Source organism: Prionailurus bengalensis, chromosome B3 (assembly GCF_016509475.1).
Source record: "Prionailurus bengalensis isolate Pbe53 chromosome B3, Fcat_Pben_1.1_paternal_pri, whole genome shotgun sequence".
NCBI lineage: Eukaryota > Metazoa > Chordata > Mammalia > Carnivora > Felidae > Prionailurus > Prionailurus bengalensis.
The window spans coordinates 72,850,639-72,922,727 of record NC_057355.1 but is presented as its reverse complement, the minus strand read 5'-3'; the positions used below and the strand labels follow the sequence as shown (position 1 = coordinate 72,922,727).

At 41.0% G+C, this 72,089-nt stretch overlaps 1 protein-coding gene, 1 long non-coding RNA gene and 3 gene segments (V, D, J or C); 2 read left to right on the top strand and 3 right to left on the bottom strand.

Annotated features, from left to right (window-relative positions):
• Nucleotides 1–19,006: 19,006 nt before the first annotated feature.
• LOC122467919 lies at nucleotides 19,007–20,004 on the bottom strand. The segment is given in 2 exon segments: nucleotides 19,007–19,306; nucleotides 19,767–20,004. Coding segments are annotated over 2 exon segments (336 nt in total).
• Nucleotides 20,005–23,333: 3,329 nt separating this feature from the next.
• On the bottom strand, nucleotides 23,334–25,105 carry LOC122467918. The segment is given in 2 exon segments: nucleotides 23,334–24,362; nucleotides 24,492–25,105. Coding segments are annotated over 2 exon segments (417 nt in total).
• A 1,722-nt stretch (nucleotides 25,106–26,827) lies between these two features.
• LOC122467917 lies at nucleotides 26,828–32,033 on the top strand. The gene is made up of 3 exons (XR_006293102.1): nucleotides 26,828–26,962; nucleotides 28,946–29,279; nucleotides 31,375–32,033. It is a non-coding gene; the product is annotated as an uncharacterized LOC122467917 (long non-coding RNA).
• Nucleotides 32,034–34,115: 2,082 nt separating this feature from the next.
• On the bottom strand, nucleotides 34,116–35,473 carry LOC122467915. The segment is given in 2 exon segments: nucleotides 34,116–34,821; nucleotides 35,224–35,473. Coding segments are annotated over 2 exon segments (468 nt in total).
• A 36,298-nt stretch (nucleotides 35,474–71,771) lies between these two features.
• LOC122467724 (olfactory receptor 4E1) overlaps nucleotides 71,772–72,089 on the top strand; it is a gene marked incomplete at its 3' end in the record, with an annotated part of 947 nt that continues 629 nt past the window's right edge. Inside the window, exon 1 of the mRNA XM_043554309.1 lies at nucleotides 71,772–72,089. This exon is cut by the window's right edge and continues 629 nt beyond it. Coding sequence (XP_043410244.1) covers nucleotides 71,777–72,089 — 313 coding nt within the window.

Below are 72,089 nucleotides of genomic sequence, written 5' to 3'. Positions count from 1 at the left end.
CCTGAATGACTGTATGGCTTCCATCCTCACTTCCTTCATATATTTATTCAGAGAGGGCAACAATGGTCCCTTCTTCCTATTTAAAATTACAACCGGAGTCAACTCCAGCTCAATGTTGCCAATTTCCAATTCCCTGCATTATTCTTTCCATAGCACTTAGTATCTTCTAATATACTATGTGATTTATTATTTATCACTTTTTAAAAATTATCTGTCTGCCTTGATAGAATGTCAAGTCCACTAGGGCAGAAATTTTTACCTGATTTATTCACTGGTGAATATTTATTGTGTATAGATATCTATATTGTATATGCATGGGACATAGCACGTACTCAATAATATTTGTTAAAGATTCTAGGTCATGAAATACAGATTTACATACTGGCTTATTTTAAATAGATTTTGAGGTGATTTGCAATAAGATTAATGAAATAGAAATACGAAAGGGTAAATTTAACACCCATAGCAGAGAGTTTAAGTCTGGACTTCCTGGAGGAAATGAGAAAAACAACCATAAAAACGAGTATCTGTTGAATACCTAATCTACTAGTGTACTTGCTACTATCAGAGTCGATTGGAACATAAATTAAGCAATAAATCAGAACCTTAATAAATGTCTGTATTTTTGGAATTTTGCTAAATCCTAACAATAATCTTATGAAGTCCTTCTAATTACTAGCTTTTTACAGAAGAAGACATTGATGCTCAGAAAGCTTGAGACACTTGTCCAAGACTAACTACATAGCTGGTCCATTAGGATTTGAACGGTGATGTGTTAGACTCCCGCGCCCATCTTTTTTTTTTTTTTTTTTAATGTTTATTTTATTTTTGAGAGAGAGAGAGACAGAGCGTGATCAGGGGAGGGGCAGAGAGACTGAGACACAGAATCAAAGTGAGCTCCAGGCTCAGAGCTGTCAGCACAGAGCCCAGTGAGGGGCTTGAATTCACAAGCTGTGAGATCGTGACCTGAGCCGAAGTTGGCACTTAACCAACTGAGCCACCCAGGCACCCCAACCGTGCCCATCTTTTTAAATACTGTACTGCCAATTATAACTTAACCTCCCGTGTATTACAAACTAGAAAGTATGCCAGTTCCTCCTGGGAGAAAACAATTTACTCAATTCTAATGTAATTCTTTTACATTCAATAATTTCTTAGTCCCCCTCCCATCCCTGTCCTGAGCTGCTGGCTGATTCTCCATCCTTCTCTCAACCTCCTTTCCTGACATGACTCTTACTCTTATCCAAATTCTCTGGATCTTTTGCGGCTCATCAACACCTTTTAAAAATGCAGTGAAAATTCCTCCCAAATAACACTTATGCCTCAATAACACAACACCTATGTTCAATTTCAGGAGGCTCATGAATCTTCAATAAGTCTAACCATCGTTAACAATCCTGTGTTAGGTCTCTTCTCTCTAAAAAAATCCCAGATGCCAGCACTCAGATCCAATTATTTCCTAGCTCCCTAGTGTTCCTAGCTATTTCTATTATATTGATTGTGATTAAAATTAAGAATTTGGACAGTATGACTACTAATGTACATTCTAACTCTCAAATTCTACTTTTCTCATTTTATCATTTTCTTCCTCTGTTCTTTTAGCGTCTCTTCCCTACACTCACACACAAACAACATAATGATAGTACCATGATGGCAATGCTCCATGTGGCTCCGAGTAGACTGAGATATCAACCATAACCCCAAACCGAGTCAGCCAAAAAACCCACAATTCTGCCATCATTAGTATTAAAAAGAGTCACAGGCCCAAGGTGGAGTCAGCTGCATCCAGGACAGCAAATTTAAGACTTAACTGCAGTTTCAACCTCTCCATGGGTGGAATTTTAAGCCAATCAATCTGGAATTTTGTGGTCAGCACCAATGAGATAATCTGTCACATGGACCCTCTTTATCCCCACCTGTCCCCCCAAGAAAGATGATGTAATCTGCGTAAAACCCCGCCCCCCCCCCAAGAGTAGGTGGTTTTGCCTGAAACTATCCTTTTCTTATGCTAATAACTTTCTGCCCCACCCTCCTTCCTCTTAAAACATTTCCATTGTATACAATTCCTGGGAAGTCTCCTTTACTTGCTAGATGGAATGCTGCCAGATTCATGAATCACTTCATAAAGCCCACTAGATCTTGAAAGTTACTTGGTTGAATTTTCTTTATTTAATATTAGTAACTGAATATGCCATGACATCTAGAGTCTGTCTTTTTGCCAATTAATAAACTGAAAATGGATCAAGAAAGGAGGTAATATATGGATGAAAGGGGGGAGGAAAAATAATTTTCCTTCTAATCTTCTAGGTTCTTGATTGAGACAACCTCCCCCCCCCCCCCCCCCCCCCCGCCTTCCCTGTAACAAAAGATAGATCAACAGAAGAAAAACAAACAGAAGTTTGATGGTATGTACGTTTCCCGTATTTGTGAGAGAGACCCAGGAAAACTGAGTAACTCCCAGAAAAGACCCAAACCATCACCTTCAATACCATCTTCAGCTAAAGACCAAAGAAAGATGTTGGGGGGTGAGGGATATGCCAATTATGGAAGGTTTTCAGCCAAAGCACAGTAAACAAAGGGTATGGTGGTTGTGCATATCTAAGGTGCTATCTTCTTGGGCCGCCTGGGGGGCTCAGTCGGTTAGGCATCCAACTCTTGATTTCAACTCAGTCATGAACTCACAGTTCATGAGTTCAAGGAATCAGGCTCTGTGCTGACAGCTCAGAGCCTGTTTGGGATTCTCTCTCTCCCTCTGTCTCTGTCCCTCCCCCACTCGTACTCTCTCCCTCTCTCTCTCTTTCTCTGTCTCTCAAAATAAATAAACTTAAAAAAAAAAATCTAGAGCATTTTTCTGCTCCCTTTCAATAGAAATGGCAGTGCAGCGTTAAAAAAAAATAGAGAAGTCCTCAACTCAGAACCCATGCCCAGCATGATAAGGTGCAAGTTACTTCTATTAAAAAGTTATACATCGGGGCACCTGGGTGACTCAGTTAGTTAAGTATCCAACTCTTGATTTTGGCTCACGTCATGGCCTCACAGTTGTGAGTTCAAGCCATGCATCAGGTTCTGTGCTGACAGTGCAAAGCCTGCTTAGGATTCTCTGTCTCCCTCACTCACTGCCCCTCCCCAGCTCTCTCTCCCTCTCTCAAAAATGAAAATAGGGGCGCCTGGGTGGCGCAGTCGGTTAAGCGTCCGTCTTCAGCCAGGTCACAATCTCGCGGTCCGTGAGTTCGAGCCCCGCGTCAGGCTCTGGGCTGATGGCTCAGAGCCTGGAGCCTGTTTCCGATTCTGTGTCCCCCTCTCTCTCTGCCCTTCCCCCGTTCATGCTCTGTCTCTCTCTGTCCCCCAAAAAATAAATAAACATTGAAAAAAAATTTTTTTAATGAAAATAAATAAACATGAAAAAAATCCTTTATATAAAAAAAAGTTATACATAGACACACTCACTGATACCACACACACAGTAAACAAAGGTTCTAAACCCATCTTTACGAGACTCATGACTTATGGCCTATTGCCCAATATAGTATGGTCCTTCATTCACAAAATGAATAACAAACAACATAGGTATGAAAAAGAAAACTGCATGACCATAATGGAGCTACTTGTGGCTCTAAATCAATAAATCAAGATTTAATAACTAACCTAACTGCAGTTTCAACCCCTTCAGGAATGTACCTTTAACCAGCCAAACTGGAATTTCAGGCAATCCCCTGGAAGACCCTTTACCCCTTAGGAGGGGACCTTACCTAAACATCGCATTCCTTACTAATAATTTTTTTTTTTTAAATGCCTTCGCTCTGCCTTTAAAACCCTTTCCATTCCTGCAGCTCTGTGGAGCTTTCTCCTCTGCATGCTGGATGGAATGCTTCTCTGGATTCACAAATCATTTAATAAAGCCAGTTATATCTTCAATTTTACTTGGCTCAGTTTTGTTATTTAACACAGGTCAATTTTTTTATCCTTACCGTCATCATCATCATCACTTGGAGTTCAGTTTTGAAGGGTCTCAGAAATATTTAGACAGGGGTATTTTGTTTGTTTTTGTTCTTTATGTAGAGGAAACTACATTCTCTTTAAAAGGAATGTGTTTAACCCTCTCTATGTCTCATGCTGTTCTGGCCTAGTCACAAAAATTGGGCAGAATTAATTGTCCTTAAGCTCATACACACACACACACACACACACGCATGCAAATTCTCTTTTCTTGCTCTCTGGCACTCTTCAGGGCATATTCATTTTTCCTGAAAAATTAGGCTCTGAATTTCAGAACTGAGACAAACTTGGGAATCCTGTGGTAAGCCCTTCATGGTCCGATGAGGAAACTGAGACCTGCAAATCTCACCAGTTGCTTTAAGTCACACAGTGGTATCAGCAGTGCTCAGGCTGGGGGATGGATCCCCCACTCCCTCATGGTCAGTCCAGTGCTCCTTCTCACACCCTTTAATCTTTTCAAGTACCCCCATTTAATATGCCAGGACCTTAATATGACCTTGGGGTCAGCACAGCCAGCAGCTCTGTTGACTGCGAGAGTTGTTAGCAGAGTTTGGGTACAGGAAGCAGGTGATAGGACCCTGCTGTGTGTTTGCAGCACAGAGGTAGGTGGCTGAGTCTGCAGGCTGGGGTTCTGTTATGTAAAAGGAACTCTGTTTGATGGTCTTATCAAAGGTGGCCTTCAGTCTTCCTGTCTGTTTTTTACTCTCATTTTCACGTATTAGTAGCAAGAAGACAAGGCCTCTTCCCGGATCTTGTCGGTACCACTGGAAGACCACTGGAGAAAAATTTGTGCAGTTACAGGTCAGAACGGCCTTCTCACCCTCCTGGATGTTCAGGGACTGAGGACTCTGTTCCATCTTTTGGCTGCTTACCCCTAGGCAGAAACACAATACCAGAAACAGGAGGTTTAGTCACTACACTACACTCTTAAGAGTCATATTTTCTTTCCACAACCCCAGATATAACCAAAGATGAAGCAGAATGGATCCTAGCTCTTCCCTTTCCATCCCATGGCCTGGATCTCTGGGTCTCTTTGTTCTCATCACCAGGAAGCCTCCAACTCACAGTCCACTGGAAGCCACAAAATCACCAAAATAACTCCCAGGAACAGCTCCATTCTTCTCCCCAACTATAGCTTGATATGTGGACTCAGTCTCCTCAATCAAAAAGCCATTCTCTTTAGTTAGGTGGGTGTTACTGGGGTTCTTCTATGGGAGGAAGTCTCTTTCCTACCCAATCAGTGACAAGCTTGTTCAGCCCTCTGCAGACACACACTGGTCTAATCCAACTTTAAAGAGAACTTGTTTCATGGGGTGCCTGGGTGGCTTGGTCGGTTAAGCGTCTGACTTCGGCTCAGGTCATGATCTCACAGTCCGTGAGTTCGAGCCCTGCGTCAGGCTCTGTGCTGACAGCTCAGAGCCTGGAGCCTGTTTCAGATTCTGTGTCTCCCTCTCTCTCTGCCCCTCCCCCTGTTCATGCTCTGTCCCTCTCTGTCTCAAAAATAAATAAACGTTTAAAAAAATAAAAAAATAAAAAAATAAATAAATAAATAAATAAATAAATAAATAAATAGAGAACTTGTTTCAAATCTGAGAAAGGATCCCAATAAGATAGTAAACACCGCCATCTCGTGTTCAGAAGCTTTTTGACAATAATAAAATGTGCTCCAGACAAGTGCTTCTCACGTGCATACCAATTACCTAGGGATTTTGCTAAACTACAGATTCTTTTTCATTACGTAGGGGAGCAAGAATATCCTATTCCCTTCAAGGTCTTTCTAGCCAGACTAGGAATCAAATGGTGAGGAAACAGATTAACAGGAGAAAATCAAATATGATTTTGTACTTAAGGGGAATCCACACAGACATGGAAATTCCAAAGACAGGCAAAATGAGGTGTATATCTCATTCTGAACTAAGGAGAAGGAGGCAGGGGTCCAGAACTTCAAAGGGAAGGAAAGCAATTCACAGGAAGATGAAAAGGTACATATTTAGTAAGCAATTTGAGCCACAATGGACACAGAGGACTTTGACAAACAGGCTTTGTTAAGTTTCTCCCCATCTATCACACTTAGTTCATAGTATAATATAGTTATTTATGGTGGAAACTCTCTTCCTGGAGCAGGTGCTCTATCTAAATTCTTTTTAAGCAATTATTGGGTAGAGGGGGAGGTAAAAAGCTTTTCCTGAATCTGCTGGGTTTTGATTGCCTTTTAACTCAAAATAATCTTGGTGCCAAAAGGCCTGTCTTGGGGCAGCCAGCCCAGGGTCTCTACCATTAGGTCCCTGGTAGGACTGGATAGTCTATATTTCTTTTTTTTTTTTAATTTTTATTTATTTTTGAGACAGAGAGAGACAGAGCGTGAGTGGGGGAAGGGCAGAGAGAGAGGGAAACACAGAATCCAAAGCAGGCTCCAGGCTCTGAGCCATCAGCACTGAGCCCTACACAGGGCTCGAACCCACAAACTGTGAGATCGTGACCTGAGCCGAAGTTGCACGCCCAACCAACTGAGCCATCCAGGCACCCCTGGATAGTCTATATTTCTAACAGGTTTCCTGGCGATGTCGATGCCGCTCATTCTCAGCTCACACTTTAAGTCATAAGTCTAGAAGAATGCTTTTTGAGTCTCAATCCATAAAAGGGAATTTGAGCATTAAGGTTTGATACAGGACAAATGATCACGTTTCCCCAGGTGTCCATTCCACTGCCCAGTCAGGCTATTCTGATGTTCCCACAACAATTGCCAGAGGCTGCCACCAGCTGTAGATAATGTAAGGCATAGGACAATGCATGGCTGAATTCTAGGGAACTTTCTCAGATCCGGGAGTGAACCTCCTCTCTTCATCCTGACTGGCCTCCCTCAGGCAGGAAAATTATTGCTTTGACTTCAAAAGGTTTTCTTCTTGATCTTGTTGGGCTAATGTAAGTAAACACTCACTTTAAACCCAACAGGAGCTCAGGGTGCCTGGGTCTGTCAGTCAGTTAAGTGTCTGACTTTGGCTCAGGTCAGGTCATGATCTCACAGTTCATGGGTTCAAGCCCCACTTTGGGTTCTGTGCTGACAGCTCAGAGCCTGGAGCCTGTTTTGGATTCTGTGTCTCCCTCTCTCTCTCTCTCTCTCTGCCCCTCCCCTGCTCACGCTCTGTCTCTGTCTCAAAAATAAGTAAACATTAAAAAAAATTTTTTAACCCAACAGGAATTCAAATCAGGGAAGTTTCCTGGTTCATGCAGAACCAAGCTCTCTGAAAGGTAAATTGTTATTTATAAATACAACAGTCCTCTGATTGCATACATCAGAATTTCTTTCTTTTCTACTTTGCTAATGCTAAGGTGGGCGTATTGTAGTCACTTTCTCAGATACATTTAGGCCATTCTGTAGCCTAAATGATGGATAGATAAATGGACAGCCAGATAGGCAAATGAATGCATGGAAAGAAGAAAGAAGAAAATGGACTAGGGGATGCTGAGAAATGAAGCTGGAAGGAAAATTTAGGTCAAGAAGACAGAAGATTTTGAATGGATTTGTTTGTAAGTTATTTATTAGCAAAAAACCTACTGAGGCTTTTCGCCAAGTAAGTAATATTATGGAAATTCTGTACATTTAACCTGGCTGCTTGCCCAGAAGAGTAATTTGGAGACTGAGGTTGATAGGCATTGTGGAGTATGTTCCAAACTCAAGCCATCCCAGCTTTGAAACCTACCCTTACATTTAATCTCTGACGGAGCTTGAGCAAGCTACTTAACATCTTCAAGCACCAATTTCTTTATCTTTGAAACAAGAATATCATCAGGATGTTATGAGGAGACATAGATGAACTGACGTCCATAAAACACTTTGTACATACATCATGCACAATGAGAACTCAGTAAATGTGAACTCTTAACTCTAAGAGAAGGAACTCAGGGATGCCTGGGTGGCTCAGTCCCTTAAGCATCTGACTTTGGCTCAAGTCATGATCTCTTGGCTCATGAATTCGAGCCCCACGTCGGGTTCTGTGGTAACAGTTCAGAGCCTGGAGCCTGCTTCAGATTCTGTTTCCTTCTCTCTCTGCCCCTCTCCATCCCAAAAAATAAATAAACATTTAAAAAAAATTTTTAAGAGAATGAATACAATGCAGGCTGCACAACCAGCCTTCTCACTGTGAGGTATAGTGACTGAACCAGGGTTCACTGCACTTCAGAGCTGGGAGGAATTTTAGAGAATTTGCAGAAAATGATGGATTAGAGATACCTTAAATCAAATAAGACTTATACTTTAGAAAATATGGAAAAGAGAAGAATCACTACTTATCCTATTAAGCAAGGATATACATTACCAATATCTTGGTGTCTTACTTGCCAACCTTTGTGCTGCTCAGATTTTCACTAAGTAGCAATATTAAGTAATAATCACACCAGTTATATCTTGATTCTTTTCAGTGATCACTTTTAAATAACCATTATAGATTCTCTTTCATAAATACCATTTATTCACTATCTAATATTCCATTTGGGTGGTTAAGCCCTTCCCTTTAAGATTAGACATTTTGGGTTTCAATTTTGGGGTACTATAAATAATTTCCCAAATAGTTTTATAAATAATAATTTTCATATGCATGGAGGGTTTTCCAGAAGACAAATTTTCTAGGAAAAAAATTACAAGGGAATTAATCTGTTTTTAGACCAGGAAGTCATGCTTTTTTAATTACTTTCCAAAATAGCTTACAAAGTTACTATCCCACTAGTCTGTTTATTTCACAGCATCCTCCTCAAGTTCTCTATTCTTTAAATCGCTATTAAATTATTCCTACAACTCCCTAATGGTTTTTTTAAGTCATTTTTCTACATTTCTATGAATACCAGTGAGCTTAAACATTTTCCATGTGTTTGTGAAGCATGGTATTTTTTCCTGTGTAAGCTCCCTCAGCGTACCTGCTGAATATTTACCTATTTCGATATCAATGTGTTCCTTCTTACGCATATAGAAATTATTCAGAGATATTATTAATCTATTGTCACATTAGCAGCAAAGTAATAGTAAGCTGTGGTTTTAATATAATTTCTGTCATGTTTTTCATATAATAAATTAGCTTTTAATATTTATGTAATCAAATCTATTTTTCCCTTGATTTCTCCCATTGCTCTTAAGTTTAGAGAATTCTTCTCCCTTCAGTTTCTTGATTAACAAATGCATTTGCATTTTTTACTAATAACTGTGACTTAATTCTTAATACTTCTGGAATGTATTTCATCATGTGAGGTACTTCATTTATTTGTTCAACGAACACTTACTGATTGCCTCATGATTTTGCAACACTTTTGTTTTCAAATAGTCAACTCTGTGCTTCTCAAATTAGAGGACTCTTGTCCTCAAGACAAAACATGTAGTAAATATAATGCATCATCTGAGAGCACTAATATTACTGAAAAATTGGAGAATAGGTAAACTGGTAAGTGATTTACAATTATTAAGCTCTAAAATTAATATGGGTACATAATGCATTAAAATAAAAATGATCACCCATAAATTTTAAAGTAAACATGAGACTGTCTGCACTTTCACCAGACTGCTTTGGGCTACGGTGCCCTCACCTCACATCCAGATTTCAAAAAGGAAATTCATGTTTGTTCTCCCTGCTCTGTAGGGATGCTTTGGGGAAGGTCTGAGAACCTCCGACCTGAACAATTGATACAACATAATTTGAGGATAATCCTGTTCTTCCCCATTAATTTAAAAGTCCCCTTTTGTTTTATTCAAAGTCTTTCATATTCTAATCCATTTCTTGTTTTTCCATTGTCTTTATACTAATTATTACTATTATTGTTGTTGTTATTATTAGCCACTACACTTAACTGTTTTAAGGATAACGTCTGAGTTAAGAAAAATATTGTTTTTCACCAAAAATATAAGGGAATGATTACAGAAACAAAATGGTGACACTGGGGTGCCTGGGTGGCTCAGTTGGTTGAGTGTCCAGCTTCGGCTCAGGTCGTGATCTCGTGATTTGTGAGCATCAGGATCTGTGCTGACAGCTCAGAGTCTGGAGCCTGCTTCAGATTCTGTGTGTCCCTTTCTCCCTCTCTCTCTCTCCTGCTCAAAATAAATAAAAATTTAAACAAAAATAAATAAACATTATTTATCTATCAAAATATTTGTCTATAAAAAATAAATAAACATTTAAAAAAAGAAAGAAAATGATGACATAAAATCACTAATAAAAGTATTAAAAGTTCAATTTCATAAGATTTGGCAAATGTGAAATGCTCAGATTATGATATAACATTGAGTGGAAGTAAGTCAAAATAGTAGTCTGTGTGTTTCTAGTTTTTTTTTTAAGTTTCTTTTTATTTATTTTTGAGAGAGACAGCGTGAGCGGGGGAGGGGCAGAGAGAGAGAAAACCCCAAGCAGGCTCCACGCTGCCACCACGGGGCCCAATGCAGGGCTTGAACCCACAAAACTGTGACATGCTCAACCACCTGAGCCACCGAGGTGCCCCTAGTGTGCTTCTAATTTTTAACAAGAGTTTAATGAAGAAGGTATACCAGATGTTAGCTGTAATTTATCTGTATAATAGCATTATATTTTGACTCTATATTTTATATATCTTTTTGGTTTTCTTCTTATAACATAGAGTTAATATTTTTATAATAACAAAAAGTTAATAAATGCTATTATTAAAAGATAAAAACCTTCCCATCAAAAAGAACACTCTCTGACATTGACACCAAGATGTCCTTGGTAAAGGAGAACTCTGAATGATACTCATAAAGTCAATCTTAAAGTCTAGATATTTAACTAAGAAATCACTAACTCCCTTCAGTATTCATTCCCAATGTTCTGACACTTATTGGGTCACTTGAAACTGACTCTTCAAATCATTTAGAATGTTTATATGTTTAAAATTCAATACAGCAAAATCTCTAACTTGAAGGCTTGTGGCAAAATAAAAAGAGTGAGGCTTCCACCCCAGTTTTAGGTTTGGAGACAGGCTGCAGGTGCTTGGGGACCACTGTGCTCTTACTGCACAGAAGTAGGTGGCTGAGTCTCCAGGATGAGTGCGTGTGACTTGCAGGGAGAGTTGTTTGTCCTTATTCAATAGGACAGTGATCCTTTGTTCTTGTTTCTTGTCCATACTTGAAACAGTATATATAAGCAACTGGAGGCCTTTTCCAGGCTGTTGTTTATACCAAAAGAAGTAGGTGGAGGCACTGTCAGTGTAAGTGCAGTTGATAACAAAGCTGTCTCCCTCCCAGACACTCAGGAAAGAAGGATGCTGCTTTACCTCTTCTCCTCTACTCATACCTGTGCAAAAAGAAAAGCCAGGCAAGAGCATCAGGTCGCCATTCTCCAGAGTTTGCTTTTTTTTTTAATGTTTATTTCTTTATTTTGAGACAGAAAGATAGCGGAGGAGTGTGGGGACACACACACACACAGAGAGAGAGAGAGAGAGAGAGAGAGAGAGAGAGAGAGAATCCCAAGCAGGCTCCACACTGTCAGTGCAGAGCCCAACACAGACTCAAATTCACAAACCATGAGATGAAACCAAGGGTCGGACGCTTAACCAACTGAGCCACCCCAGGTGCCCCTGCATTTCTTTTTTGCTGCAGCAACTTCAGGAAATCTGGAAGAGGCCAGTCTCCCATATAGACTTCTAACGAATATTTACTAAGACACCCTGTTCCCAAAAGCTTTCCACTCACAGTCCAGCTGCAGCCACAAGAACAGGAACAAAGGTCCAATGAGTGTCTTCATGCTTCTTCCAATTGGGACCGGCAGTCTCCAGCCAGGAGAGCTGCTTCTGTTACCAAGTTATCTCTTGATTCCCTCCAAAGCACAGTGGTTTCTTAAACTGTCTACACAGGCATCTGCTTCTGTCTTTAGCCAACTCTTACAGAGTCAACCAAAAGGACCCTTTCACATATCTGCATTAGTAGAGATGCTCTGCCATCTTGTGGTCGGGTCCCCATCTGCTAAACCAGCTGGTCAAATCCTCTCATCCTGTATCTATGGGAGACTGACACACAAAACAATAGGTTGAATAAATTAAGTTCTTAGTGTGTCTCCAGCCAGAAGTTACTGGATTCACAGAAAGAAAACGTAGTGTAAATGTAGATTTCAGAATTCCGTCTCATCTCAGCATGGCATTGAGTCATTTTAAATAAATTTGAAGAAGTTACATGTTTTCCACGTTTTTTCAACAGGCTTAGTCTACTTGAAATCAGGCACATGTCAACATATAAACACATAAGGAAGATGTGGTATATATTATATAATGGAATATCATTCACTCACGAGATGGAAGGACAGCTTGCCATTTGCTACATGGATGGACCCTAAAGCATTATGCCAAGTGTAATATGTCAGACGGAGAAAGACAAATGCTGTATAATATCACTTATATGTAGAATCTTAAAAAACCAAACTCATAAAAAGACAGTTGAATGGTGCTTATCAGGAGCTGGGGGTTAGGGAGAGATTGTTTAAGGGTACAAACTTAGAACTAGTAGATACATAAGTCATGGAGATCTAATGCACAGCACAGTGATTATAATAAAAAATACAGTATGATTAACTTCAAAATTGCTAAGAGCCTAGATCTTCATTGTTCTCACCATAGAAAAAGAAATGATACATGACATGACATGGTGGTAATCACACTGCAATATATAAACATATCAAACCAAACTCTTGTCCATCTTAAACTTACACAATGCTATATGTCAATTATATCTCAATTTTTTAAAAAACCTGATGGAAGAAATAAATACATCTTCTTTATTAACTGTTTTTATTTGTGTGTAGTTGACACACAATGTTACATTAGTTGCAGGTGTACAACGTAGTGATTTGGCAAGTTTAAGCATTATGCTGCACTCATCACGACTGTAGGTCCCTCTGTCACCATGCAACTCTACTACAGTATCATTGACATATTCGTTGTGCCATGTTTTATTCCCGTGACTTACTCATTCCATAACTGGAATCCTGTATCTCCCACTACCCTTCTGCCATGTTGCCCCTTCCTCACCCACCACCCTTCTGGCAACATTTGGCAATACATCTTTTTTTTTAAGCTTTTATTTATTTGAGAGAGAGCACGCATGCACAAGCCCGAGAGGGGCAGAGAGAAGGAGAGACAGAATCCCAAGCACACTGCACCATCAGAGCAGAGCCCAGTGAAGCATGAGATCATGACCTGGGCCGAGGTCAAGAGTCAGATGCTCAACCAACTACGCCACCCAGGTGCCCCTTGATAAATACATCTTGAATGCAGTCACAAATTCCAATACTCACCACCATAACCTTAATCCAGGCTATTACCCCCCTCACCCGAACCACTGCAATAGTCTTCTCAGTAGTCTCCTTTCTGTTTTTGCTCTCTACAACACATTCCCTCCATAGCAGCAAGAGTGACAGCACTAAAACACTAATTAGATCATGTCATTGTGGAGCTTTTATTCAGTCAATGGCTTTGACATTACACTTAGAATAAAATCTACACTCCTTATAAGGAAGGATCTGCACAGTCTGGCCTCAGACTACTTCTCCTATCTTTTCTTATACTCCAGATCCTCACTCCCATGAATTAACTAGCTTTGCCTAATTCTTTCTTATTCTTCAAGGCTCTGATTAAAAATCATATTTTTACAAACTTGTACACAAATGTTCATAACAGCATTATTCATAATAGCCCAATAGCAGAAATGACCCAAATGCCTATCAACTGACAAATGGATAAAAAAATGTGGTATACCTATGTAACGGAATATTACTGAGGCTTAAAAAGGAATGAAATTCTGACACATGCTACAACATGGATGAACCTGGAAGACAGGCTGCAGTGAAATAAACCAGACACAAAAGGATAATTATTGTAGGCTTCCTTCCACTTACAGGAGGTACCTAGAACAGGCAAGTTACAATGTACATCTCTGTGTATTTCAAACCTTGATTCTCTTCTTCTACCCACATACTTAAGTACTGAGGGCCATAGCCCATGTCCAAGCCACTTTTGTGCCATTTCACGTCTTAATGCTTGGAGAGTGGACACAGTAGGCAGAAGAAATACTCCTGAAAGCAATTCTTACACTAGGAATGATTAGCAGAAACTTAACTCTACACAGAAATCACTACAAATCACATAAATATATCTCACCTAATGTAAACTAAATGTGTCCTCAATTCCATCTCACCTTAGCCAGAGTCCCAAAAATGTCTGAAGCCACTCCAACACCACCTAAAACAAGGGAAGGCCTGATATAGGGGTAGTTAGCATGGGAAATTGGTTTTAACCAATTGCTATTAAGATAACTTCCTTTTGAAATCTTCACATAAAGAAAATGTGACTATATTATAGGACCCCTCCCAGAACTTGGCCTCCACCAGGTTTCATTGGGTCTTGGAAGCTCTTTTTGTCTTTGTGCCATAGTCTTGCCACACGCTTCCCCATGAGCCGTTCCTCAGAGCATGGACTGTGATCCTTCTGAAATATAAATTAGAACACCTATTTAAAACCCTTCAGGGGTGCCTGGGTGGTTTAGTTCGACTTCAGCTCAGGTCATGATCTCAAGGTTCATGAGTCGGAGCCCCATGTCAGGCTCTGTGCTGACAGCTCAGAGCCTGGAGCCTGATTCAGAATCTGTGTCTCCCTCTCTCTGCCCCTCCCCTACTCGTGCTCTGTCTCTCTGTGTCTCTCAAAAAATAAATAAATGTTTAAAAAATTTTAAAAATAAAATAAAACCTTTCAAATGCTTCCCATTACATATAAAATAATATGTGAACCTAACCATAATGGTATAAGGCCACATATGACTGGACCCCTAACTCCCTCTTTGACACATCACCCACCACTCTCCTTCTCACTGCCTTCTGGGAACATCAGCCTTCTTTCACAAATATACCAAATTTGCTTCTGCCTAATGGCGACTGTTGCATTTGAAAACTCTTCCTTACCCCAGGTAGTAACACCTTGTGTTTTGTCATTTTCATTACTGAAGGTTCAGTTCAAATGTCACCACTCCAGAAAGCTCCATGACCACTGCGATTCTCCTTCACATTTTATTTTCTTAATATCACTTATATTTTGAAGTCATTTGTTCAATTGTTTCCTTGCCCTATCTCCCCATTGTACAATAAAAATTCCATATGTATGGGAGGCTTGTCTGTAATGTGGAATCAGATATCTTCAACCTCCACATGAGTGCTTGTCACATCATGCTACAGAATAAATACTTGTTGGGTGAATGTATGATTTTTGTGCTTTTTAAAAAATTTTTTTTCGGGGCGCCTGGGTGGCGCAGTCGGTTAAGCGTCCGACTTCAGCCAGGTCACGATCTCGCGGTCCGTGAGTTCGAGCCCCGCGTCGGGCTCTGGGCTGATGGCTCGGAGCCTGGAGCCTGTTTCCAATTCTGTGTCTCCCTCTCTCTCTGCCCCTCCCCCGTTCATGCTCTGCCCCTCCCCCTCCCAAAAATAAATAAAACAAAAAAAAACATTGAAAAGAAAAAAAAATTTTTTTTTTCAACGTTTTTTATTTATTTTTGGGACAGAGAGAGACAGAGCATGAACGGGGGAGGGGCAGAGAGAGAGGGAGACACAGAATTGGAAACAGGCTCCAGGCTCCGAGCCATCAGCCCAGAGCCCGACGCGGGGCTCGAACTCACGGACCGCGAGATCGTGACCTGGCTGAAGTCGGACGCTTAACCGACTGCGCCACCCAGGCGCCCCGAAAAAAAATTTTTTTAATGTGTATTTATTTTTGAGAGAGACAGAGCATGAGTGGGGAAGGGGCAGAGAGCGAGAAGGAGACACAGAATCTGAAACAGGCTCCAGGCTCCGAGCTGTCAACACAGAGCCCAATGTGGGGCTCAAACTAGGGAACAGCAAGATTATGACCCAGACTGAAGTCAGATGCTTAACCGACTGAGCCACCCAGGCATCCAGAGTGAATGTATGTTTGAATGAACTCCAAATGAAATAATTTTGACTACTTCTCTCTTGGGAGAAAGCAGATTCCCGATGGCTGATAGGGCCAAGGTTTACTCATGGCATGAGTCTGGTCTCATTTGTCTACTGGATTTTGCTGCCTGGGTCACTGAGACTTGCTGGAAATGGCAGTGGGTGCTTTTGTAGAACAGATAACAATAGGGGAGTCATCACTTCATAGAGGACCTCAACAACTAACTTTACCTTAGATGTCACTAATTAGAAATTGTCAAAATATGCTTCTTTATTCATTGACATGTATGAAAACATTCTGCATATTTATCGATATTAATAATTCAATATTAAATAATAATATTAAAATCATATTAAATAATTTGATTTACAGGTTCTTGAAAAGGTAGTAAGAATGTAGGGATTAAGAACATGGGATCTGAAAAAAAAAAAGAACATGGGATCTGAGGGGCGCCTGGGTGGCTGGGTCGGTTAAGCGTCACACTCTTGATTTCAGCTCAGGTCATGATCTTGCAGTTCGTGGGATTGAGCCCCACATCAGGCTCCTCTCCTCACTGACCGTGTGGAGGCTGCTTGGGATTCTCTCTCTCCCTCTCTCTCTCTCTGCCCCTCTCCCACTCATGTTCGCTCTCTCTCTGTCTCTCTCAAAATAAATAACTAAACATTTAAAAAAAGAACGTGGGATGAAGTCACATTGCTTCTCTTCCAATAGTGGGTCGGCCAATTAGCAACTTGCCTTTCGAAGTCATTTACCTTTTTACTTTTTAAGCTTCTTACCCTCGTTGTAAAACTGTGGGGGTGGGGACAACACAGTACCCGCATCATAAGGTGTTATGGAGGTGACATGGTAATAAAGGTGTTTGTGTGGTGCTCTTTGCACATAATGTTCCCTAAACATTAGCTGCTTTGCTATTATATTTGTTATTCGGGACCTCTAGGCACTGAAAGTCATAAATACAAGCATGACCAAGTAAGACCAGGCACTTTTTTACCCTTCCTAAAAGCTGAGCTACGTGTTCACATTAACAGGTGAGTTGTAGCAGCAACATGTAACATGTGTGGGCTTCACGCCATAGTAACCTATTTAGTCTCTGCTCATTGAAACTCTAGCTTTGACCCTGAGTTGGACATTTCCACTGTTTACTTAAACGTGACTTTGAACCTTGCCACTGTGTTTCATCTCTAAGAGCTCCATGTTAGCATTATAAGTTTATAATTATAGACGGAATTAAAAGACTGACAAAATGAATAACGAAACATAAGGCTGTGCAAATGAAACTGAGACAGGAAGGCTTCCTGGTGGAGGAGGCTGGGCTGGGAGCCCAGCTGCAGTTTGGGGACAGGCTGCAGAGCAGCAGGGAGCACTGTGCCTCCACAGCACACAGATAGGTGGCTGAGTCTTCCTGCTGGGAGGCCCTGATGTGCAGGCTGCTGTGCCCGTCCTTAGTGTTCACCGTGCAGTTCAACCTCCCATCCTGCTTCATCCCTGAAGCGATGTAAAACAGTCGGGTGAGGCTGCCGCCCCCGGGGTTCTGTCGGAACCACTGCACGTAGGTCACCGAGCTGGAAAAATTGCACCTCAGGGTAGAGCTGGCTCCCTCCTGGAGGCTCAGGGCTGCAGGTGTCTGCTCCACGTCCATCCCTCTCACCCCTGCTTGGAAAGACAAAACCAAACACAAAAGAAGTCACTGCAGAGCCACTGAGGCAGTTTTCAAACCCATAAAGTATTCCTGGGAACACCCGCTGAGGGTGTAGACCCTGCAGGAGCTCTGTGCCAGCTCCCCCTCCACTGCGGGCTGTGAACCTCCCCAGCCCCCGTCTGGGACGCCCCCACTCACAGCAAACCAGCACCCACAGAAGCCCCGGCAGGGCTCCCCGCTGTCTCTTCATGATTCCTTGTTTGGTCGCTGACATGCCTTCACCCCTACTCTGAAGAGTGTAGAGTCTTGGGTCAGAGAAGTTGTGTTGTCAACAGTCACCACGTCCCTCCAGAATCACTGAGCACCAATCACACTCGCACTTCAGCTTCTCATTTTGCTTCTTTACAGGAAACTCCAGCAATGATGGCCCCGCCTTGGCTGCATGTGTAAGGTTTCTCAGGGGTGTCAATGTGTTGGGGGAGAGGATTCAGGCTGGAGGGGGTAGAGGAAGCAGTAAAGAGAGATATCCAACGTTCCCCACCTTTTTGTCTTTTTTTTCAAAACTGTTTTAGGTAGGAAAGATGGAAAGTTGGAATGGAGGGTAAGGAAAGTGACATGACAAGTCAGACAGAAATAGGGACTTCAGGCCCTTGGGTGGCTCAGTCCGTTGAGCGTCCTACTCTTGATTTTGGCTCAGGTCATGATCTCCCACTACTTGGGTTCAAGCCCCAAGTTAGGCTCCTTGCTGGCAGGGTGGAGCCTGCTTGGGATTCTCTCTGTATCCTTCTGCCCCTCGCTCCCACTCACACACTCTCTCTCTTTCTCTCTCTAAAAAAAAAAAAAAAATGGGGCACCTGCGTAGCTCAGTCAGTTTAGCATCCCACTCTTGATCTCAGCTCAGGGCATGATCCCAGAGTTATGGGATGGAGCCCCACGTCAGACTCTGAGCAGACAGATCTGAGCCTGCTTGGGATTCTCTCTCTCCCTCTCTCTCTCTCTGGCCTTCCTCTGCAGGCATGTGTGCACTCTCTCTCTCTCTCTCTTTTAAAATAAATTAATTGGGGCACCTGGGTGACTTGGTCGGTTGAGAGTCCGACTTCAGCTCAGGTCATGATCTCACAGTTTGTGAGTTTAAGCCCTGCATCGGGCTTCATGATTACAGCCAGAGCCTGCTTGGGACTCTCTTTCTCTCTTCCTCCCTCTCTCTCTGTCCTTCTCTTGCTTACTCTTTCTGTCTCTCCAAATAAATAAAAATAAACCTAACAAAAAAAGTAAGTTCAAATGTTTTTAAATACAAAAATGATACATGGATTTGCTAATGCCTTCTGGAAACAATAAAGTACAGTAAAAAGTTCAGAAGGTGCAACTCTTTGGGGCTTCCCCTGGGCTCTGCCTCCCACCCCACAGGGAATATCGTACAGGTGCAGCCCCATCTGACTCACTGTGAGTCACTCACGGTGCAGTAATACACAGCAGTGTCTCTCAGGGCAGCCCGGGGCAGGCTCAGGGTGCTGGACGTCCTGTCCGCAGAGATGAACAGGGATGCCACTTCATTTTCCACGTTTGTCTTATATCCTTGAATAACAAATTGTGGTCCCTGGTTGGGGAACTGTCGGTACCAGTGGATATACTCATTTGTAGCGATCTTGGTGTGGTTACAGGGTATGTTCACTTCTTGTCCTTCGTAGGACTCGATGAATACGGGCTGGGTGGTCTTAGCGAGGCTCAAAGTACCTGTAAAAGGAGTCAACACACAATACTAGCTCCTATCCTGAAACTGGGTGGATTGAAGGTCCAACTCGGCACCCTCCAGGTTCTCTCTCACAGTCAAATCCACCCCCACATCCTCCTTCCCCACCATATGCAGATACATGCAATTTCCTTCCCATTTGTGTTTTAGGACACTTTTAAAAAATATTTATTTTGATAACCCCAGGAACATGTGTACAAAAGTAACAGGGGCAATATCTCCCACCCATGGAGGGGTAATATTTCCCAGGGCTCAGTAATCCAGAGCATCTTTATTGCCCTGAGTCACCCCTTGCATGAATGGTGAAGTTCTACCTAGAGAAACACAGGACCCCACAGCCAGTCCTTGTCATCTTAGGTAAAGAGCAATGATAACAGGCAAGAAAGAGTCCAGCGTCTAGTCTCAGCCACACCCTAATTCCTTTTAATCCCAAAATAAACTCACCCAAGAGCAAGAGCACAGTCACTCTTGTCACCTGCCTCATATCCTAGGTCTAAACCCGGCCCTGGAGTCACGGTCCTGTTGCAGAGTCTGAGACTGGCCTGGGACACGAACCAGAAAAGAGGCACAGCAGGAAAGCCAGAGCCACACTAGCAGCTGTCACCCAGGGCTGTCCCCAGCAGCTGTCACCTGGGGCTGTCTCCAGCATAAGCCAATAGCACCGACAGCACCTCCCCAGAGGCCTTCCTCTGCAGGCATGTGCACTCTGCAGGCATGAGCTTCCCCCTAAGGTTCAACTGAACACTCAGGAAGAAGAATAAAAGGTAAAAGCTTCCAGCACAACAGCACAGCAACCCCGATTTCCTTTTCGTTCTTTGCGAAGGTATAACCCCTTGTAGATTTGGTCTGAAGGAAGCTAATATATCAGAGGGTAGATTCCACTAGGCTCCTTATTCCCCATCACATCACTTTTCCCACAGTCCCAGAAGGCGGCCATTGATTGTAGTCACTGTGATACTCATAGAGCTGAGAATGACCCCTGACCTGGTCCTATATGCCTGGAATCCTTCCCATTCGTCCTATGCAACCAGATGAACGGGAAATGCTAATCTTATTCCACAAAAGAGCCCATGAGCTTGTCTGAACTGAACCTTTCCTCTCCTGACACCCTGGTGTCCTTTTATAATCTCACTAAGTCCACATCTAACAACTGCGTCTCAGACTTCACTTAACAATTGTTGCACAGAGGAGGAGACCCCTCACTGGTCCCTACTGACCAGCTGGCCTAGGACATTTGATGCCGAATCATTCACCCAACCAGAGAGGAGGTGAGGTGATGAAGAAGAAAAGGCACTCAAATTCAGAGTCAGACAGACTTAATTTCAAGTCCTAGTTCTGCCATCTTTTGACCTTGAGCAACTTCCCTGGTCTGAACTTCAATTTCTTCATGCCCTTCCTTCTCATCTGAATCGGTGAAAGTAGTTGTGCAGGATTATATACATTTTTTTATAATAAATATATATAAATATATATATATATATATAACATATATATGTTTTTTTTAATTTTATTTAAATCCCAGTTTGTCAACTTATAGTGTAAGAATGGTTTCAGGAGTAGAACCCAGTGATTCATTACTTACATATAACATCCAATGCTCATCCCAACAAGTGTCCTCCTTAATACCTGTCACCCATTTAATGCATCCCTCCCACCCAACACCCCTCCAGCAACCCTCAGTTTGCTCTCTGTATCTAAAAATTTCTTACTGGTTTGCCTCCCTCTGTTTTATCTTACTTTTCCTTCCCTTCCCCTATGTTCATCTGTTTTATTTCTTAAATTCCACATATGAGTGAAATCATATGGTATTTGTCTTTCTCTGACTAACTTTTTCACATATATCAAATCTTTATCCATTCATCAGTCAATGGACACTGGGTCTCTTTCCACACGTTAGCTATTGCTGACAGTGCTGCTATCAACATTGGGGTGCATGCACCCCTTCGAATCAGCATTTTTGTATCTTTTGAATAAATACCTAATAGCACAATCGCTGGGTTGTAAGGCAGCTTCATTTTTAATTTTTTGAGGAATCTCCACGCTGTTGTTCAGAGTGGCTGCGCCAGTTTGCATCCCCGCCAATAGTGCCCAAGTGCTCCCTTTTCTCCACATCCTTGCCAACATCTGTTGTTTCCTGCGTTGTTAATTTTAGCCATTCTGACAGATGTGAGGTGAGAGCTCATTGTGGTTGTGATTTGTATTTCGCTGATGATGAGTGATGTCGAGCATCTTTTCATGTGTCTGTTAGCCATCTGCATGTCCTCTTTGGAGAAGTGTCTGTCCACGTGTTTCCCCCATTTCTACACTGGATTATTTGGGGGGAGGGGGCGTTGAGTTTGATAAGTTCTTTATAGATTTTGGATTCTAACCTTTATCTGCTATGTCAGTGCAAATATCCTCTCCCATTCCATCGCTTGCCTTTTAGTTTTGTTGATTATTTCCTCTGCTGTGCAGAAGCTTTTTATCTTCATGAGGTCCCAAGACTTCATTTTTGCTTTTATTACACATGATTTTTTAAAATAATGCCATTCACTCTTCCATCAAGACATATCCAATATAAATTCAATAATAGTAATAACTCATGCACATACAACACAACAACAACAAACACCATTTAGGAAAAGAGACAAATCCCCAAAACACCTAATGTTAATGGAATCTGCCAACTACAATAATCAAAACATACTAGATACTCACATTAATGTGGTGTGATTCCTTGGCTCATATAATATGCGAATGGAAAATCACTAGAAAATATTTAGGAGGTGACTTTTAGGTCTAGAATTGCCCAATTTATTCTGAGTGAACAATTTTTCCATTTCCTCAAGTAAACATTAGTGAATGCGGATGACTTCTAGTAACATTTTAGATATCACAAGTCATGAATAAATAACCAACTTGCCCGCAGTAGCAAATGGAGGAGAAAAGAAGTATTTCAGGGGAAGCTAAAGACTCTAGAACACCTTGTACATAAATAAAGCAAAATAGAGTCAACTAATTACAACAGCGACCCCAAGTGGTCACTATACCTGGACAGAAGAAATGTTTCTCAAAAGTCAGTATGTCTCAGACCCAGCAATTTATGGAAATTATAATCTTTGTTAAACAGAGTAGCAAGTGGTTGGGCTTGGTCACATGGACTATGGAGTATATTTTGTGCAAAGGAAAAAAAGACCCTGAATGAGGATTTAGACAAAGAGGATTGTAAGTGATTCTCAGGACTTGCTAGTCGTGTATTTAGTGCAAAGCATTTGTTCTCTTCATCTCTATGAGAGAGATTAAAAGATCAATTAAGTATGCATAAGAAAATTCTCTCTAAGCCTTAATGTTCTATACAAATGCAAACTATGTTTAACATAAGAAATCACAAGAAAAATGATCTTACTGTTCAGGTCAACAAATGTAACTTGATATCTCTGTGTTGCTATCTATTATCTTGTTCTGGGAGAACGTTACTGGATATCAAGCAAGTAGAGAAAGAAACACTAGTTTTCCCATGTATCAGTCTTTAGAATGAAAGTAATTGTTAATGGCTGTGGTGTTATGGGTTGAACTGTGCCCCCCCCAACACACACCAATGGAGGGGGGGGACTTGGAGTCTTAATCTCTAGCAAATTAGAATATGACCTTACTTAGAAAAATTGTCTTTACAGAAATAATGAAGTTATATGAGGTTATTTGAATGGAATTTAATTCAACATGATTAGTATCTTTTTAAAAAGGGAAATTTGGGGACTCCAGGGTGGCTCAGGTAGTTCAGTGTCTGACTCTCCATTTCGGCTCAAATCATAATCTCATGGCCTTCAGATCAAGCCCTGCACCAGAATCTGCACTGACAACATGTAGCCTTCTTGGAATTCTCTCTGCCTCTCTCTCTGCCACTCCCCTGCTCTGCATCTCTATCTCTCCAGAAGAAGAAGAAGAAGAAGAAGAAGAAGAAGAGTGGGACTTCTTAGTTACAAAAGTTAGGTAAAGGAGAATATAAATATTCACTACTGGAGCCTCCAGCTGACTTGACCCTAACAGATTCCTACTCTCACTCCACTCTAGTAATCATCTCTGTCATATTAGCATAGCCCCGACCTTCCTCAACCTCATCCAGTGATGGATTGATGGAAATCTCAACTCCATCTTTTTGAGATGATGTTAAAATGAAAGAGCTGAGTAAATGACAGAAGCATTCACTAAAAATTCTCCCTGTGCTTGGTGATTTTATTTTATCACATTTTCCTCAGTCGCTTCCTCTAATATTAACCTTCCTCTTTCCATTCAGTTTTTCAAATAGGCACACACACAGATGGAATTATCTAGGATCTTAAGGAAAGTTCCTCAGTTAGGGTGAAGCTTAGAGTGTCCCTAGTGGATTACAACCATCAGTGTAGACTGTCATAGTACTCTCTTCTCTGGTCACAAGTCAAATGGCAATCGCAGCACAAAACCCATCCCTGCCACTGTCCCATCCAAAGCGATTCTCTGAGCAAGTTCCAGTCTCCAGTCTGTTGGCAACATTGTGTTTGTTTGTTTGTTTGTTTTCATAAATTGTCCTTTCCTCATGAATCCTGACTCTTGGAAGATTAGAACCATGTCTGCACAAGAACTAAGCAGTTTAGTCCCCTCTGTCCATCTTGTCACCATAGAACATAAGGTCTCACTGAAAGTGCCCCAGGTTGATCCCTTGAGTCACTGGAAGCCTCACATTCACCAGAAGTTGGTGTTCAGCTCCCCCTGCAGTCCCAGGCACTGTGTCACTCACAGCACAGAAGTACTTGGCTGCGTCACTCCACTGGACTGCGGGTTTCCTCAGGTGGAAGGCCTTTTCACTCTTCCTAAATTCAGCCTCGAAACCTTTGGTGCCTTTCACCAGGATGTCCCCTGATATGTACTTCAAGAGAAGCCGGAGTCCTTGGTTGGGGTGCTGCATGTACCAGAAGAGATACACCTGAACAGAAGACGAGTAGTTGCACCTCAGCTCCAGAGGGGCTCCTTCAGAGACAGTGATGTGGACATCAGGCTGGGTCACTGACTGGGCTCCAGTTCCTCCTGAAACATCAATGCTGAGTCAGTGAGACCAGGAAAGACTTACCGATTAAGAAGAGGTGTCTCTCCTCAGAGTCCAGTTGTAATACTGTACCGGTAGGGAACAAGAAGATGAAATAGAATTTTACTCACTCGGGGCAAAAAGTATCATAAACATGGGCAAAAAGCATGGGGACAGGAGCCAAGCTCATGGCTGAGGACTGAAGAAACTGTAGTCTCCTTTTTGAAGATCTTTCCTGAGCGAGAAGGAGTATGGTTGAGGAAACAATACCCTTGGAACAAGGAAGAATGTGTATGGTGGGTGCCCTAGAATCTTGTGTAATTGCGTTCCAGAGACGTCTGGAAGAGTCTTTTCCTTGAAAATCTGGGTGTTTCCTGACTTCTAAATTCCTCATATGCCACCATCTGTGAAGAGCTCCATCTGGACTCTTCAGTCAGCTCTGTGAAGGAGGAGCTAAAAGACGGATGGTTGGGAGGGAGGGAGATCTTCAAGTGTAATACTCGTGTGTGCATCATTGCCCTCTGGAGGCCAAGCAGAAGTAGTTCTTCTGGTGAGCCTTGTCATGCCTTTTACTCTCTCAGCACCATTAGAGAGGGATGTAGAAGAAGGCTGAGCAAACTTCTAACGTCAGGTAACTCAGGAACATTCTTCCCTTTCACCTGAAACCATGCATAGTAACAATCCCCACAGATGCACAATTTTCTCATCCTTATGATTGCAGAGACGTGATGTGATTTGTGACTGTTCTGACATTTCCTCCTTCTGTAATATGTGAGTATGTGACCCTCCAAGGTCCATACTGTTCATCTCAGATATGAAGACACATAAGAGGAGAGAAACTAACAGCCTTCACAGAAAAATTGATTAGGCGAGAACAGTAGTCGTCTCAGTCATTGTCCATAACAGATTACATGGAAAACATCTAGTAGTCCTTAGGGCAAAAGAATCAGGCCGATTGACCCAGGTTCAGTTTTGTTTATGGAGCTATTGACAGGTTGAAATTGAGCATCGTGACAATTAAAACATACAAAAAATTACCTATCTGTTGCTGAAAGAAGAAAATAGGAAAGAAAAGTGCCAGGATTCCCCTTAACATCCCACAAAATCAATTCCAGAAAGGTAAGGCCATTTTAGCAGGATATGTAATAAAAACTGGGAGTTTTAAGCCAAAAGGTGATAAAAAGTAAAAAAGAAGGCAGGTTCTTCTCAGTAGATAAGAAATTAAAAGAATATAAACAATGAGAAAATGAAAGTATATTGCTCTGGCACACCTGGGTGGTTCAGTCGGTCAAGAGTCTGACTCTTGATCTCGGCTCAGGTCATGATCTCATGGCTTGTGAGATCAATCCCTGCATCGGGCTCTGCACTGACAGCAGAGAGCCTGCTTGGGACTCTCTCTCTCTCTCTCTCTCTCTCTCTCTCTCCCTCTCTCTCTGCTCAAAATAAATAAATAAACTTAAAAGAGAGAGAGAGAGAGGCATCAAGTCCAGTCCCTCAAGGGTGTATGTAAGATGTGAGCAGAGGAGCCGAAAGCAGCCTGCATGTTTAAACTACATGTTTAAATTCTCCCTTGATTCAAATTCTCCTTGCACTATAGCTTCACCCTCTCCTTCCTTCACAGCAGAGCTAACCTGCCCCCTTCCCCATCGCACATCACATGTTGTGCCATCCTCTATCTTGGCACTTGCCAAACTGTTCTGAGTCGCTGTTGGTTCACTCTACAGCCAACAGCACTCTTTTTGGCAGGAACCATCCAGGGAGTTGGGGCTGCCCCATCGCCGAAATCAGTCTCATGCCCTCAGAGAGCCTTGAGGCTGGCAGAGCAGGGGAGCGGTTAGACCGGGCACCTGAGAGACAGACTGCTGGGTTGCAACTCACCGTTTCACGGTTTTGTGACTTGAGTGAGAACTTAAGTTCTCTCGGCCTTAGTCTCTTCACCGGCAAAGTAAACCTCATGCTAACAGTTGTGAGAATTACACTGGGTTCGTAAATGTTTGGGGACCACATGGGGCACATAGAAAGCAAAGATAGCTTCTTACATCTATTTGTCATCAGTGCTCAGTACAGTACCGAGCACGTAAGGATTCATAAATATCTGTCCCATGAACAAATTCTGTGGCTTGAAATTGTAATTTAGTTATGATGAGTGACATATCCTAGAGCCACACCACCTTCTGTGGAGAGCCATACAGGCTTCAGGAAAACAGTTTCACTGTGGTACTCGGGGGTTTGTGCTCAGCTCTGCCTCCAGCCCCCACCACTGTGTCTGTCACCGCACAGAAATACACAGCAGAGTCACTCCCAAGGATGGATGGTTTCTTCAGGTGGAAAGAGGTTTGGCTCTTATTAAATTCAGCCTCAAAACCGTAGTTGCCTTTGACCAGGTTGGCCCCTGTGATGTATTTCAGAAGGAACCGGAGACCTTGGTTGCGATGTTGGACGTACCAAAAGAGATACGGGCTTCCAGAAACCGAATAGTTGCATTTCACAGTCACTGGATCCCCTTCGGCAACAGTGACCTGATCTGGCTGAGACACCGACTGAGCTCTCAGCCCACCTGTAAATGAATCCACACTCCATCAGTGAAGCTGCTGTAAAGCATGTAAGTGGGTAATACAAGTGGAAAATGGGGAAGGCATATTACTCACTCAGTGTGAAGACAATCGCAGGCATGGAGATGCATGCAGAGGCCATGGTTTAAGCCGCGCTGGCTGGGGACTCCTTTCCAGCCCACCCCAGCTGGAGATTAAGTCCCACCCCAGAGAACAGGCTCTCAAAGAGGGATCAGCACCCTTTTGTCAGGGCAGAGTTTTAATAAATGGCTCTGCTTTGGGGAACCTGTTGTTTCCTGGCACCTGTGTCTTTCTGTTGAGCAAGCTCTTGGCCCAGATTCTGCAAAGCTAGGTGAGGAAGCCAGACTGCTATTCCTCTTGCACCTGGAACAAGCCTCACACTACATCGCCCCCTAGCGCCCACGCACAGACCCGGGTGACTTAAAAAAATTTTTTTTTTAGTGTTTATTTATTTTTGAGAAGAGAGAAGGACAGAGCACAAGCTGGGGAGGGGCAGAAGAGAAAGGGAGACACAGAATCCGGAGCAGGCTCCAGGCTCTGAGCTGTCAGCACAGAGCCCGATGTGGGGCTCAAACTCAGGAACCGTGAGATCATGACCTGAGCCGAAGTCCAACACTTAACCCACTGAGCCACCTAGGCGCCCCAGAGCCTGGTAACTTTATCATCAAGTAGCTGGAGTTTCCAAGTCTTACCATCATAGGGCCAGAATTCTGGATGTTTACACTTTCCATGAGCCACAAAGGGAGAATTTGCTGTTCAAGGAAAAGAAGCAGGAGTCTGTGAATCAAAGTGGAAAAAACACATGTCGAGTGGATCAAGGTTTCACTGGTTTGTGCTCTATTTAGATAACATAAAAGACAGAAGGGAAGTAGAATTTTTTTAATAGGATGGGAAAATAAATAGAAAAGAGGAGGAAAAGCATAGCTTTGGGTGAAAAGGGAAAGAAAAAGAAAAATGAGCGATAAGAAAAGGCAAAATAGGAGAAGAAGGTAAGAGAAGAGAAATCAGAGAGGAAGAGAACCTTGTTCTCTTCAGAAATAAATTAGAGCCAGCTTCTATGTAAACCCTTTGGACTGAAAAATAATTGTTTTGTTTTCTAGGTTGGGCCTGTGGGAGAACCCTCCCCATAATGACCTTTAAGTAAAGATTCATACAAAATGAACTTGAACCCAGCCTTTAAATATTTTTAAGGAGAGAAAAGGAAGGGATGGTATTATATGCTCCTCCTGACACAGTTGTCCTGTTAAATAGTAGATTATAAAGACAAAAGGAAAAGCCCTCTGTGAAGGAGCTGAAAAATAGAGATTTTCCACACGGGGAGGCTGTTTAGAACAAAGTTCAAAACTTGATGGTTAAGTAAGCTTGAGGTACTATGATGATAAAGGGCTCATTTCAAGGGGAGTAAAGTGTTGTACTTAAAAAATGCCACAATAGTGGCAGAGCAATTGTTCAATAAACTTTATTGAAATGAAACAAGTAAGTATCAATATAAAGACATCATTCCTCTGATATGCCTTATTTTTCCTTTAAATAATGTCCAGGAGCATTGGTGGCTCAGTTGGTTAAGCCTCTGACCTTGGCTCAGATCATGACCTCACAGCTCAGCTGGTGAGTTTGAGAGTTTGAGCCCCAAATCAGGCTCTGTGCTGACAGCTCAGAGACTGGAGCCTGCTTTGGATTCTGTGTCTCCCTCTCTCTCTCTGCCCCTCCCCTCCTTGCTTGCTCTCTCTCTCTCTTTCTCAAAAATAAACATTAAAAATAATAATGTCCAAATAAGCCATATATTTTAGAAAGAGATTGGAAAATCTCTTTGCTTTGAATCAGAAGAAAAGCGGATCATAGCTGTTTCTGAAAGCTTTGCTAAGCATCTCGTACATAAATGGTTGAAACCTTAACACTATGATAATGTCTTTCTTTGGAATATGTAAATTAGCTTTAAGTACTCATCCTCAAGCCGCAGGAGGCCTGTGATGAATAGGAACCTATAATAAATTCCTTCTCTTTCTGCCTAGCGCCTAAGAGGAGTGTTAGCCTTGCATCTTGGAGGGCCCTGGCAATCACCTCAAGAGGATATCTGGAACAAAGCTTAGTGAAAAGGATATTTTAAACTTTTTGTGGGCAGGTTTAAGGGAAACGTGGAAGAGAAGGTGAAGCACCCAGGGCCTAGCAACAGCCAGAAGACTGAACCACTTGTAGGCCTGAAGGGAAGGAGAAGGAAGAAATTACCGTGACCTGGGGACACCTGCGAATGAGGGCAACTACGACCCAGCAGGACCTATGGGCTGGAGTACAAGGAAGAAGATGTGGCCCACAGCAATGTCAAGGAGCTTCAGTCCGAGATCCCAGGTACTTCTTTCAGACTGCCTACTGCCTTTCCCGTTAAACTATTTATAAACATCAGAATGCTGTAAATGTCACTGATTTCCCAGGAGACAACAAGAGAGGATTCATGTAAAATAATGAGAAAGCCCTTTGCAAACATCAGACTCTGCAATGTAGGTTATATTCATGATAGAAGTATCGGAGAAAAATCAGCACAAGATAAAGTTACTGGAACAAAAAGGAAAATCGGTGGTTTTTTTCATATGAAACATGGGATTCAATCCAACTAAGAAAATAATACTTACTTCACATAAATTAGGGAACTCTCAGAAGAAAGGGGGGAACCCCATGATTTAACTTCTCTCCTTCCAATAGAGGACACCATAAATCATTGACCCTCCTCATCTCCATGGACTGAAGAGATTTTCTACTTTCTTTGGGCCCAATACTTTCCCTCACCTGGACCCAGTTTCCTTACTGATTCCTTTTAGTTTAATGATAGCTCAAGCTACACTTGAGGTGTGTGGTAAGTTCTAGGAATTGTATTTTTAAAGAAATACAAGCCAACCAGAAACTGTTTGAGGTGTACAATAGAGAGAGAAATAAAAAATGTGGCATACCAGGCCCCTGGCTGGTTCAGTTGGTAGAGCATGTGACTCTTAATCTCAGGGTTGTGAGTTCAAGCCCCATGTTAGGTACAGAGATTACTTAAAAAGAAAATTTTTTAAAAAATGTTTTTTAAATAATTGGTTTTTTTAAATGTTGCATACATATAATAAATGGTTAGGAAAACAAATATTTACTATGGAAAAAAAACTGCTCGGTGGCAATGTGAAATCTGGTAAAAAATTTATAAAGGAGACATGTGGGGGCACCTGGATGGCTCCGTCAGTTGGACGTCCGACTTCAGCTCAGATCATGATCTCACAGTTTGTGAGTTCGAGCTCCTTGTCGGGCTCTGTGCTAACAGTGCAGACCCTGGAGCCTGCTTTGAGTTCCGGGTCTCCCTCTGCCCCACCCCCTGCTCATACTCTGTCTCTATCTCTCTCAAAAATAAATAACATTGAGGTGTCTGGGTGGCTCAGTTGGTTGAGCGTCTGACTTTGGCTCAGGTCATAATCTCACAGTCTATGGGTTCAAGCCCCACGTCAGGCTCCGTGCTGACAGCTCAGAGCCTGGAGCCTGCTTCGCATTCTGTGTCTCCCTCTCTCTCTGCCCCTCCCCCCCATGCTCTGTGTCTCTCTCTGTCAAAAATAAATAAAACATTTTTAGAAATTTTTTTTATTTTTTAAAAATTTTTTAATGTTTTTATTTTATTTTATTTTTGAGACAGAGAGAGATAGCGTGTGAGTGGGGGAGGGGTAGAGAGAGAGGGAGACAGAATCTGAAGTAGGCTCCAGGCTCTGACCTGTCAGCGCAGAGCCTGATGTGGGGCTTGAACTCACAGACTGAGAGATCATGACCTGAGCCAAAGGGATGCCCAACTGACTGAGCCAACCAGGCACCCCTCAAAAAAATTTTTTTAAATAAACATTAAAAAAAAAAAAAGAAACCTGTAAACTGTTCCAGGTCCCCAAAAGTATAGAAGCCACAGGAGCACAGTGTGTTTGCTTCAAGCTTCTGGTGTTTGCGGACCACTGTTGGTGTTCCTGGGCTCATAGATGTATCACCGCAGTCACTTGGCCATGTCTCTATGTCTCTTCACATTGTCTCCCATCTGTACGTGTCTGTCTCTGTGTCCAAATTTCCCCTGATTCTAAAGACAGCAGTCATATTGGACTAAAGCCCAACCTAATGACTTCATTTTAACTCTACTGCCTCTAGACCCTATTTCTGAGTAAGGTCACATTCCAAGGTACAGGAAGCTACGACTTCAACCTATGTTTTTTAGGGGGACACAGTTCAACCCATGACACTAACCCTTGGAAGAAAATGAAAGCTACTCAGCATTCTAATCCCCACTCATCCTCTTTGGTGCCCTGATCCTCAGACGTGCAGGAAAATCTCCCAGATAGGTCTGTGACCTTACCCACAAGAAGAATAGAAAACAGTGAGGTTAGAGAAGGCAGGGCCCATTGGAGGAAGGCAGGATAAGTCCTAATCTGAGAGTGATTTAAAGTCTTAGGTCTCTCATGGAACCAGTGGCAGACCCATACCCCTCTGAGGCAATCCTCACATATTGAAGAGCCGAGATACTGCCCCCAAGAAAAGTTTACCACTAGTGCTGACACAGCCAGCAGCTGACAGAGCAGACCAATCCAGAGAAAGGCTTCACACGGCTCCATGCCACTGGCATTGGCCTGTCAGGTAAGCTTTTCAGCTCTGCCCCCCATGTTTATTCTCAGAATCCCCACAACAACTTTTTCACATAGGAATTTTTCTTTTGTTTTGTTTTTATGGGAAGTAAACAACATCAACAACAAAAGATGGCAATCTTTACATGCATGCAAATCTCCAGAGTTTGAGAGTAAAGGGAATTGTACTCTCCTGTGGAATCTTCTGTTTTTTCCTCTTCACCATCAAACTGAATGAGAGCTTCATGATGTTATTCCTTTGGGGTTGAACTATCACTGCCATTGTCAAAGTAATTCCTCTCCCCTTAGCTGCATTTTCTTCTTTTATTTCATTCTCTTCCCACTTTCCCCTTTGGGTAATAATGCCTCTGATGGTTTACAAGTGAGCTGGAAAAAATCCGTAGGAAGACTAGTTGTTGATGGTTTAAACACTAGAATCAAGGGGCGCCTGGGTGGTTCAGTCAGTTAAGCTTCCGACTCTTGATTTCAGCTCAGGTCATGATCTCACAGTTTATGAGTTCAAGCCCCAAATCAGGTTCTGCACTGACAGCATGGAGTCTGCTTGGAATTCTGTTTCCCTCTTTCTCTGCCCCTACCCCACTTGTGCTCTCTCTCTCTCTCTCAAAATATGGAAGTATATAACTTTTAAAAACTAAAAAAAAAACAAACAATAGAGTCAAAACACCAATATAAAAGGTAGGGTTTTCAATACACCACACATATACTCTTCAGTGAACTGAAAAGAACCTCCTATATGACCAAAGGGAATTTTCTGTCTCTTTCCTTGTTTGCCAAAGCAATGAGAGGGCTGTACACTTATTCACTATTTCTTGAGCAACAACAGTATACATGGCACTGTGCAGGACTCTTAAGAACACATGGTTCTTCTTCCCAAATATTTGGTTTGGTTAAAAACATAAGACAACACCCTTTTAAACAAGCAATCACTGAAAATAGAATATGCCTAAAGAAGTGTTACTAACAATATGTTAGTAACAATATGCCAATTCATATTTGTATCCAGTGGCGATATTTAGGTGTCATTAAATTTTGGGGTTCAGATCCAAGCTATTTAAGACATCTTGGTAAAACTTTATGATATTTTGGGGCACCTGGGTGGCTCAGTCAGTTGAGCATCCGACTTCGGCTCAGGTCATGATCTCACAGTCTGTGAGTTCAAGCCCCGCATCGGGCTCTGTGCTGATGGCTCAGAGCCTGGAGCCTGCTCCGGATTCTGTGTCTCCCTCTCTCTCTGCCCCTTCCCTGCTCATGCTCTGTCTCTCTCTGTCTCAAAAATAAAATAAAAACATTAAAAAAGAAAAAAAGAAAGACTATGCCACTAAAAAAAAACAAAAAACAAAAAAACCTTTATGATATTTCCTATTACTAGAATGTTCCTTTCTTCTGTGGTCAGCAATCTGCCCTTTACTTTTTGTTCCATATAATATTCTGGTTTCTCTTCAAATCATATATCTTTCACTTTTTACTTTTGTTCCATATGTAAACACCTGCTGAACACCTACTATGTAGGCAAACACTGGCACTGTAGGGACCACTTCCTGAAACACTTCCTTATTAATATAATTCCAAGTGCAAGGAAGTAGAGAATAGTGGTTAAAACCTCAAGACCTGGGGTCCAGAGTCCAGGATTCCCAGATCAAACTTGACTGAGCAGCGGAATTACCAGAGAGATCTTTATGGAAAATACAGTCTCTGGGCCCCAGCCCTGAAAACAGATTCAATTAATCTGGAAAACAGCAACCCCCCCGCCCCCACTTTCCAAAAGTCCAGATACTTCTGATGAAAAGGTTTAGAAAACACTGGCCTACCCTCGGGCATCAGTCTATAAAGTGAGAGGGTCATATCTGGGGTAGTAAGACCAAGATAATTTAACAAGGATATGGGAAGAATAAATTACAACTTCCATTCATATCTATTTTTACATTAAATATCAGGAAAGAGATTGAGTTTTACAAATAGTTTATACACTGGGGCACCTGGGTGGCTCAGTCAGTTAAGCGTCTGACTCTTGGTTTCAGCTCAGGTCATAATCTCACAGTTCCATGAGTTTGAACCACGCATCTGGCTCTGCACTGACAGCGTGGAGCTTGCTTGGGATTCTCTCTCTCTCTCTCTCTCTCTCTCTCTCTCTCTCTCCTTCTTCCCCACTTGCATGCTCTCTCTCTCAAAATAAACTTATAAAAAATAAAACTTAAAAAAGAGATAGTTTATACACTGATCGACACTGGCATCCTCACTGTGTCTGTATGTTAGATTCTAAGCAAGATACCCAGATGGCTGGATTAAGGTTCCACACTCCAGTCTGTTGGTAGAAACTACTCACTCATTTATTCCATTTCCACTTCTTATGATATTATCCAATGTCAACTAAACTATTCTTTTTTTTAATGTTTATTTATCTTTGAGAGAGACAGAGAGACAGAGAGCATGAGTGGGGGAGGAACAGAGAAGAGACACAGAATCTCAAGCAGGCTCCAGGCTCCAAGCTGTCAGCACAGAGCCCAATGCGGGGATCAAACTCACGAACTGTGAGATCATGGCCTGAGCTGAAGTCAGATGCTTAACTGAACCACCCAGGCGCCCCTCAACTAAACTATTCTTTACAAGATGGACACATGTCTTAAAAATATTCCTGCAAAAAGCAGAAGCTGGCAGATAACATTTAAAGGCAAAAATAATCTAGTGAGATCTCAAAAGAAAATCCTCACAAGTGTTTCAGTTATCCAGAAAACTGTTTGAAATACGGATCTGCAGCACCATTATTGAATCACCCCCTACAAGCATATCTTCCCATGTCCATCTGCTCTCACATAGTGTGTCTGCACTCAAAATGTTTTCTGATAGTGCCAAGTGGACATGCTTGGGGCACGCTGAATCAGGGAGGAAAGCAGTTATGGCTCCCCTCTTTTCCGCCTCCTGCAAAGGCTGTGCCCCTTCCTGTTTCTGCTCAGCTCTTCATAGGCTCCCTGCCTCTGTGCCCTCCAGAGCACAATAGTAAGTGGCAGCATCTTCCACCTGCACCTGGGGGATGAGCAGCAGTGAGGAGAATCGCTCATTTGTCATGTTGTAGCGTCCCTGCTGAGAAGACCTGGAACCCCGAACCAGGAGTCTCGGAGCGTGTCCTGGGATGTGAAGGTACCAGAAGAAGGTGTAAGCATTGGATATAGAGTGATTGCAGGAGATTTCCACCACAGCGCCCTCCGGAGAAGCCATGCCAGGAGGCTGAAACACTTGGTCCTTGCTCTCTGCAACTGCAGGAAACAAATAAAGGAGGGTTGTGATTTTTGTGCTGCTATCAGGCTTGCTGATTGCCCCTGTGGCGCAGTGAGTATTAACAAAGCTGGTTTTTCTGTTTTCTTTTTTAAGCGAACCCACATTGGGGCACCTGGGTGGCTCAGTCGGTTAAGTGTCTGACTCTTGGTTTCAGCTCAGGTCATGATCTCATGGTTTCATGAGTTCAAGCCCCACATTGAGCTCTGCTCTGACAGCGTGGAGCCTGCTTTGGATTCTCTCCCACCCGCCCCCCTGCCCCACCCCTCCCACATCTGCATCTCTGTCGAAAATAAATAAAAACTTAAAAAAAAAAAGTGAGCCCAAATTTAAAACAGTGGCATATGTTTTCCCAAGACCAGCTGGGGAAGGAGCCTACTCACGCTTCCAAGGAGAGCTGAGGAGGAGCCCCAGCCACACTGCCTCCAGAGCACTCTGCAAAACCATGGCCAGAGTGCAGCTGGTCTCACGCCCCAGCTGGAAGTGTGATCCTCGCCAGGAAGCTGATGTAAGGCTGCCTATTTTGCATTTTCTTCTTTGTGTCAATGACATCATCAGCTAGAATCTGCCAAGTGTAGAAGAGTGACTCCAGCTGTAAGGCTACCTAATAGCGACTTGAACAGAGCTCTTTTCTGAGACAGTGGTCTTATAGGGAAGGTATCCTTCTGGAGGTCACCATAGTTGGGCGTATTCATTCTAGAACCTTGCTTTCCTTCTCTCAGGGTGTCAGAAGGACTCCCATAGTTGAAAGATGGCTTCATCATTCAAATTAAAGTGAAAGGGGTGCTTGGGCAGCTCAGTCAGTTAAGCAACCAAATTTTTATTTCGGCTCAGGTCATGATATCACCATTCATGGATTTGAGCCCTATGTTGGGCTCTGTGCTAAGGGAGCAGAGCCTGCTTGGGATTCTCTGTCTCTCTCTGCCCCTCCCCTGCTCATGGGCTCGCTCTCTCTCACTCGCTTTCTCTCTCAAAATAAATAAACATTTAAAAAACAAAACACAAATTAAAGTCATGTATTCCCACAACAAGTATGCTGAACTTATCACATGGGGTACAATGACATGCGAGCATATTAAAATAATGATCAGGAGGGGTACCTGGGTGGCTCATCAGTTAAGCAGCTGACTTTGGCTCAGGTCATGATCTCACGGCTTGTGAGTTCGGGCCCCGCATCAGGCTCTGTGCTGACAGCTCAGAGCCTGGAGCCTGCTTCAGATTCTGTGTCTCCCTCTCTCTCTCTGCCCCTCCCCCACTCTCTCTCTCTCTCTCTCAAAAAATAAATAAACATTAAAATTTTTTTTTAATTTTGATGAGGAATTTTTAAAAATAATTTTAAATATTAAATTTAAATATTAAATTTAAAATTAAATTAAAAATTAAAGGGGCGCCTGGGTGGCGCAGTCGGTTAAGCGTCTGACTTCAGCCAGGTCACGATCTCGCGGTCCCAGAGTTCGAGCCCCGCGTCAGGTTCTGGGCTGATGGCTCAGAGCCTGGAGCCTGCTTCCAATTCTGTGTCTCCCTCTCTCTCTGCCCCTCCCCCGTTCATGCTCTGTCTCTCTCTGTCCCAAAAATAAATAAACGTTGAAAAAAAAAAAATTTTTTTTTTAAAAATTAAATACTAAATTTTAAATATTTCTTAAATAATGATCAGGAAATCCTAGTAACTGTGATGGATGAGAGTTGATTTTTTTAAGGCACAAAAATTCCTGTGCAAACATATTCATCAAAACATGATTTTGTGCATCCAAGGTTGTCTCTAAAAAAGTATGGAAAGAAATGCTCAGTTATACGTTTCTGTAACCAAAAGAAATTGGATCAAGGAAACTCCAAAAGCTGCATTTCGAGATGACTCTTTCGGATGGTACCTATTCTCATTTTGTAGCATGAGACTGTGTCCTCTGTGATGAATGCAAGACTTAATAGCTCTCCCCCTGGTTTTTATTGTTTTATACAGATTTTCTTGGAGTTTTATTTTTAAAAGAAGAGTAAACAAGGTTTGTGGCAATACGAGTTTATACAGTAAAGAGTTTTATGTGCACAACCACCACCTAGTGGATGATGTGGGAACTGATAAAACATCATTTCCCACCCTGCGGCCTGTCTTTGTAGCTTCTCACATCTTGAGGTGATTTCATGCCCTTTGTTTTGTTCAAATTCTTCATCTTTATTCAATTTCCATAAAGATATAAAGGTTGACCAGAGGAAATACCTACCTCCTGGGAAGCTTTCTGGTTATTAAAAGATGTTCTCCATTCAGGTGAGTAGTTATTTAACACATACTTCCATGGAATGAAATATGTCTCTAAAGATGGTTGCTTTATTCATTTCCTTTCTTCTTTTTTTTATAGTCTCCCTTTCAGGTCAGGGGAGTCTGTTCCTTCCTTAATAGTACCTCATTTTTATACTGGGAGATTCTTTAATAATGATAAGATAATTATTTAGGCCCAACAGAGAAAATTTATTAATATTTTTGACCCCAAAAGGTTTCCAAATAAAACACAGAATTCCAATATGACTGTATAATTAAGATGGGAAAATAAAACATAAGTGCAAGGACTAATATAGCTACTGGGTTTAATTTGAGCTCTGAAATTCCTGACAAGTGAAACATAAAAGGAAACACAAAGGGAATACAATTCTACAAAGAAACGAATTAAGTGTTCAAGCAGCTTTTTCCTGAAGCCAAGTGACATATAGATATAGATAACTTAAAATTCTTTTTCGGTTACTGGTTACATACTCCCAATTCAAAGTTTCCCACAACTGCACAGTATTTTTGCATGTGCTTCCTCCACATTTACTTATACAGTCCCTTAGTGGTGGACTCATAGGCTGCCTCCAAGTTCCACCAACATAGCAATGAACATATTTTGATATTTCCCCTTACGAAAGATGCAAGAATTTCTTTGGGGCATGTAACCAGCATGGATTGTGCAAACATATTATATACACACACTCAATTTCAGTAATTAATCATCCAAAGCAAGGGCACCCCGGTGGCTCAGTTGGCTAAGCATCCAACATTTGATTTTGGCTTGGGTCATGATCTCACCTTTCGTGGGTTTGGGCCCCATGTCAGGCTCTGCGCTGACAGTGTGGAGCCTGCTTGGGATTCTCTCTCTCCCTCTCTCTCTGCCTCTTACCAACTTGCTCTCTCTCTCTCAAAATAAATAAAATAAACTATTGAAAAAAATAATTCAAAGCAGCAATAGCCATTTACACTTCCACCAGCAGTGCATGAGCATTCCAGTCTCTACATCCTCAACAGCATTTGGTATTTTTAAAATTATGAAAAAATATCATAAAACTGTCTAAATTTTGCCAATATGCTGAGTGTGGAGTCTCATTTTAATTACCATCACCCTTTACTAGTGAAACTAAGCCATTGGTCTTTTTCTTTCCAATATTTCCTATTCAAATGATTTGCCCATTTTTAAATTAAGTCTGTAGTTTTTTCCCAGTAAATTATAGGAGTTCCTCATAGATGAGTACCTTGATGTGTTCAACATCCCAAATACTTTCTTCTAATATACCCCTAATCTATTAACTTTGTGTATGATGTCCTTTTTTTAATGGAAATCCTTAACCTTGATGAAGTCAAAGTTATCACTTTTTTTCACTTATGATTTGAGGTTTAGGGACTTTGACTTAGAAATCATTCTCCACCCTAAGGCCGCAAATGTATTTTCCCCCATTTTATTTTACCATCATACACACACACACACACACACACACACACATATATATACACACACACACACATAGGTTATTTTATATTTTGGTTTTAATTCATCTGAAATTTTCATGTATATGTAGTGTAAGAGGAAAGGCAACTTCATTTTTCTCCATAGAGCAAGTTTTCCCAACACTATCTACTAAATAATCCACCTTTCCCCCTCAGATTTGTGGTACCATCTTTATTAAATATTAAAGTTATCTATTAACTTGGTTTCTTCCTGAGGTTTATATTCTGTTTCATTAATCTAGTTGTTTCTTCAGCAACACTACCATACTGTGTTTACTATCTTAGCTTTATCAAGCAATGTGCTTTGTCAAGATTCCCCTTTCATCAGTCAGAATTCTAGATACATTTCAGTGAGATCCACTCTAGCCATTTGAAACAGAAAAAGAATATATTAAGAGATATTACATAGATCACAGGCTCTCCAGAAGAGGCAGAGTGTGAAATAGGGTTCAATGTTATACAGCCAGAAACAATGCTCACACACACCACAGGGAACACTCTAATCAAGCAATCAGATATCATCACTGCTCAACACCAATACTACAGACTCACTCAACCAGCTACGAAGGCACTCAGTACTGAATATACGAAGCTCTTAGATTGCTACCCTGCTAGACACAGTCCCTGCTGCACACACCAAAGGATACATCTGCGCACCTAATACTAGAGGATGGTAATGAACAGAGGTAGTAGTGGCCCATCCCTGTCTTGCTTGTGACATAAAGAGAATGCATTTAAATATCCCCATGAGAGAGACTTCTTTCGTAGTTTAGGATATGCTCAATTTTGAGACTGTTCCATGTGGATTGGAAAAGAGTGCACTTTCTGCACATCTCACAAAGTTCCCTTTGAATATACCTCTATCAGCTTCTACTTCTAAATGCCTCTCTCTACAGGGAGCTCAAAATCAGTACAAGAAGACTAGCGGAGGACAGATGCTATGCTTTTCCCCTCCACTCTTCTCTTTACTTTAGCCCCTTTACTCAGTAAAATTTTCTCTTTCCTCTCAAAACTAAAAAAAAAAAAAAAAAAAAAGTCTCATGTTTATGAATGGAAAAAGAGGAATTCAGGTGTGGAAAGGAAGGAAAAAGAAAGGAAGAATAGGGAGATAGTGTTGATTTCATGGATAGTAGCCAGCCAGAATGCCTTGGTATAGACTGAACAGATATTATGAAATGATCTATATATATCTCATCTAAGAAAAACTTAAATATAATATTTATAACAAGATAAAATTATAGTCCTTTTGAATTCTTTCTAAGAGAATTTCAAGTGTTTAGGGTAGTGATTAAAGAAAACAAATAACACTAAGCAGGTTACAAAGAGGAAAGAATGTGCTTATTAGTTACAGAGAAGGGCACATGATGGTGGAGTGAGAGATAATAACTAAAGGAAAAAAGAGAAGGAAATAATGGTGAAGTCTTCAGATTGCCAAAGGCAGCATGCATGCAATGTGACCTTATCTGTGAATTCCTCAGATTCTTCAAATAGATTTTTATAAAGCCTATTAAAAATTAATTACTTATTGTAATTTTGTTCGGTAGAAAGTGCTGAAGAGACTGTTCTCTGTGACCCAGGTTGACTGAGTCACAACAAAACAGCATGAGTGAGGTTGGTGGAAATGGCAGGGTAAAGACCTCCAGAAAGTCACTCCTTAAACAATGAGAACATTGGTGAAAAAAAAAAAAAAAATTGCCAAATTGAATTTTTTTGAACTCCGGAAGTAACCTAAGCCTGGCAACCATTGAAGGAGCATTTGTTAAAGAAAACTGGCTGAACTTTGCTAAGAACAGGGAAAAATTTAACAGCACTTTAACTTACCCTTCTCCCCAGCTCTGCAGTAGCCTTGAAAACCAAAAACCTCCCAACGTGGTGAAAAACAGCAGCCTAAAAGTCACTGGAGAAATTAACTGAAACTGGTTTGGAACTCTCCAAAAATGCATTCTCAGAGAATTGTCATTATTTGACCTGTTTGGCACATCCCTAAACTTCTAGTGGTAGGACTTGCATTTATTTGACCTGACTCAGAGTTCACTCATTTCAGACAAGTTTTTCCCCACGGGCACTTATTGAAAATAATCAGTTCCAATTGTTTAATATTGCCATTGTCTGAGAAAATGACAACAGGGAGACAAACAAGAAGCTGACCAAAACACTTACAGAGAAAAAGTGAGAAATAAGATGTCTATGGGAGCCCTGAAAACTCCAACATATTCCTGGGAATCTACAAGGCCACACACAAGCATGGAGAAGGCCGTGTGAGTGCCAAGAACCATGTGAAGTCCCGTGAAAGACCTAAGGACGCCCTAATCTTTCACCTAGCACTGATCCGAAAGCTCCGTAAAAGCTAGAAGTGAAGGCTAAGAAAGAGTTGTACGCTACCCAAATATTGAAAGAGTGCCCAACCGCACACAAAGCCCATTGGCAAAGGGTAGGAAGCCTACTTGTTCCAGGCATTTAAGAATCTCTGTCCAGTCATTAGCTGACCCTTAAGCTTAATTGGGCAGAAGCGTCAGCAGCCACATATGACAAAAAATACAGACTTCACAAATTAGTTCAGAACAGTGAATAAACAAACCCATAACAAACACAAAAAATAACAACAAAATCTGATTTCCATTATTTTAAATGTCCTGTTTTCAATTTTAAAAAGTGATAACACATGCAAAGAAATAAGGAGGTATGATTCATACAGAGAAAAAGAGGAGTCAAAGAAAAAAAGAGCTAGAGGAGGTTACACAGTAGACTTCGCAGACAAAGACTTTAAGTTAGCTACTTTAAATATCTTCAAAGAATTAGGAAAACCACATACAAATAATTAAAGAAAACTCTAAGAATTATGCCACACCAAATAGAGAATATCACTTAAAGAGAGGGAAATTGTAACAAAAGAACCAAAAAAAACCCCTAATAAATTTAAAAGGATTAAAATCATACAATTTCCTTTTATCACAATGGAATGAAATTAGAAATCAATAAGAGAAGGAAATTTGGGATATTTACAAATATGTCAATATTAAACAAGACACTCCGAAGTTAAACTGTCAAAAAAATCACAAGGGAAATCAGAAAATAATTTGAGGGGCATGTGGGTGGCTCAGTTGGTTAAGCATCTGACTTCAGCTCAGGTCACAATCTTATGGTTCATGAGTTTGAGATTCCACATCAGATGAGCTCAAGCCCCACTTCAAATGAGCCCTGCTTCTCTCTCTGTCCCTCTGCCCCTCATGGGATTCTCTCTCTCTCTCTCTCTCTCTCTCTCTCCCTCCTTCCTCTCCCCCTCGCTCTTCCCCTCACTCACACTCTCTCTCTCAAAAAAGAGAAAGAAGAAAGAAAGAAAGAAAGAAAGAAAGAAAGAAAGAAAGAAAGAAAAAAGAATTTGAGATGAGTAAAAATAAAAACATAATAAAATCCCACAACAAGGGGTGCTGGGGTTGCTCAGTTGGGTAAGCAACTGACTCTTGATTTCAGCTTAGGTCATGATCTCACAGTTCATGAGTTCAAGCCCCAAATCAGCACTGTCAGCACAGAGCCTGTTTGGGATTTTCTCTCTCCCCCTCTCTCTCTACCCATCCCCCAGTCAAATTATCTCTCAATAAACAAACAAACAAACAAACAAACGTTTTTTTTAATCCCACGACAAAACGTATGGGATACAACTGAAGCAGAGTTGAGAAAAACTAGAAACACCTATATTATAAAAAGAAAAAATCTCAACAATAACCTAACTTTCCACCATAAAAAAAAAACTAGAAAAAGAAGGGCATACTAACCTTAAAACAAGCATAAGGGGGAAAAAACAAGTATAAGGAAGGAAATAATAGAGTATATAAATGAAATAGAGAATATAAAACAAAAGAGATTAACATACAAAACCAAAAGTTGGTTCTTTGTAAAAATGACCAATAAAAAAGCAAAAGAACATTACAATTATTAAATTTTGGAATGGGAGCATTACTATCAACCTTACAAACGTAAAAAGGACTGTAAGGGAACGTTATGAACAATCATATGCCAGTAAATAACCTATATGAAATGGACAAATTCCTAGGAAGATACAAACTACCAAAACCAACTCAAGCAGAAATAGAAAATCTGAATAGACCTATAACAAGTGAAAAGATCAAGTTAGTGGGGCTCCTGGGTGGCTCAGTCAGTTAAGCATCTGACTCTTGATTTCTGTTCAGTCATGATCTCACAGTTGGCGCGATCCAGCACTGCGTCAGGCTCTCTGCTGACAGCGTGGAGCCTGCTTAGGATTCTCTCTCTCCCTTGTGTGCTTGCTCTCTCTCTCTCTCTCTCTCTCAAAATAAATAAACTTAAAAAAAATAAAAGATCAAGTTAGCAATAAAAAAATATATTCCAGAAATAAAAACCCCAACCCAGATGGCTACTTAAAGAATCAATTCCAATCCCGCACAAACTCTTCCAAAAAACAAAACAGAAGGGAATGCTTTTTTCCACGTCATGATTATGAAGGAACAATGCTGAGCACTCTCATGATGCTGCCCAAAGCTAATTCTCCTAAAACTTCACAGACTATTCCTTTTTAGTCTCTTTCCCTGACTTTTCTTTCTTTTCCTGGGCATCTGATAAGATCCCATTCCCAGACCTTTACCTCCTGCCTTTATCTCTTAGCAGTATCTGTATCTCTGGTAGTTATTTCAAAGACAAAACTTTGGGGAAGTAGGTAAACTATTTTTTTTTAATGTTTATTTGTTTTTGAGAGAGAGAGAGAGACAGAGCAAAAGCAGGGGAGGGGCAGAGAGAAAGGGAGACACAGAATCTGAAGCAGGCTTCAGGCTCTGAGCTGTCAGTACAGAGCCCCACGTGGGGCTCGAACTCATGAACTGCGAGCTCATGACCTGAGCCGAATTCAGACGATTAACTGACTGAGCAAGCCAGGCGACCCTATTTTATTTTTTTAATTGTTTAAATGTTTATTTATTTTGAGAGAGAGAACAAGCACACACAAGTGGGTAAGGGCAGAGAGAGAAGGAGAGAGGGAATCCCAAGCAGGCTACACACTGTCAGTGCACAGCCCAAATAGTGAGATCATGACCTGAGCTGAAATCAAGAGTCAGACACTTAACCGAGTGAGCCACCCAGGTGCCCCGATTTTTAAATAACTGTCTAATCTGACAGGGCTCTGTATATGATCATGTAAGTGTGCACGGCCAACCCCCAGAACTATTCACATCACAGACCTAGAGATGTGTGTCTCCATTACAATTTTTCAGCAAATGGGAGTAAAGCAGCTTGATTTCACAAAAATCAGTAATCTCAACCACCTTCATGCAAAGGCCATGATGACCCTGATTTTGATATTCCTAGTGAGTAAGGACCACAAAGGAAACTAATTATCTTTTTTTTTTTTTTAACGTTTATTTATTTTTGAGACAGAGAGAGACAGAGCATGAACGGGGGAGGGTCAGAGAGAGAGGGAGACACAGAATCTGAAACAGGCTCCAGGCTCTGAGCAGTCAGCACAGAGTCCGACTCGGGGCTCGAACCCACATACCGCGAGATCGTGACCTGAGCCGAAGTCGGCAGCTTAACCGACTGAGCCACCCAGGCGCCCCATGAAACGAATTATCTTTTAACAGAAAAACTTGATTCTCTTTACTTAAGACACATGATTATTTTTTTAATTAATTTATTTTGTAATTGACATCCAGGTTAGTTACCACATAGTGCAACAATGATTTCAGGAGTAGATTCCTTAACGCCCCTTACCCAAGACACATGACTATTACTAAACAAGCCAAAATCTAACATCCTTTTCACGCAAAATCTGACTCCTTTCTGGACTTCCAATTTCTGTAATGGTTTCCTGAGCTGACCAGCCTCCCCTCACAGCAAGGAGTTTTACTTTTGCCCCAGTAATCTATTCTAAAGCATCACGTACAAATTCTACAAAGAGATTTTAATTGTCTGTCATTTCGTGTTGAGTGTTTTTGAAATCAAAGAAATAATTCTCAGGGTTCTTTTTTCATTTTTCTCCTGGAATTCATCTTTACACACTAACGGGTGTTCTCCTCAGTGTGACGAGGCTTTATGATTCTCTGCCTCCCGGATACATTCCGTGTGCATAGCTTGGTTCATTGGCCACACTGATTCATTTACATAAGTTAATCACCTTATAACCGCAACAGTTTTAATAAGGTCCACTGGGGAATCCAGCATGCCTTTGTTAACTACTTAGTCTTACCACAGAGAAACATTTAGAGACAGAGAGTAATCAGTGAGACAAGTGTTATAATGAATCGCCAGAGGCATCCTCTAGTCTTATCTGTGATATTGGCAGAAGCCATAGGAACACAGGAGATTAATTAAAAAGTTGGATTTTCCTCTGGGTCATCTTAAGAAGTGGTCCCTATTGACCTGTAATTTGTCAAAAAGTAACCAAACTCTAGGCTTCTCCCTTGCCTGAACTTTGCGCGTGTTTGGATTATAAACGCCTAACCTCCTGAGTGCCATTTGACCCAGCAGAGCAGAAGCAAATTAGTACCCTACAACCATATTCCTTTGTGCACACCTTCCTTCATTATGAAGAGAAAACACAGTGTGCACAGAGAATTGTCCATCTCGATTAGAGTTGAATACTTCACCAGGGCCCTGTGTGGGTAGTTAGTCCATGCAATTCACTTACTCTTGTCTTTTCCAGCTGAAATGATCTCTTGCCTTAGGTCCAGTGAGGGAGGAAATTCAAGATAATAAATTCTTATCATCTAAGAAATGTAGAACTGGAAGTAGTCATAGTACCTGCTTTGTCCATTCGTTTTACAGGAGAGAAAGCAGATGCTGCAGAAGTTTGTGACTGAACCAGGTCTAGACCTCAAGGCTTCTAGGTCAGCGTTCTCCCAATGAAAATTGTAAGAGTGTCTGCTTCCTGAAGACAAGTCTGGAAAAGAATTAAGAGATTGCTTTAACTGAACTGTGGTTAGGAAAATATGATGCCGTATTATTTCTTCTTTTGAAATTTCGAAATCTACTTCATAGTTTCCCTTTCTATTCTATTCTCATTGCCATTGTTCTTATTAACTCATGCTCCTAATGCTACCACAGCCTCCTGCTTTGGCTTCTATAAGGGAGTCATTCCTATTTCTAATCTAGCCTGCATCTAACTGCCAAATAATCTTCCTAAAAATAGATCATGTCCCAATCTATTTAATAAAATAAACTGTCTAAGAGTGCCTGGGGTGGCTCAGTCGGTTAAGCATCCGACTTGGTTTCAGGTCAGGTCATGATCTCACAGTTTGTGAGTTCAAGCCCCACATGGGACTCTGCATTGTCCCTGTGGAGCCTGCTTGGGATTCTTTCATTCTTTCTCTCTCTCTCTCTCTCTCTCTCTCTCTCTCTCTCTCAAGATAAATAATAAAAATAAAGTGAAATAAAATAAAATAAAGTGTATAATCTTAAAGTCTTTGCTCTTTTTTCTGCTTCATTAATTTCCATAAGTTTGTCCCTATATCACTGATTTTTCTGCTCTGCCTCATCCATCCTTGCCTCTGCGGCATCCATTCGAGATTGCAGCTCAGTTATAGCATTTTTTATTTCATCCTGACTAGCTTTTACTTCTTTTATCTCCACAGAAAGGGATTCTAATCTATTTTTGACCCTAACTAGTGTTCTTATTATCGTGAATCTAAATTCTGGTTCAGACATCTTGCTTGCTTCTGTGTTGATTAAGTCCCTGGCTGTCGTTTCTTCCTGCTCATTCTTTTGGGGTGAATTCCTTCATTTCATCATTTTGAAGGAAGAAAAGGAATTAATAAGGTAAAAAAAATAAAATTAAAAAATTAAAAACACACACACACAAATCAAATAAATGATGCTAGATTATAGGTGTGTTTTTGTCTGGGTGTTGAAAGGGGCTTGATAAATTAGAGAAAAAAGGGAAAAAAGAAAAAAAAGAAAAACATTTGAAAATTTGAAAAAATGAATACAATGAAAATGAATAAAATGAAATGATGGAAGTAAAATAGAACTTGAAAAATTTACAAAAAAGTAAAATACATAGTAGAAAAAAATTTTTTAATATTTTTAATAAAAATTGAAAATGAAAATAATTTTTTTCTCTTTCTGTATTCAAGAAGAAGAAAAGAAATGAAAAAGAAAAGAAAAAGAAAATTGAATAGATGGACCAGCAAACAGACTGAAATATGATTGAAATTACATCGTTTTCCCCTAGAAGTCAAACTATGAAGCACTTTGTAGTCTGTAAACTAAGCAGGCGGAGAGACGTGTTCCTGAAGAGCAAGGTTGGCCCAGTTGGGCAGGGCTTAGTGTAACGGCTGTGTTCTCCACTAGATGGAGCTGCTTAGCTTACTGGGATGGATTGTTGCTGTGCTTGTAGGTGTGTGTGGGTATGCGCATGCGCGGGAGTGGGGAAAATGGCGTCACGCAGCTACCCGTTCTCTAGTATTGCAACTGTGCTCTCCCCAACCAGCAACCGGGCACCCGTCCTTTGTCTTCGGCTTCGGTCCACTCCCTGCTTTTACCCAGTCCGTAACCAAGCCCCAGGCATCACCTCCCTCCTGAGTTTTGTCTCAGATGCAGCTGTTTTCCCGGCCCCTTACTTCTGAGGGACTGCGGTTTTGACCCGTTCTGCCTCTGCGGGAGGGTCGCACCGAGAAATGGCCGGTTGCTGCCACACCCAGGAACGTTCATGGGATTGTGCTGCTACCGGTGCCCAGAGACTACAGCTGGGGGCCAGCCTGCCCAGAAAAATTTCATGCGATTGTGTAGCAGAAGGATTTCAGGGATTATGAAAAATCACAACACCCATCTGGCACCAGGCTTCATCCTTAACGACCTTGTTCCAGCACCAGCAAATGTGGTTCTTCTCTGGGGCCTGCTGGGGTGGCCATGGAAACTCTACCAAATGTCCCCAGCAGGAGAACCGCCTCTCCCCATGCGGTCTGAGGACCTCCCCAGACTCCATTCTGCTCCTGGGGATTCACCCTTCCCACCAGAGCACCACCAGGTATTGGGCTGCAGAGTTTCAGACTCTGTGCTCTCCATTTATAGTCTTAATAGAATTTAAACCCCCTCCTTTCTCCTTTCTCCCTTTTTTGTTCAGTCCCTGCGGCTGTTTCCACTTTTCCACTTTCTCTCCGGGTGCTTTGGGGTGGTAGGTGCTTTTCCTGTACTCTACCCTCCCCCCCATCTCCATCCTCTCTCCACAAGCAAAAACAGCCCCCTGCCCTCCGCAGCTTCTCTCTCCCCCAGTTTACCTCTCTGTTCCATGTACCTGCTGAGTTCTGTGGTTCAGGTTGTGCAGATTCTTGTGTTAATCTTCAAATCAGTTTTCTAGGTGTGCAGGATGGTTTAGTGTTTGTCTGGCTGCAGTTCATGGATGCAAGATGCAAAAAAACTTCCATGCTGTTCCACCATCTTGGCTCCTCCTGCAATGAAGTTTTTCATAACTGTTGCCATGAATGAAGTATCTTTTAATATATTTAAAAGCCATTTTTATTTCTTTTCTTGAACTATTTAAACTTTCTCACTTCCCTTTATTCATTTGTACCTCAGTTTCCTCGGAGGACCACTGTAAAGATAGCTTATCTGCATACAATGTCAAATACAGTGCCTGGAATGGAACCAGCACAATATATAAGTGGTCATCATCGTCATCATCATTTGTTTGTTTATATCCTCTACCCATGTCTCTACTGGGCTGTTGACCTGTCTTATTGCTTTTGAAAGAACTATTGAAGTGTAAGAAGGGTGAACATACACCCCACTTTGTCTGAAAAGTCCTAGAGTATGCCTATTACCCTATCATAGTTAATAGTGCCCCTTTGCACTTCAAGTAGGTTGTGGTTTGAATGATATGTTCACTATCAGTTTGCCATTTGGTTCTCAGACTTTGTGGTGGTTTAGGCCATGAAGAACCTACTCTGTTTAAATGTCATTGAATTTGTCACTCTTTTCTTGCATAGCTTCTGAACTATGTGTCTTTTCTAGAAAAGCTTTAGGCTTCCAAGATTACAAAGATGAGTACTAAGGAGAGCACTTGTTGGGATGAGCACTGGGTGTTATATGTAAGTGATGGATCACTAAATTCTACTCCTGAAACCAATATTGTGCTGTATGTTAACTAACTAGAATTTAAATAAGAATTTAAAAAAAAATAGTAATAATTGCAAAAACGGTCAGAACCAACTTTTTCAGAACTCCAGATACTAAACAAAGACTTGTAGTAACCCTAGGAGAAAAAAATATTACAAAGCAATTCTTCCATGTTTTCTTCCTGTACTTTTGAGGTTTAATTACCTACATTCTTTTATTTGTTTGGGAATTTTTAATTAACAGTTTTATTGAGGTATGATTCACATGCTATATACAGTTCACCCTTATAAGGTCTAAAATGTGGTAGTTTTTACCATATTCACAGAATGATGCAACCATCATCACTTTCTAATTTAAGAACATTTCATCACCCCCTCAAAAAAAACCCTGAACTCATTAGCAATCACTCCTCATTCTCTGCTTTCCCCAGATTCTGACAACGACTAATCTACTTCCTGTTTCTCTCATTTGTTTGTTTCGGATGTGTTCATTGCTAGGGCTGTCATAACAAAGTACCACAGACTGAGTAGCTTAAACAACAGAAATTTATTTTCTCACTATTCAGGAGGCTAGAAGTCCAAGATTAAGGTGTTATCAGGGTTAGTTTCTTTTGAGGCTTGTTTCCTTGTCTTATAGATGGTTGTATTCTCCCCATGCCTTCACCTGGTATTCTTTCTGTGCATGATTGTGTCCTATGCTCCTCTTCTTATAAGGACAACAGCCATAAGAGGCAAACCATAAGAGTCTCTTAAATACAGAAAACAAACATGGTTGCTGGAGAGGAGGTGGGTGGGGGAGATGGGCTAAATGGGTGATGGGTACTAAGTAGGGCACTTATTGGGATGAGCACTGGGTGTTACATGTAAGTGACGAATCACTGAATTCTACTACCGAAGCCATTATAACGCTATATGTTAACGAACTTGGATTTAAATAAAATGTAAAAAAAAAAGGACACCAGTCATATTGGATTAGGGCTCACACTACTGGCCTCATTTTAACTTAGTTGCTGCTTCAAAGACTCTGTCTCCAAAGACAGCACTGGGAATTAGGACTTCAACATGTGAATTTTGAGAAGAGATAATTTAGCCCACAACATTGTACAATTCATTTAAATGAGATTGTACCATAAGTAACATTTCGTATGACTTCTTTCGCTTAGCATGATGTTTTCAAGGTTCATCTGTGCAGTAGCATATATCAGTACTTCACTCTTTTTTTTGTATTTCATTATATGAGATATATTCCGTTGTATGATATACTACATTTTGTGTATCTGTTCATCAGTTGATGGGCATTTGCGTTATTTCCACTGTTTGGCTATTATCCATAATACCACTATGAATGTTTTACTTATAGGTTTTTGTTTAGACACATGATCTCAATTCTCGAGGACTAGAATTTCTGGATCATATAGTAATCCAATGTTTAAGTTTCTGAGGACTGCCAAATTATTTTCCAAAGTGGCTGCACCATTTTACATTCCGTCCAACAATGTATAAGAGTTCCAATTTCTCCACGTCCTTGTCAATGCTATTACTGTCTGTCCTTTCTATTATAGCCATCCTAGTGAGTGTGAAGTGTTATCTTATGGTTTTCAAATGCATTTCTCTGATAACTAAATATGATGAGCATGTTTTATGTGCTTACTTGCCATTTGTATATCTTTGCTACAGAGCTGTCTATTCAGATTTAAAAAACTTTTAATTAGGTTGTCTTTTATTGCTGTGTTGTAAGAGTTCCTTATATACCCTGAGATACCAATTCCATACCATATATATGACTTGCAAATATTTTCTCCCATTCTGTGGGTTGTCTTTTTACTTTATTGGTGGTGTCTTTTGAAACAAAAAGCTTTTCATCTTGAAGAAGTCCAATGTATCTATTTTTTTTCCTTGTGCTTTTTGGTGTCCTAAGAATCCATTGCCAAATCCAAAACTATAACGATTTATTCCTATATTTTCTTCTAGGAGTTTTATGGTTTCACCTCTTTCATTTGGGTCTTTGATCCATTTTGAGTTAATTTTATATTTATGGTATGAGGCTGCGGTCCAACAGCATTCTTTTTTTTTTAAAGTAGGCTTTACACCAAGTTCAGCGCCCAATGTAGGGCTTGAACTCACCACCCTGAAATCAAGACCTATGCTAAAATCAAGAGTCGGATGCTGAACCAACTCAGCCACCGAGGTGTCCCCAACAGCATTCTTTTGTATATGGATATCCAATTGTTTCAGAACTATTTGCCAAAAAGACTATTCTTTTCCTCATTGAAAGACTCTGGCACCTTTGCTGGAAATTAGTTTACTAAGGATGAATCGGCTTCTTTCTGGACTCTGAATTCTATTCTGTTGATCTTCATGTCTGTCTTTATGCCACCACCCCACCCCACTGTTTGGATTACTATAGCTTTGTAGTAGGATTTTAAATCTGATAGTCTGAGTCTTCCAACTTTATTTTTCTTTTTCAAGGTTTTTTGGTCCTTCTGAGTCCCTTAAAATTCCATATAAATTTTAGGATCAGTTTTTCCATTTCTTCATGAAAGGTTGTTGGGATTTTAACAGAGATAGCTTTGAGTCTGTGAACCATTTTGAATAACATGGCCACCTTATGAATATTAAGTCTTTTAATCCGTGAACATACGATGTCTTCACATTTATTGAGATGCTGTCTAATTTCCTTCAGTGATGTTTTGTAGTTTTCTATGGTCAAGTCTTATACCTCTGGGGCTAAATATTTTCCTAAGTAATTTTTATGCTATTGTAAATGGAATTATTTTGTTAATTTCATTTTCAGATTGAAGTGTTTTATATAAATCCTGTGTTGATTCCTTTTTAATATTTATTTATTTTTGAGAGACATAGTGCAAGCAGGGGAGGAGCAGAGAGAGAAAGAGAGACACAGAATCCAAAATAGGCTCCAGGTTCTGAGGTGTCAGCACAGAGCTCAATGCGGGGCTCAAACTCACAAACCATGAGATCATGACCTGAGCCAAAGTCAGATACTTAACCAACTGAGCCACCTAGGCACCCCTGTGTTGATTCCTTTTTAAATAACATTCCTCTTTAAATTAAGGGAGTTCTTCTTAGTCAAGCCATTTTTTGGAAGCTAGTGTGGGAAAAGCCTCCAAGAGTATTCTAAGCCATCAACACACAGTGCTGCCACAGTGATGCCATGGGTAGCACATACTTTCTGTCTGTAAAACTGCAAGGTGATCTGACCTTCCCTTGTGATTGGTTAATAAAGGAATAGCTGTAGAGCTGCTCGCCACACAAGATTCTCCTCCACAGGTGGCATGGTTGCAAAGATAGTACTTTAAGTTTTCTCATTCAACTCTGACTCTTCTGTCACATTGTGATGCCAACCAAGTAGGTTACAGAGATTCTTACAGCCATTTCTCATCATGTTCCCAAAGAGCAGGCAATTGTTAGCCTCTGTGGAGAAGTTTATGCCTTGCTACCTCTGCCCCAACTCTGTAATGCTGTCATCCTGGCATCCTCCCTTACCCTGATCCAATTTCAGATGCACTGATTAGCATTTCTCTGTATGTTTTTGCATTTTGAGGATTCCTTTTTTAATTAAAACAGATGACGTTCCCCCTTTTTTCTAATTGTCCTTGTACTCCGTTGATCTCAGAGAGAAAGACAATGAGCAAATAAGCCTTTAGCCTTCATCTTCCATTTCTAATTTTTGAAAGCTAACATTTGTTGAATGCATAAATATGTTCTATGGCTGTGCTAAGATTTTACATGCATTATTTATTGATCCTAAATACAACTCCATGAAATAGGCATTGTTATTACACCAACTTGGCAGATGAGGAAACTAAAGCTGAAAGACATTAAATAATTTGCTCAAGGTCACACTGATAGGAAATGGTGGAGTCAGGGCTTGACCCTGGATGCATTGAACTCCAAAGACATTCTTAATTACCATGTTTTTTACTCCCACATGTTGTTATCATCTCCCTCCTATGTCTGCCTTCTGGAGTTATCACTGAGGAAATCCAAATCCTACTTAGCAAGCTGTAGGACCAAAGGTCAGATTAAAACTACAGATGACTATTGCTTTCCTCAAACAATGGATTTTAAATGCTTTTAATCAATTAACAATATTTTTAACTGGGCTATTTTTCAAGTAACTCAGGATTTCCACTCTTCGAAAAATCAGAAGATCTAGTAGGACAGGAACTATATATTCACAGAGCAACAGTTAGTTTGTCCTATGTAGTACCCATCCTTTTTAGAAGGTGCATTCACTGTCTGGTGAGCCATAGCCCCCACCCAGTTCCCTTGACTCATTTGTACTATCTGCCTGGCACCTGGCTCATCTGAGTTTGTGACCTTTTGTCTCATTCCTCTTCCACAAGAGAAACCTCAAAATGTTTTTGAATCTCAAATTCTTCTCATCTTTGTAGGAAATGTCCCCTCTTCCTACAATCATTTTTCACATTGCCTCACTTCCAGACCCTTCATCTTGCTCATTTCCATCTACTAGAATTTCAAAATTTGTGAATATACTGGAGGCAAATTCATGGGGACAGAGTAACAGAATTTCTATCTCTCGTTGGACTACGAAAGAAGACCATGCACATTTTCCACCAGAATTAGTTAAGCCCAACTCTGCCAAAACATCTTCCCAAAGAGACTTCCAGAAGCTTTGGACAAATCGAAATTCAAATTCTACATTCTAACAAAATTCTTCTGAACCAGCTGTTCTGAAAGCGTGGTTCCCAGACCGGCATGAACATTACTTGGGAACTTGTTAGATATACGAATTCTCAGGCCCCACCTTAGACCTACTAAATCAGAACTTGGTGTTTTAACAGGTCCTCCAAGCGATTCCAATGCATGCTAAAGTTTGGGAGCCACTGTTCCGGACTGCTGCCTTTGTTGTTGTTGTTTTTCTATTTTTTAACATTTATTCATTTTTTGAGAGAGAGAGCACAAATGGGGAAGGGGCAGAGAGAAAGAGGGAGACACAGAACCCAAAGCAGGCTCCAGGCTTTGAGCTCTCAGCACAGAGCCCAATGCGGGGCTCGAACCCACAAATCGTGAGATCACCACCCGAGCTGAAGTCGGACGGACGCTTAACCAACTGAGCCACCCAGGTGCCCCCTGGACTGCTGTTGCTTGAAGAAGCTGGTAACTAACAAAGCAAAGATTTGAACTCAGCTCCAGCATGAGCCCTGACCACAAACTTGCCTTCTCCTTTCCACTACTCCTTGCCAGCAGTCACTACTTTCTTATTAAATATCATAAGTCCTCATCTAGTGGATCCATATAGAAATGCAAAAGGGACTGATATCAAACCATGTGTGACTTTCTCATTAAAACTTCTGACATTTTTGAGTTTTGAGATATGTTTCCAATTCAAATCTCACATTTCTCTCATTCTCCAGGATTTTTCAAAGATAAAAACAAAAGCCTCTTCCTCCTCAGAATCTCCCCTAGGCCTCCAGCGGCATGATCATCTGTGACCTGGCTCAGGAAGCTGACCAGCCACCAGACGGGCCACCGGCCCAGCAAAGCCAATGCCAGACACCATCCTGAGTGGCTACCACCAGCTACCACACTTCCGAAGGTGCTCGGCTCTTCAGAGACCCTTCCCTCCCCACCCTACTGTGTCCCACCCCTTGGACTAGGAAGCTGCAAGGAGCAGAAGCGCTTGTGTTCTTTTACGTCAAAACAGCCAAACACCAAAAAGGAAATTGAGAGAACCCTGTTCTTTACTATCCAAGCCACAGATGAGCTTTCCTGATGTCCAGTTAACCATGTGCCTTGCATCAAATGGGAAATGAAGTATCAGCCAGGAAAACAAAAAACAAAAAACAAAAACAAAAACAAAAAAAACCCAAAAAACCAAAAAAGCAAAAACAAGCCAGAACAAAACAAATGTGCTTCTCTGCAAGCAAGCCCAGTACTCTGGGATCTATTTAATCTAGGCCTGGTGACATAGAACAATTTTCTCTTTTTTGTTGTTTATTTATTTTAAGAGAGACAGAGCATAAGCAGGGGAGGGTCAAGGATGGGGGCCGGGAGGGGGGGGGTGGCAGACAGAGGATCTGAAGGGGGTTCTGTAATGACAGCAGCAAGCCCCATGCAGGGCTGGAACTCAGGAACCGTGAGATCATGACCCAAGCTAAAGTCAGATGCTTAACCAACTGAGCCACCCAGGCGTTGCAGGGCAATTTTCAATGGGTAGGCAGTCTTAGAGTATCTCTCAACACAAGTGCCCTCCTTAATACCCATTCCCCACCCACGTCCCTCCATCAACCCTTACTTGTTCTCTATAGTTAAAAGTCTCTTATGGTTTGTTCCCCTCTTTTTCCCCCCTTCCTATATGTTCATCTGTTTTGTTTCTTAAAGTCCACAAATGAGTGAAATCATATGATATTTGTCTTTCTCTGGTTGACTTATTTCGCATAGCATAATACACTGTAACTCCATCCACATTGTTGCAAATGAAAAGATTTCATTCCTTTTGGTGGCTTAGTAATATTCCACTGTATATATAGACCACATCTTTATCCATTCATCAGTCCATGGACACTTGGCTCTTTCCATAGTTTGGCTATTATTGATAATGCTACTATAAACATGCATGAAGGGTGCATGTGCCCCTTTGAATCTGTATTTTTGTACCCTTTGGGTAAATACCTAGTAGTGCAATTGCTGGGTTGTAACATTTTACAATTTTCAGTTTTAGAAGGATACTCCTGAGTTAGAGAAGTGTTTCCTAAATTTTTGTACATCATGTACATGGAGAAAATTATATTTGCACAGTGCACAGGAACAAACAGATACAACCAGGAATACCTGATACAAGGATTCCAGCCAGCCTGGACCTCACCCAGCTGCCCATATGGCAAAGGGATCAATATTTCAGAACCTTTACAACACATTGAGGTACTTCATGTGGGAGGGCACCTCAGGAGTACAGCTCTGACATAGAAGATGGAGCTCAGGCAAGATTAATAAATTATGCCAAAGCTTATCTCTTCTTATCTGTAATGAGTTTTACTTTGGTTTATTCTATATTAAACTTATTATTCTATTTTCACAGCTTCAGGAAATAACCCCATAGATACATTCTTGGTTACCTGTGACATCCTTCAAGTACACACACACACACACACACACACACACATTTTGCCTTTTAAACCCTGATCTTAACAGGGGCTCAGTTAACCTGATCCTGGGTGGCTCAGTCAGTTAAGCATCCTACTTCAGCTCAGGTCACGGTCTCATGATTTGTGAGTTCAAGCCCCACATTGGGCTCTGGGCTGACAGTTCAGAGCCTGGGGCCTGCTTTGGATTCTGTCTCTGTCTGTCTGTCTGTCTCTCTCTCTCTCTGCCCTTTCCCTGCTTGTGCTCTCTCTCTCTCAAAAAAATAAATAATATAAAAAAATTCTTTTTAAAATAAAAAAATAAAATAAAATAAAATAAAACCTGATCTTAAAAGAGAAGCACTTACGCAATCATATGGTTGATATCTTTAGGTGTTTCTGCCTTTTCTTCCTTTATAAGACTGTCAAATTCCCATAATTTCTTACTACTTTCTTAATTTTTCAATTAGCTTTCCTCATTCCCAGGAAACTGTATCAACACCATAGGGGCCAAAGGCAGACTGCCCCAAAATGTTTGGCTTCTTTGGCATATTGATTATTTATTTTTATGATTTTTTCATTTTTTTAATGTTTATTTTTGAGAGAGCGCAAGCAGGGAGGGGCAGAGAGAGGGGGACAGAAGATCCAAAGCAGGCTCTGTACTGACAGGTGACAGCAGCAAGCTTGATGAGGGGCTCAAACTCATGAACCACAAGGTCATGATCTGAGGCAAAGTTGGACACTCAACCGAGTCACCCAGGGCCCCTCGCATATTGATTCTTTAAAATAAGTTACTTAAGAGACAGTCTATTCAGGAAGAACACACAGACCCTCCTGTTCCCTGGAAACCAGGAAATAAACCTCCCATGTGAAAGGCACCCTCCCTGTTCCAGGAGGTAAGGAAACATCCTTATCACCAGAGATAAGAAATTAAGAGCCAAGAAGGCTACATAAACAACCCTTGTTCCTTTTTACTAATCTACTGCCCCCGCCCAAGTTCTGTTTAGAATTCCTTACTAACTGAAGCTCCCAAAGTTAAGTTTTCTATGCCCTACCAATTCCTCACAGATTTATTGTCTTTTTGCCTAAAAAGTATAAAAACTGCCTGCCTTGGTCATTTCTTTAGGTCTCAATTTCACAATTTGGCCTCCATGCACTCCTAATAAAACTTTGCTTTTTTTTCCTCTGGCCAATCTGTTTCACGTAAATTTAATTCTAAATCCAGCCGGAAGACCTTGGGGGTAGAGGAAGAGTTTTTCCTTCGCTTCAACACATGATCTCTTCTAAGATTCTGACACTTTCCATAATGTGTAAGCTTCTGATTGCTGCTATAGCAAATTACCTTGGTTAGTGGCTTAAAGCCATACAAATTTATTATCTTATAATTCTGTAGATCAGAAGTCAAAAACAGGTTTCATGAGGCTAAAATCAAGATGTCAATAGAACTATATTACTTCTGGAGACTCTAGGAGAAAATCTGCTTGAGTTTTCCAACTTCTAGAATGTACGTAGCCTACATTCCTTGGCTTGTGGCCCCTAACCAGCAATCTTGTCATTCCTACCTCTGCTTCTGTCCTCACATCTCCTTCTCAGACTCTGCTACTCCTGCCTCCCTCTTTCCCTCGGGAAGACCCTTGTGATCACATTGGGCCCACCCCACTATTCTGGGACAATCTCCCCACCTCCAGGTCCGTTACCTAATCACATCTGCAAAGTCACTTTTGCTGTGTAAGCTAGCATATTCACATGTTTCCCAGATTACAACATGAACATCTTTGGGGAGATTATTTTGCCCACTATACAAAACATTAAGTTCTTTCTTATCTATAAGAATTAAACCCAGAGTAGCTTCTGGGTTTAATTTATTCTTCACTGTCTCTAAGCCATTCTTGACAATAAAATGGTCAGCGAGTCAAAATTTATCAAATGTTTTATCACTCAGGATGATTTCAGTTATAGGGAACAGAAATCTCAACTCAGATTGAGGGAGATTTATTGTCAAAACTTAACATGGCTGCTGCAAGAGGAGTAGGGCTTTCAGGGAAAGTGTAATGCAACAAAAGTCAATGACTGCACTTACTGACTTAGGTCAATTAGGCCTGTTACTGGAGCTGGGGAATGAGAGCCATCACTCAGTTCATTTATCCAAGCTTCATGATATAGCACAATAGCCCCAGACACCCTCCACCCCTCACCCAAGAGAAGCCTATGACTGCTTGCCTCTATTAGGGAACAAACTAGCCATACCTTCACAGAGCTAGTGACTCCCTTGGATAATCTTGATTCAAAACTATTTTTTAAGGGGTGCCTGGGTGGCTCAGTCGATTGAGGCTCCGGCTTCAGCTCAAGTCAGGATCTTGTGGGTTTGTGAGTTTGAGCCCTGCATAAGGGTCTCTGCCCACTATCACATGGAGGCTGCTTCGGATCCTCTTTCTTTCTCTCTTTCTGCCTCTCCCATGTGCGCGCTCTCTCTCTCACTCAAAAATAAATATTTAACAAATATATTTGTTAATACTTTCTACTGTTTTTAAAAAACAAAATTGTTAAAGGTTATGCTATCTCAGCCTTGAATTTACTCTTAAAATATCAACTTCTCCCAGAAATCAAATCATTTTTTAAAATGTTTATTTATTTTTGAGAGAGAGTGAGGTAGAAAGAGGGAGAGAGCAGGGTAGGGGCAGAGAGCAAGGGAGTCTGGGGATCCGAAGCCCAAAGCAGGCTCCACTCTGAGAGCTGAGAGCCCAACATGGGACTCAAACTCAAAAGCCAAGAGATCACGACCTGGGCCCAAGTCAGAGGCCCAACTGGACTAAGACACCCAAGCGCCCCTCACCACTTGCTTTTAATTCTAGCCTTCTAAAGTAAAACAACTAAAGTTAATAGTTTCCCTTGTCTTTCCATTTCTTTCTCTAGATTCATACAGACATACAGATTAACATATTCCTTTAGATTAAATAAAAATATCTGATTGCTGGTAGTAAAATTCTCCCATCTCTTCCACAGTGCTGCAAACACCACCATCACCATCCCTACCCCCTCTCCCCGGCAACAAACACAAAATGTGCATAACCCATGTCTGATCACACCCCTGTTTCCATATTCTCCTGCCTTGGGAGAAGAGAAACTCTTATTATGGAGAAATGGACCACTTCTGCCTCTCCCTGTGTTATTCTTCCCACTTGTCATCTCTGTTCTTTACACACCATTCTACTGTTCAATGTTCACAGAATCTCCTGAACAACAACCTATGGATTCACCAGTAGAAAACGTTCCCGCGAGGACACTGCTCTAAGGGAACCCACAACTGCTTAAAGGAAGCTTAAAGTCACCTGTCAAGAAAGGAGCTTCCCACCCTGGTGTTTCTTCTGGGTTTTGCATCCAGATTGGGTTTTCCTCCCTCACCCGTAGGGACTTTTCTGCCGCCGGTTCCAGTGGCTCGGGCACCTGGGATGCGCGTACACATGCAAGAGCGCGCGCGCGCACACACACAAACACACACACACACACACACACACACACACACGTGCAAGCAGGGGAGGGGCAGAGAGAGTGGGAGACAGAGGATCCAAACCTGGCTCTGCATTGACAGCAGATTGCCCAACGCAGGGCTGGAACTAACGAACCCTCAAGATCGTGACCTGAGTCAAAGTCAGAGGCGCTCAACCAACTGAGCCACCCAAGCGCCCCCAGAAATCAAGTCATTTTTAATGACCAGATTCATTGCCTTTGCCTGGACCTGCCAAATGACAAATGATAAAAGAATAAATATTTATAATGATAGTAGGTATGATTTTGACTTAGTATATGATTTCAAAATAATTTTAAAATGAAGAGATTCCTTGGCCACTATCAAATAAACAGAGAGGTGCCTGGATGGCTCAGTCATTAAGCTTCTGACTTCGGCTCGGGTCATTTTCTCACAGTTGGTGGGTTCAAGCCCCCCGTCAGGCTCTGTGCTGACAGTTCAGAGGCTGGAGCCTGCTTCAGATTCTGTGTCTCCCTCTCTCTCTGCCCCTTCCTTGCTCACAGTCTCTGCCTCTGTCTCTCTCTCCTTCTCTCAAAAAATGAAAAAAAAAAAAACCATTTAAAAAAAATTTTAAGTGAACAGAGAGATATATGTTGCTATTTTATAAGAAGCTATTTTATTTTATAAATAAAAGTGCATTTAGCAAAAATGCTTCACTATATTGTCCAAATAACAGGTAAATTGGCAAGGATATTTAACCAACATAGTGGAATACCTTTAAGGGTATAGCTAAAGATGTTTCCTATGCATGTTCTATATTGCAATGACATCATTCTGGCAAGATTATAAAAATAGGATGTGGAAAGAGTATGAACCAAGGCCTCAAGTTCCCTTTTGAACACCTCCAAATATTTTTTATATAAATGCCTACACATTTTATATAGATGGCCTATCAATATGTTCTGCTTATCGTTGTTTGTTCTCAGGATGAGTTGATGCTTTCCTGGCCATGTTAAAGAGCTGTGGTCCCAATTGTGGCCAAAGTTGCTTGGTTTTCTTTTCTCCTATCTGGGAAATTCCAACTTATCTTCCTAGTAACATAGTCACCTATTTCACTGGCACCATTATCAAAAAATTGTAATGCTTTAACTTTTACTCAAAACTCCACTATCCTTATCAACCACAAATTTCAGGAAAAGTAAAGAGAACCAATGAAATTATAAAACTAAAATTTGCACAGCTCTCAAAAACACTGGAACTTCCATTAGCCTTGACAGCAATGAGATTGACCTCTACCTTTTCTGGTCACCTCCTGCTGAGCGAATAACAGGCTACTCCATTCATTTGAAAATCTTCCTTCTACACCTAGATGTTACCCTATTTCAGATTCATGTGACTAAAAGCCACAAAATATTCACTGAACAGGTTCTACCTGCATTCCTAAAACCCCCACTACAAGATCTGAAATCTGGAGATATAGTCTTCTGGAAAAGATATCAGAGAAAACTGCCCTGGATCTTCGATGAAAAAAACCTTTGGCAGAGAATGTTAACTGACACAAGAGCAAAATCTTAAGGTGTTGGAGTCGTGCTTCCTAATGAAAAAAGACACATCTGTTTCTCGTGACCCTACAAATACATTCAATTGAATGACCTCAAACTGAGGATTCTTATAAATGCTCCAGAAGCTGATTGCTATAGAAGTGGATAGCTGCTTCCCAAAACTAGGGAACAAGCCAGAAGTAAATAGTTTCCACCAAGGACAACAAAAATCAGATTAATTTTCTGATTCTTCACGCTTTTTCTTTCCCTTTCATCTACCATTAATCTTGCCTATTATTGTATTCTCACGCCCTCTATCAGCTGACTGAAAGCTTCAATACGATCTCTCCTATCTTCACAGGATGGTCTTCTATCACTTAGGAAAAACAAATAAAATTCTTTGGTGTGTTTTTCTTAGACTATAGCTATCGCTCTGATTCAACTGATTGTCAGATTTATAATCCCTCACCTAATCCTACTGACAAAAATGTGTAAAGTGTGCCTTTAGACACCTCAGAGAGTAAATTTCCTTCTACATCTTTGCTCTGGTATAAGTTTTTCTCACACAAGTAACCTCAAATTTCAGCCTTGTAAAAATTGTAAAAATTGGATTTTGATATTGTGTCAACAAAATGGTTCTTCTGAGGTCATTACAACAACAAAACTCAAACCAACAGAGATGGAAACTAATATTGGGGCTCTCTTTGCTACAATACTTGGTTTGTTCTCCTTAGAGACCCTCCAGCCTACTTTGCAGGAACTGTTTAACCACATTTTAAAAAATCTTCCTGACGATAATACCAATGATTGTCTCATTCCTATTGAGTTAAATAATACTTATATTCTCAACAGAGTCTGTGCTCCTCTAAATCAATACTGTTTATGAAAACATGACCTATGTTCTGGAATCTCAAAAGGCAGTTTCAATTTATATTCATTAGCCAGAGTTTTCATTCATAAACACATAACTCAACTTCCTCTTGGCTACACAAGGAAAATTTTATACTATAGCAAACACTTTTCATGCATCTATATAAATAGTACAAGTCAAGCAAAACAACTTGTGGCTATGCTAAAAGGAAAAACCACTGGTTCTCTGGAAAAGACCAACTGGACTTTAAGTTATGTTCTCACTGCCTGAGTTTGAGCAGCTTCTGTCTTCAGGATTTATTACAAGTACTAATAACCATTTTGTTCTACGTAATTGGTTGCATTGCCATTAACCAGTGCACACTGTCTATATCCTTACATGCTACTGCAAATCCATTGTCATGTCAAAGTCAACAACTTAGTATGCAACAGGAGTAAGAGAAACTAATCCTAGTCCAACTACAGAAAATATTCTCTGGACAACCTCTTGATGAACAAAGCAACAACTTCTTAGTGTGGCTAGGAACTAGTCCACACTCATAGTTAAGCCATAGTGATTTCATGTTAAGCATAAACAATTTCCCAAGACATCAATAGCCGATGAGGCCACTCTGCACCATAATGGAGCGAGATAAAAACAAGACCATTCCATAATCATGTCTGAACATAGACAACAATGAAAATACATACCAACCACAAAATAACTAAATATTCCTCTACCTTGACTATATGAATAACTGTTGATTTTTAAACAATTAAAATTTTAGGTTTTCTCCATTCCTCCTGCTTTCTAGATGAGAATGATCAAGATACCCAATTAGAGAATTATCCCCATGTCCTGACAGCATTCATTTCCGAGGAAAGCCCTGCTTCCTTGAACCCTTCCCATTATCATCTAACCAAGGCCAAATCCTATAGTAAGTCCTTTCTAATCTCCTCTTACTCAGACTCCCCATGTTACCTATGGTGTGTAGTCTCTCTCACTGAAAGGAATCAGTAAACCCAGCTTTGTTTCGTGGTCATCAGCTGAAGGCCATTGATGGCAGAATTAAGATTTGGAGAGTATTCCTTTTTGGCAATGTGATCAAAGAAGTCTTCTCTCAAGAGCTGATTTTTTTTTTTAATTGAAGGCTAACAAAAATGAAGCAGAGAGCCACAGAGGTAGAAAAGCATTCTAGGCAGAAAGAATAGCTAACACAAAGGCCATGAGAAAAGATGTTTCTTGTGCTCAAGGAACACCAGGGAAGCCAGTGTAGCTAGAGTTGAGAGAGTATGAAAGAAGTATAGGGGTGGAGCACCTGGGTGGTTCAGTTGGTTGGGTGTCCGACTTTGGCTCAGGTCATGATCTCTTGGTTCGTAAGTTTGAATCCCACATCGGGTTCTGCGCTGACAGCACAGAGCCTGCTTTGGATCCTCTGTCCCCTTCCCTGTCTACCCCTCCCCCAGTCTCTCTTGCATGTGCGCACTCATTCTCTCTTTCCATCTCTCAAAAAGAAACATTAAAAAATAAAAGGAATGCAGGAGTGGCTCAGTCTATTAAGCATCTGACTTCCATCTAGGTCATAATCTCACAATTCGTGAGTTAGAACCCCACATCAGGCTCTTTGCTTTCAGAGCCTCTCTCTCTCTGATCCTCCCCTGCTCATTCTCTCTCTCTCTCTCTCTCTCTCTCTCTCTCTCTCTTTCTCTCTCCCTCCCTCTCTTTCAAAAATAAATAAACATTTTTTTAAAAAGAAAGAAGAGTAGAGGTAAGCAATGACCTTAGGGAGAAAATATATATAATCTAAAACAAAGACTTTTTTTAACTTTTATTATGATGAAAGGAGGGTTTTGAGCAAAAGAGAAATGTGCTTTTAAAGAATGAATCTGGCTGCTGTGTGGAGAACAGGTTGTAGTGGGGCAAGAGTGGAAAAGAGATATAAATTAAGATGCAATCACAGTAATTATAGAGAGAAATGATGGTGTCTTACACTACAGCTGAGTAGTGATGTTCAGAATATGTTTGGAAGGCAGAAAGCATCTGTGTTTGCTCATGAATGAGTGGATGTGGGATATGAGAGAAAGAAAGAAGACAAGAACATATACAAAGTTAATTGCTTAAGCAATTGGGTGAAAGGTAATGCCAAGTTACTTAAAATGAAGAAAGATAATGACTGTATCACGTTGGAGTAGCATGAAATTAAGACTTTGGGTTTATGGTCTAGTTTTGTTTTGTTTTTAATTTTGGACACTCATTAAAAATCCCAGTAGACCACCAGGTATATAAAACTATAGCTCAAAGAAGTTGAGGCTACAAATAAACATTTGAGTTTTCAGCATAAATATGGTATTAAAACAATAAACTTGAATGAAGTCAATTAAAGCATAATCAGAGAAAAACAAAAGTCCAAGAACTGAGCTTGGGGCACTTTATTTACAGGTCAGAAAGGAAGGGGGTCCAGCAAAGGACATTTAGAAGGAGCAACTAGGAAGACAGCAGAAAAAATAGGAGAGTGTGGTGTCTTCTTTGGAAAAGAAGAAAGTAATTGACTATGTTAAATAATGCTGAAAGGTTAAATGAGACAAAGACCTAGAACTGCCCATTGAATTGGCAATATGAACATCGCTGCTGACCTTCAAAAAAGCGGTTTCAGTGGAGTGATGGAGGCACAAAGACAGACTGGAGTAGGTTCAATAAAGAAATGATAAGGGGTGGAGTGGAGACAGTGAGTATAGGTTATGCCTCTGAGGAATTTTCTTATAAAGAACAGAGAAATCAGGTGGTGGTTGGAGAGGAATGTGGAGTCGAGGAAGGGCTCGTCAATACTGGAATCATTATTGCATGTTCGTGTGCTGTCGGGAATGATCCAACAATGGCAAAATTTTGATGATGCAGGAGACAGAGAACTGCAGGAGCAAAGTCCTCGAGAGACATAAAGAATGGCATCCAAAATCCAAATGGTGGGGCTGGCCTTGGGAAGAAGAGGATATCCATTATAAGAGTGGGCAGAGTTTACAAGTTCAGATGCAAATCAGTGGATGGCTTTAGCAGTGGAATGGGGTGAAAGTTCTCTCTGCTTACTTCTATCTCTCACTGAAATAATAAGGTGAAATAATTACAGGTGAAATAATAAGCAAGTCTTTAGTTAAGATTAAAAAAGTAGAAGGGGTTATTAAAGACAGTGTAAAATAGTCACCATGGAGTAAAAAAAAGTAACTTGACTCTGGAAAATGTAGCAAAATTGCCTATTTGAGGTAGTGGTCCAAACTTTAAGGTGAGACCATCTATACTGTCGTGTGGTTGAGGTGAGGTGGAGATCAAAGAACCGGGACAAGAGTCTATATGGACCATCTCTGTACAAGATGACAAGTGCCAAAATGTTTGGAAAGACAGAGGAATGGCCAAGATGGAAATTGAGTACACAACAAGAAAAAGTTACAGGTGGAATAGTCTGAAAAAATTTTCTTCAATGGATATGAATTGTTGCAAAGGAGAAAAGACAAATTATCTGAATCAACAGCTGTAAAAAAAAAGGGGGGGGGTGGGGGCACCTACTAAAACTTGAGGCCTGGCATAGGAGAAAAAATGTGGACTACTTAAGAAGGCTTAGAGCAGGAATACAAAGGTCATGTATACAGAAAAGAGGATTCTACTTGTAAAATGCTAGCTAGAGAGCATAATGAAGTGTTTGCAGGGTCAGAGAAGGATATGAGCTTGATTCAGAAAAGTACCAAGTCCTAAAGAGATAAGGGTAGGTAGGGTCGAGCAGAAGGTTCCAACATGCTGTGAATTGAAATGAGTAGGTAGACAAGAACTGATGAGATTAGACTGGCTGGTCTCTTTTGAGAGGGGGTAGATAGGTGATGGGTAGCTTCCTTCCAGGGTCTGATTTCTGCACAGTTGTGTGAAGGACAGAATGATGGTCTCACTCGGAATATGCACGTTCTGTTGATTTGAAGGTTGAGAAAGAAGTTCACTTTAGGAGCACTTGGGTGGCTCAGTTGGTTAAGCGTCCAACTTTGGCTCAGGTCCTGATCTTACAGTTCATGGGTTCAAGCCCCACATCAGCTCTGTACTGACAGCTCAGAGCCAGGAGCCTGCTTCAGATTCTGTGTCTCCTTCTCTTGTGCTCTGTCTCTCTCTCTCTTTCAAAAATAAATTTTAAAACATTAAAAAAAAAGTTCACTTTACATCACTAATTTTTATTTCATTTACTGACATCACTTCAAAGTTTTTTTCAATGGGTTTCTTTGAATCCTAGGATAGAAGTCACCTTAATTCACTATATATATATATACATATATATATATATATATATATATATATATATTAAATTCCTTATAGGAATAAATCATTGTTCTTATGGATCTTTTTATCTCATACTATTATAAGTATGATATTACATATACCCTGGGTTATTGACTGCTTATTGATTGCTTTTAGCAGAGAGTCAGTGATCTTTTATAAGTGAGGACCATATCACTTTTCAAATGATCTTTTCCTTTTTTTTAATTTTTTTTAATGTTTTTATTTATTTTTGAGACAGAGAGAGACAGAGCATGAGCAAGGGAGGAGCAGAGAGAGAGGGAGACACAGAATCCAAAGCAGGCTCCAGGCTCTGAGCTGTCAGCACAGACCCCGACACAGGGCTCGAACTCACGGACTGTAAGATCATGACCTGAGCTGAAGTCAGATTCTCAACCAACTGAGACACCCAGGCGCCCCTCAAATGATCTTTTCAAATGAAGAGAATAAATAGAATGGGAAGAAGGAAAGAATCAGTAAGATCAAAGAATACCAAATAGTCCTCTTTCCCCTACACTGATGAAAAATCTCTATGTGATTCAACAAGCACATCTTTTAAGTGTTGCTGCTCTGTGAGGTATAGTATCCAAGTGAGGTAATAGAGTAAGTTATCAAATTCAACAGCAGAAGACCTGAGCTCAAGCCCTGGTTCAGGTGCTTACCTAACATATAAACTCTGTGAAAATCACTCAATGCTAAGTCTCATTTTTCTATAACGCTCTTACCTCATGGGGATATTGTGAAGATCAAATAAATGAATGAGTGCAAAAGAGATTTGCAAGCTCTATAGTGCTAGGCAAGTGTAAACAATTCTTTTCATTTATTCTGCAGAGAGAATGGGAACACACAGTGTTGGAGCATTGAGGGACTTCCAGGGAGGAAAAGCCTGGGAGGGACACTTAAGTGGCAGAGAGGGAAACAGTGGGCCAGGGAGACAGGACTACCGAGAAGGGGGAAAATACAGAAACTGTATGTTAGGAGGTCAAAAATTAATTTCTTAACCTTGCATGTTATCAATGACAGTGGCTAAAGTAATTGCCCTATAATCAATTGAACATCATTTTCTATATTATCCTTGGTATATTTTACCTATGATAAAGTATCTCAGTTCCAAAAATACTTGAGAATTAGTACGGTAAGTATATCCCTCTTCCTAATGCATATCATAATTGTCAAAGTGACAGTATAATATAAGCCCCTCATTGACAAAGTAGCAATATCTGTAAGTTCTGGAAGCTCTGGGTTTTTCGATGCAGTCAAGTCTGGCCTCTGATCAATGGCAACAAATTCAACAAGAAAACTAGGGAAAAGTAGCCCAAGCCACAAGTCCTTAGGAATAAGAATTTTTGGTAATTTCTGACACTGTTCCTCCTATTCCCATCGTCTGTTCTACACACTGTTACATGAAGAGTCCACTATAAGGCTTACTTCTAACTCCACACCCTGGATTTCATATATCCTAACCATCCCACAAAAACTATACAATCCCGAAATTCAAACTCAAAGTATGGGGACACCTGGCTAGCTCAGTCAGAGGAGTGTGTGGCTCTTGATCCCAGGGTTGTGAGTTTGAGCCCCATGACGGGTGTAGAGATTACTTAAATAAATAAAACTTAAAAAAAAAAAAGACTCCAACTATGATCTTCATTCTTCTTCTTTGGATTCTTCTTTCACCAACTTAAACTGCCAAGCTCTTATATCTAAACAGAGAAAGCCAAAGGGTAATTAGAGCAAGAGGTTCTACATTTTCATTGTATACAAAACAATGAATAAATGTTGCCAAAAGAGTTGGCTGTTAGTCAGTGGTGGCTTTTTTGTTTGATTGTTTGAATTGCATATTGCATAATTGTATTAACATAGGCAACATATTTGCCAAGTGCCACATGCTTTGCAAAAACTTCAAGAGTTCTAAAAGAAAATTACCATTGCTGTTCATGTTTTATGGATAAGACACTGAGGCCCAGAGAGGTTAAATAACTTGCCCAAATGCATACATCTAGGGCATTGGAATCTGCACTCAGACAATCTGACTCTGAAGTTCAAACACTTGACCTCTCTGGCAGAGAGCCGATTAAAATCTCAACCCCATGGCCCATCCCTCATTTCTGTGTTTTTATATGGAGTAAATAAGAAAACACAAAAGCCCCTCACCTAATACTTAGCGCATAGAAAGCAATCACTAAATAGTAGTTCATTTAATCATGTATAAACACATCCTAAAGATTTAGAGGTAGAAGTCTTGCTTTCCCATTAAATTCCCATAGTGACAATTGCAAAGTCTGTAACTTTTGTCCCCACAGAATTAACTTTTTCTAACTAGTGACTATAGCAGGCTGATGTCATTGCTTTAAAGGTCCCAAGGACATAAAACCTATATAATTCAGGTTTAAAAAAACACCAACACTGCAGCTGCCAGCCCCAGCTGTTTTCTTCCTGGACAGATTTCCCTTCAGTCCTTGGTGGAATAATCCATCTGACGCTAGCAATATAAAACTTACACATAGAGCATGTGCTGCACAGGAAACAGAATGCCTCAGTCACACTAATTCTGAATAATTAGGTCCAGTTCTGTGTTAGAGGTCTCCTGGTAAATTAGCACGGCCCGCAAAAGTGGTTGGTAGCTACTTTTAATCATTCTGCCATCAATATCATCTGAAAAAGTGCAAAAAACATACCATGCTTACATCACATCTTCAGTTGACCAGAAACCAATTCTAGAAAATCTTAGGGCAGAGTTACATGCTCTACTTACTGAAAAATATGATAATAATATAGGTACGAAGGGATGATTTTTGCAGAAATATATTTACTGTGACTTACTAGCACTGAACAAAGCCCGAGGGAACTTTAAGGATTCTGGCCATCCTCATGGAAAAATCAGGGTAAATGGGGTTATTTGATTTGTCCAACTTTAAATTTGTGCTATTTCTACTAGAAAATAATTTGATATTGAAATTACAAGACCGTGACGATTCAGTTCTCTTTGGAGATGCTGGGAGCATCGGAAACAACCCAGGGTGAGTGTTTATAGACATTTTTGTGTCATTCTGTTTTTGCTCTTAATTGTTTTCCTCCATGTTTCTGAAACGTATGCAATAGACATTAGATTTTCCTTCTGTGCACTGTATTCTCGACCTAAACCAACACCAAATTTCTACTGCAGTTGGGCACATCTCCATTTTTCAAAGCATTTTTCTCCTATGGCTCCAAAGAAATAGAAAAATGATGATGATGATGATGATGATGATGAAACAGATGTCTTTAAGGCTCTCAATCTGCACACCCTTTGCTATCTGTGCAGGTGAAATTCTCCATGTTGATTTTTTTTTTATGTATGAGCTTTAAATTTTTTTAATGTTTATTTTTGTGAGAGAGAGACAGAGCTCGAGCAGGGGAGGGACAGAGAGAGAGGAGACACAGAATCTGAAGCAGGCTCCAGGCTCTGACCTATCAGCACAGAGCCCAACGCAGGGCTCAAACCCACAGACCGTGAAATCATGACCCGAGCCGAAGTCAGAGACTTAACCGACATAGCCACCCCAGCGCCCCTCCATGTTGATTTAAAATAAACTCCTGGCTCCATTCTTGCTCAGTTCTTCAGCTTTCAATTTACAATCCTCCTTTTGGAACTTAATAAATTAAAAAGATAACAGATTGTAAATCATTCAACGTAGCTTTCTGGAGCAGAAGCTTTAAGTGAACACTCTAAGAAAAATTTCTAAATAGTAAAGTTAATCCATAACTACATTAAGATGTTACTATAAATATTACTCTAAGTTCTAGACACCACGAATTTAATTTAAATGTTACCTGAAATACTTCTCCTGCCCCAAAAATGCTTTCTTTTCCCATGGCTCTACTTCGCTAGTTCCCTAATTTGATACTACCACAGTCTTTCCTCTGATATAGACAATGAAAAGGGCCACTGTCAGCAGACCAGCAGGATGAGTAATAGGAAATAATTGAGAAGAAAGATAATTAGAAGCAGAAGAGAAAGCGTTCTCTAGTCTTTTTTCATAAGCAATGTGGAGTTGATTTATTTGTCTGGCAGAGAGCCTGGCCTTGAGGAATGAGGTAAAGCACCAGCAGTGATCAGTGATGGGGATAAGGTAGCATAGGATTACAGGGCCTAAGGAACCATGAGGGCGCCTTGCGTGGGTGGGCACCCTCGGCAGGCCATGCATGGAGGCAGCAGCATGAAGACAAGGGAGAGAAGAGAGACTCCCCACAGATGCCCAACCAAGCTGCCCTAGGGCACCAAGGAGAGGAAGAGGCAGGTCACCAAGACACATTCCACTTAGCACCCTCATTATCACATAAATGAGTCAGGTCAGAGTAGGGGCAGAGAGAGCCTGAGCTCCAGGCACAGCTCTTACTACAGCTCTCTGTGAACTTGGGCCAGTTGCTTTACCTCTCTGTGCCTCATTTTCTCTACCTGAAAAATGAAAAAAAAAAAAAAAAAAAAAAGAAAAAGGGTCCATCGATTGATGAATGGATAAAGGACATGTGGTATATATACACAGTGGACTGTTATTCAGCCACGAAAAAGAATGGAATTGTGCCATTTGCAACAACATTGGTAGAACTGGAGAATATAAAGCTAAGTGAAAAGTCAGAGACAGACAATTACCATATGATTTCACTCATATGTGGAATTTAAGAAACAAAACAAAGGACCAAAGGGGGGAAGAAGAGAGAGGGGGGAGACACCAACCAAGAAACAGACTCTTAACTATGGAGAACAAACTGATGGTTATTGTGGGGCAGGGGGGCGGGGGGAATGGCGAAATAGGTGATGGGGATGAAGGAGTGCACTTTTTGTGATAAGCACAGGATGATTAAATTTTTAAAAATTCTAATGTTTATTTTTGAGAGAGAGAGACAGAGCACAAGCAGGGGAGGGGTACAGAGGGAGGGAGACACAGAATCCAAAGTAGGCCCAGGCTCCCAGCTGTCAGCACAGAGCCCAACGCGGGGCTCAAACCCATGAACTGTGAGATCATGACCTGAGCCAAAGTCGGATGCTCAGCCTACTGAGCTACCCAGGCACCGCCCTAAATTTTTTTAAATAGTGAGGCCTGGGTCAAAGGGAAACTAATTTAAAAGAAAATAAAAGAACCATGTTTTACTTGTGGGTCAGACAACAGAATTGAACTTTAAGAAGAGCTGAGGATAATCTAGTGAGGACGGTGAGGCTGTTGGTCCCGGACCTTGATCTGCAGCTGAAGAATGAGCAAAGTCTGCCCTCATCTGAGGGCTGGAGCAAAAGCAAGCCTCCATCACTCTCTCCAGATTCTCCAAGGTTTCCTGGGTTTTATCCAGCCTCCCCTAAAGAAATTGCCATATTGCTGGTTGTCCATCAGCTTGGTGAAAAGCCTCTGCCTTCTGAAAACCAGATCATTCCCATTACAGTCCCAGGGCATCACGGCAGAAGCCAACAGAGGAGCAAGTATTTTGCGGGAGTGAAGAATGCAGGCAACGGGCAATAAAGAAAACTGCTCAAAGCCAGGATTTGTATGAATTTGAGCAAGTTATTCTCTTGGGGTAGAAAAATCTTAATTTTTTCTCCTGTAAAGATTTATAACTAAACATAAGTCCTCCCCTCTCCAAGGTTGTTTTATATCTCTTGGTGAATCATGATTCTACACACTATTATTCCAAAAACGTGTGTGTAGCACCTACTATGTGTCCAGCATGATTTAAGGTGCTGAATAGGGATTTTAAAATAAGATACTGATGGACGAAAAAGTCAAACAAAGAAGAAATTAAGTGACCAAATGATTGATGCAGATGCTAAGTGTTATTTTTTTTTCTTAATTCTTGACAGAGTGTCCAACAAAGAGAATGGAAGAGGCCGGCCTACTCAATCAAACCACTTCCATCACATATATACGACTTAGAGGCTTATCTGTAAATCAGAAGGTGCAAATGGCTGTGTTTGCCATGTTCCTCACTTTCTATGTCCTGACACTGATTGGGAACATCCTCATTGTCATAACTATTACCTATGACCGCCGGCTCCATACCCCTATGTATTTCTTCCTCAGCAACCTGTCTTTTATCGATGTCTGCCACTCCACTGTCACAGTCCCCAAGATGCTGATAGATACATGGTCAGAAGAGAAGCTCATCTCCTTTGATGCCTGTGTCACTCAGA